At 41.2% G+C, this 72,089-nt stretch overlaps 1 long non-coding RNA gene across 2 annotated transcripts; it reads left to right on the plus strand.

Moving 5' to 3' along the window:
- The first annotated feature begins 20,975 nt into the window (after positions 1 to 20,975).
- Positions 20,976 to 41,815, plus strand: LOC123285523 (uncharacterized). 2 transcript variants are annotated; one of them, XR_011503373.1, is made up of 4 exons: positions 20,976 to 21,818; positions 26,978 to 27,061; positions 29,766 to 29,853; positions 34,891 to 41,815. It is a non-coding gene; the product is annotated as an uncharacterized lncRNA (long non-coding RNA). The 2 variants fall into 2 exon arrangements; XR_006527267.2 differs by having other exon boundaries at positions 20,980 to 21,818; positions 29,766 to 41,815.
- The last annotated feature ends 30,274 nt before the right edge of the window (positions 41,816 to 72,089 follow it).

Below are 72,089 nucleotides of genomic sequence, written 5' to 3' on the forward strand. Positions count from 1 at the left end.
GACCAGGGGTCCAGACGAGAAGGGAGAAGAATATGGGTTGGGTGTACTGTGCCCCCACTGGGCTCGCCTCTATTTCAGGGGCATCCTAGGACAGTGGCAGAGGTTGTTGCCAGGGGCAGTGTTAACACTCGGCAGAAGGAGTAAAAGGCAATCAGCATGGTGGAGAGGAAGATGGTACAAATTTGGTCAGAAAAATTGGGGTCTGAATTCCATAGCCATGTGGACTTGGGCAAGTTGTGAAGACGGAGGGTGCCATGCCCCTCCCAGGCATGTGAGGATGTAAATGCCTTAACAGCTGTAAGACACTTAGCCGTGTGTCTGTACATACGTGCGTAGGAGGTGTTCCCAAAACTCGGGGCCCCTTTGCTCTTCTTCCCAAACAAACCGCTTTCCTGATGGGAGTTACCACCGGTTCCATAGTTTTCAAAAGGGAATGCTGTTTGATTTCAATGCTTTTCTCCCATTTTCAAAACTAGTTACCAGGAAAACTGCTGATATTTTCCTTTACAATCTGTACGAATTACAGCAACTTTCCACGAGTGATATCTTTCTTTTTCTTTTTTCTTTTTTTTTTTTAGCATTATCCAATCTTGTAAAAACAACCATCTCTATTTTAATGCTCCCATTAGGATAGGTTTGAGGTTGCGTAATCAGAGAATGACATCAGATTTACTTAGGCAAAATCAGTGAGTTTTAATCCTGGAGCATCTCCCTGTGCTATTATTTGTTGGTTTATATATCATTATCACATTTCACCCTACAAAGTATTTGCAGCAGCTTACTCAGTATGACCATACTAAAATAGTCAAGCAGAAATTTAAAATATTTACTATTCAGAAGCTGGGAAAATATAAATTAGAATAGAAGGTTAAGGCTTCAGAGAATAATATTACCTAGAATTGCAGATCAGATACCACACAGATTATGCAATTTCACCTTTGTGAAATTGTATAATTCACATAATTAACCAGTAGTAATAAGTCAATAATATGTTTATCTCTTGTATTTGACTAACACTTTATAGAATGATTCAGAGTATCTGCCACATGAGAGAGATTTTGTTAATGTTTCTTGTATGACGTGAGGAAAATGAACCTTCAAGAGGCGAATCGTTTGTGAAGGTCACCCAGCTACTTAGTCGCAAAGCCAGGATTCAGGCCCTATGCCTCCTGACTCAAATTCATTGGCCTTTAGAGTGATGACAACTCATGTTTATTCAACACTAAAAATATAAAAGGCTCTTCTATTTCCAGAATACTTGCATTGAGCCTCCCAACACCCCTGGGAGGTGGGCATCATGACCCCACATTACAGGTGAGAAGTGACTCCCACAACATGACAGAGCTTGTATGGAACACAATAAGTATTTGAGTTCTGGTGTTTTCACTTCAAGTCCAGAGGGTTTTCCACCACAGCCCAGGTCTTTCTCTTTCATACTCTTCCCAAAGGAGCAAAAGTCAAAATAAAAACAGAAATGTGATATTCCCAAATCAGGGCATTACACATCTTTGAGTGATCTAGGTGGTGATAGTTCCATCTCCCCATGATGGAAAAAGAAACCCAAGGGAAGTCCCCTCTAGTCAGTGACTCTTGCAGACCGTTGGTGCAAATGCTCTGATAGTTGCTTTAATTAAAGGGCATTTGGGTTCTAAGTGTCCCGTCAAGGCTGATTCTAGGCTAAGCCTGTGTGTCTTGGTGTACAGGGCGTGTGGAAAGGATTTAAGAGATGCTCATGGCATGGCACCACGGTTGCTCAGTGACTCCACCAAATCAGCTGTTGGCAATTGTTTCCTTTCTTCAAGACATTGCTGGGAAGGGATGTGCTGATGTGCTGTGTGTGTACACGCATGTGCATGTTGCGTGTGTGTCTCTGCGTGTATCACGGTGATTTTTTCCAAAGTGTGTTGCATGTTTTATGATCTTCACAGATGTAATACTTCCCCATGATGAGAAGGGTTGGGGGGAGAGGCTATTGTTTGGGAGAGGGGAAGAAAGAGGTGAAATTGATGGGAGGCAGGAAACAGAATTGTGTAGGTTCAGTTGGCCCCATTTTATAGCAGTTAGCCCTGTTTTCACAGGGTAGCAATGACTAGGCTCATAAAGGTAAACCATTTTTCACTATTATTGGGCCAGGAGATGAACGTTTCATTGTTATTCTAGCTTGGAGCTCATGTGGCCACTCCAAATATTAACTCCTTTTTGCCTTCGGGATTCAGAATTTCAGCGGAACCATTTGAACATGGGCTGGGTTTATAATAATGCTCACAAATGTTTGTAAAGAGATCCAGTTTACAAAGCATTGGTCCATGTAATTCCATCTGCTGTTTGATCTTCAGAATAATCTCCAAAATTACCCAATGCGGATTATTATTCCCATTTTCCTAAGGAGAAAACCGAGGCCCAGAGAAGTTCAGTGACTTCCTAGAAACACGGCAATGCCAGGCCTAGAAAGGAAGAGAAAGGCACCAATATTTGCTGATTATCAACTCTGTGCTACCGCTGTGCTTCAAAGAGAATCCGAAATCTCAGAGAAGGGTCAAAATTGCCCTAAAGTCGTTCAGTTCAGTCTCTGCCAACAACTGGGGGAGTTGGAATCAGAAAATCAGGCTGCCTGCCTTTGAAACTAGTGCTCCTTTCTAACACACCACCAACTTTCTGTGTATAATAGCCTTGGGGCAAGTTTTGAAGGAAAAAAGATCTTGGCATTGATTACCCCAAACCACTGACAAACCAAACATTATGTAAATCAGGACCCACCACGTGAATAATAGCTCACATGTGTAAGGCACTTTCAAAAGCTCTTTGTGCAGATCCTTCTTTAACCCTCACAACAATCTGGTGAGCTAGATAGTCTCATTATTCCCATTTTACAAATGAGGAAGTTGAGGCTCAGAGAGGCGAGTAGCTTATCGAAGGTCATACAGCCGGTGGGTAGCAGAGCTATATTCTAACATAGAATCTAACAGAGCTGGAATTCTAACATACATCTGACTAGAAAAGATTATCCTGTTTTAACCCTTGTTCCCCACAAGCGAATTCCTGTTTAATTTGGGGCATTTCTATGATCACGTTTCTTAAATTAAACCTACTTCACCCCATCCTCATTACCAACAACATGAAGTTCAAACTGCTCAGCCTAAAGTTCAAGATCCTCAGGTTTTCCAAATTCACCTCCCGCCACCTCTCAATACACTGCGTGCCCCAGCCGCCTTCCAGCGGATGCTTTTCCCCCATCACAACCCCATTGCTCTCCAATCCTTCAGCTGTGTCTAGAATAGCATTTTCTTCCTGTTCCCCTTTAAGAAACTTTGTCCTCTTTCAAAGGACCGCCTCAAATGCTGTCAATTCCTAGTGGCCTTCCAGAAACCCCGACTGAGTAATAGGCCCCCACAGTGCTCTCTTATAGCCCAGATCATAATACTTACCTTGTTTTCCTCACCCTCCCCGGACCCACTTTGAGTCCCCAGGTAGGGTCTGATTCATTGCTTCATCCTCAGCACTGACCACAGTGACTGACACGTGCTGGGCACAGCAGATGTGGAGCGAGCGTTTTCTTTAGATGTGCAAAAATTGACTTATACATCATAATGCATAAGTGGCTCCCCATCATTCCTTTTGGTGTAGAAGAATAATTCAGGGCTTTGGAACCAGATAAATCTGGATCCAAATGCCAGCATGTTTACTCATTAAGCGTAACCTTGGGTATTACTGACTTAGGCCTCCTACCCGGCCTCAGTTCTCCTGTGAAAATGGTGATGGTGCTGCCTTTCCTGCAAAGAAAGTAACTGAGGATGGAACAAGATGGAGGACAGAAAGCGTTCAGGACAGTGCTCGGTGCACAGAGAGCTCTCAGGAAATGTTCGTTGTTAGGCAGAGCTATTGTTATCGTAGTATATCTCAGTATCTCCCAGCAATATGATTAGATTCTCCTTGGATTTGCATGTGCAATTCTGTAGCTTTAGAATTTAACTCCTTATCTTGACAACACTCCACTCTTCTGTTGGACTTCTGCCGTCTCCCACGTTTCTTCTCTTTCCCGTTGCTGGTAGTATCTATTTAGAGTTGTAGCTTTGCAGACTGTTTCTTAGAATGCTCCTATGCCTTACGGGGCAGCGTATAGAGAAAGAACATTAGGCAGAAGAGAGTAGGGCAGGAAGGGAACAGGGCTGGAATCTATTTCTTAGGAAAGCCGCTCACCCTATCTAGGACTTCTTTCTCTCCTCTGCCGATTGAGGAGTGTTTGGCAAGATAGGGTGTAAAATCCCTTAGTGCGTAAATATACCACATGTATAAATGTTTTACCTTCCACTCCCGAGATATCAGATGCTCTTAGACAGACGGATGAAATGCATGCAAGTGCATCTCCCCCTGCCTTTCTTCCAAAACACACAGACACACCAAAGACCCGGAGGAAATCCACAGTTCTGTTGTTTGAACATATTATTTTCTTTAACCAAGTGGTTGTTTGCAAATGTTTTCTGATTGTAACAGCAGTGAGGCTGCCTCTTCTGGAGGAGATTGAGTTCTTTCTCTTTGAAAGATGCTGTTTACTGAAATAAATTCCACCTCCTTCTTTGTTTGGCTTTTCCTTTGTAAACAATCGAAGCCAACTGGCAGAGCCCGCAAGCTTATTTAGTTCTAGCTTGTTCAGTCCAATGTGCCATCTGGCTTTATTTCCTTTCTTTTTAAATTTTTTCTAAGATGAAGTACAGGCTGCGTTGTGAGCCCCAAGTCCTCTGCAAGAAGCAATTCATTCTCTAAGCATCGACCAAGAGTCCACTTGCCCCAAGCGCTGCAGGGAAAATGTGGGAAGGCGGGCTTGATGCTGAGCTCAGAATCACTGCGGGTCGGGGTGGGGTGGGAGGAGCATCAGAGACCAAATAATGCAGTGTCCTCCAAGTGTTTTCACACAACACTTGTCCCATGAGTAACTCCTCAGAAAAAGGCCCAGTGGCAGATGAAACTGGAAAAAAAAGGCCTAGTAGATCTTCTAATCTGGATTCACTATGTACCTGAGCATATGCAAAGTTCTGAGACTTGCAATTCAAAAACTGTGTTTAATTGAATTTCTCAAGTTTATATGACTAGGTCATTTGTGTATGTGTAAGCACGTGTGTGTTGGTAGTATTAATTAATGGCAGAAGTGATTTTGTACCAAGATATTTTGGCCTCAAAGCCCCACTCTCTGGCCACTCCACTGGTGCCTGATAAGAAGTCGGCCATTCACAAAGGACGCCGCAGGCAGCATCTGGCTCACTGCCAGAGCTTGGTTTGGCCGTGTAGTATCGGCCCATTTTTGAATTATTTCCCAACATTTAGAAGTTGGGAGTTTTCTTATAAAAAGCCAAGATTCTTACTTCTGTTGAAAAATTGGAAGATCTGGCAATATTAGGCCACAGTTTGTCATGGCGACAGCAGGAGTGCAGCTGTTCCCTTGGACGAGGCAGCGGCTCTCCAGTTGATCACATTCCTGCCCAGATTGACTCACTTACTGGTGTCGCAGGCGTGGCCCTTGCTGGCATTTGAACTGGCTGCCCCTCGTTCAGAGCATGCCCTAATGAGGCCACCTTTGCTCCTTGCACTCGCCTGCTTTCACTTCCAAGGGCTCATTGCTGTCTTTGATTTGGCCATATTTGCCAGGCAAAACCCAAGGCACTTGGCTTAGGTGAACCACTGCATAGTAACAAAGATGACAATTTTTATTGACTGTTTATTCTGCGTCAACCTCTGTTTTTAGCGTTTAGCAGAGATACCCTTATTTAATCTTCATAACAATCTTACAAAGCACGAATTATTATGCCCCTCATTTTTGAAATGAGGAAATTGGAGCACAGAATGATCAGTAGAACTGCCCAAAATGATACAGTTAATAAGTAGAAGAATTAGGATTTGAATACAGAGAAGATGCTCTTAACCACTGTGCTACATTTCATAAAACATCGTTTTATATAAGTGATGTAATAACTTAGGCTTTTTAAAGCTTTTTATTTTGAACTAATTTTAAACTTACAGAGAAGTTGAAAAAAAATACAAAGAATACCCTTAAATCCTTCACCCTGTTCCCCCTAATGTTAACATCTTAAATAATCACAGTTCAATGATGGAGTACAGGAAATGAACACTACTAGCTAAACTGCAGATCTTTTTCCAGTTTTACCGGTTTTAACGCGAATGTTTTTCCCTGTCTGTTCCAAGACCCTATCCGTGAACTCACTTTGCATCTCCTCGTTATTTCTCCTTTGTCTTATATAACAGTTCTGTAGTCTTTCCTTGGCTTTCAGGATCCTGACACTTTTGAGGACTACTGTTTATCTATTTTGTAAAATGTCATTCAATTTGGATATGTCTGATTTTTCATGATTGGAATGAGATATACATTATTTTCGCAAGAATACCAAGAAAATGATGCATCCTTCTCGGTGTAGCATATCAAGGAGTTTAGGTGTAGATTTTCTTGTTGCTGGGATTGCTCCTTCATTACTGGGCTAAGTTGACATATGCTGGGTTTCTCTACTGTGAAGTTACTACTTTTTTTCCTTTGCACTTGATAAGTTTTTGGGGGGTGGGTAATTTGAAATTATGCAAATCCTATTTCTCCTCAAACTTTTGTCCACTAATTTTTAGCATCTTTTAGTTGATCTTATCTGCAACAATGTGCTTCTTTTGCTTTTAGTAAAAGAATTACAAAATAAATCGAAAATACTGGAAGATTACAGCAAGAATCAAGATTTTAATGCAAAATGTTTGAAGCTACTTTTTACTTAGTAATCAATGTTGCCTTTTGATTTTATAATGGAGTTGGTATCCTAACTTCATATGAGTGAATTTCGTGACTTTGAGCAAGCGCTGTTCAGAATCTCGGTTTCCTTGTTAATAGGGACAACAATTGCAATTTCAAAGTGTTGCTGCGTGGATGGAAAGTCGTGAAGAGTAGATGCTCCAGTCAGACTGGCTGAACTAGAAGTCTGAAGCTGTCACTCACGAACTGCTTGGCTTTTGTTAGGTTATGTAACCTGGCTATGCCTCATAAAGCCAACATGAGGATTCCTGAAACAGTAGATGTCAAATGCTTGCTTAGCACAGTGCCTGGCACAGAGTGAGTGATCAACACATATTTGTTAATCTGAACTTGATATGTTTAACAATTAACCTTAGAAGTAACACGTGTTAAGAATCGTGCAGAGTCTGAGATTTTGCTCTGCTTGCAAGCTAATACAGGTTATTCTGCCACGGCTTCTTGGATGCTGACAGAAGTCCCGAGACTCCTGGATCAGAGACAAAGGACTTGATTACTCACAATACAGCAAGCAGCCTGAACTTTTTGTTCTTATTTGCTCCCTTTGACTTCCAAATCCCTTGGGGGCAATGTGGTGTGACCCAGGAGGATGCTGCACACAGGAGGGGGTTGCTGCACAGCTGAGGAATCCTAAACTCAGGAAACCTTTCTCTTTTATACTGGACAGCAAGCAAATGCGCTCCCTGCTCCAGAGGGAGACATTCTCCCTATTTTTCCAGGTTATTTACTACATAAATATCATTGATAAGTTAGTCCAGAACAAAAGATGTCAGTGCCTCTGCTCAGAAGTGCACAAACGGGAGAGATTCATGGAGAATTGTCTCTCCAAAACACTGGGTGATATTTGATACTTACCTTGAAAAAGAGCAAATTGAACTAGAGGGATTTTTACCAGATTCTAGAAATTGACAGAAATGAGTCTACTTAGTTAATTTCATAAAAATCCCTGGTTTCTTAAGCCTCCTTATTTCTTTTGCCACTGTATTTCAGCTTCTGTAGAACTTGCCAGTATATAAATCCTACATTAATGCTTTTTTCCTTCTAACTCGGCAACATGAGATTCCAACCACTGATTCTGGACTGGTCCTGAATGGTGTCTCAGAGCAACCAGTTTCTGAGTCAGTGTTCTTTCTTGTCCACGTGGAGAACGATCTTCTCTCTACATGTGGGATGGCGGGTGGCGATGAGCTTTCGTTGCAGTAAGGGTGGAGAGGTCCTGTGGAAGCACACGGGGCCGTCTGCTGTGCTCAGGCTCCCCCTTTGTCTCTTTCTGTTTTTCACAGTGGAAGCTCGTTAAATGTCACATCTGTTTCTAATCACTTCCTTTAGTCTTTCACTGTATGATCAACTCAGCAACCTGACTCGTAAAGGGATCCAGACTGTTTTGTAAGAAAACCAGCATACGTTAAAGAAAATTACCTGTTTAATATTCCAATTGCAAAACAAACAAACATACAAGAAAAGTTTTCTTTGTTGTTTATACTCAAGACAGAAAGAATGAACTTCCCTTTTATGACAAAGGATTTACAGCCCAACTTAAGCACAAAGAAAGACATTTAAAGCAATATATTATGCTTTTAAAAAATAAAATATTTCAAAAATTATGAAACACTTCATGCATAGAAAATCATCTAGCTGACACCTATTGTCTATGACAAAGATTAAACAGATATTAACCTTTTGCAATATTTGCTTCAGCCCTCTCTAAATAAAAAGGAAAAAGGAAAGAAACATCATTAACTCCAACTCTCTCCCTTTGTCAAAGGTGTAACTTCTAGTTTGTGTATTTTAAAAATTATCATAAATGATATCATATTAGAAGCATTCTTTCGTTAGGTGCTTTTTATATTCAACATTACATTTTAAGTATTTTTCTCTGATGACATATTTTGATCTAGGCTATTCATTTTAGTGATTTAACATCATGTTAGGAACTGAACTCTGTCATCAGATATTCTGGGTTTAAAGTCTGAGTCAACTATTAACTAAGCACATGAAGTCGGGCAATTTACATAATCTCTTTGAGTCTTGATTTTCTCATACGCAATATGGGAATAATAATACAAACATCATTGAGTTGTTGTAAGATTAAGAAGGTAATGCAGTTAGAGCATGTAGGATGGTGTAACAGTTTGCTAGGGCTCCCGTAACAAAACACCATGGACTGGGCGGTTTAAACAGCAGAAGTTTATTTTCTCACAATTACGGAGACTGCAAGTCCAAGATCAAGGTGCCTGCAGCTTTGGTTTCTTCTAAGGTAAAAGGCTGTCTTCTGGCTGCGTCCTCACATGGTCTCTTCTCTGTGTGCATGCTTCCTTGGTGTCTCTCTGTGTGTCCAAATTTCCTTTTCTTATGAGGACACCAGTCAGATTAGATTAAGGCCCAACCTAATGGCCTCATTTTAACTTACCCACCTTTTAAAAGGCCCTATGTCCAAACACAGTCACATTCTGCAGTTTTAATTTAAGTGCAGGGAAATTTCTAAATCTTTTCAAGCTTCTAAATCTTGTCTAAAGAAATCTTTTCCTACCATAGTTCATCAAGATATTATCCAATCTTTATATGCAGCAAACTGAATCCCTCTGCATTATTTCTCTCCTTCCATTTTGCTTTCACTATTTTTAGCCATTTATTCCTCTGTATGAATTTCATGATCAGCTTGTTAAGTTCTTTAAAAATTCCTATTTGGATTTTGATAGTCGTGAGGTTTATGATTGAATTTATATGTTACTTAGAATGAAAACTGCTATTTTTATATAGAAATTTTTCAACTCATGGACATGGAATTTCTTAATTTATCTGGGCATTCTTATGTGTCCTTCAATAAAGTTTAATAAATTTTTTGCAAGAGGCATTATATACATCTTGCAGTTTATTTCTAGATCTTTATATTTTCCATTGTTATTGGAATAGCATTTTTAAAAATATATATTTTCTAACAGTTTTTGGCTGAAATTTAGGAAGAATAATGTTTTTCATATCTTGACTGAGTATTCAGAACATTTACTGAATAGCGGTTCTGGGAGTTTGCCTGAAGATTCTTCTTGGTTTTCTACGTAGAAAAGCACATCAGTGTGAATACAGATTGGTTTATCTCTTCCTGATTACCCCTGTACACCTTTTGTACTGTCCTGTAGCTTTTCCTAGGACCTCCAGCACAATATTGAGGAGAATGGGATTAGCGCATTTTTTTGTCCAGTTCTTGCTTTTAAAAGGATTGCTTCTAATGATTCACCATTACAAATAAGGTTTGCCTTAGTTTTTGTTTTATAGTTATTCTTAATAATACCCTTCTATTTTATTAAAATTATGAATGGGAGTTAACATATGCTTTTTATATACATGTATTTACTATGTCTTAACCAAAACTCATTCACTGTGCTATATTTTTTATGCTTCTCTAGAACTCATTTTCTAATATTTTGTATATTTAATATTTCTTTGTCTCCCTTCACAATTAAGAATGAGCTGTAATTTGTTTTTTTTTAATAAGTACTTACTTAGATTTTGTATTAAGGTTTGTATTTTAAAAAATGAATTAGGGGTTCTTTTGATCTTTCATTATTCTCTGGAATAGTTTATGAGATATAGCTTATCTGTTTTTTGAAAGTTTACCTGTAAAATAGATCCAGCTTGTTTGTTTAGTTTATTGTAAACAGTTTTTTAAATCTATTGTATTCAATTACTTTAAAAGAAACATTGCTCTTTTTTCTCAGTCAGTTTTTGTCTATTACATTTTTTGAAGAAATTTTCCAATCTGTTTAAGTTTGAAAATGTCTTGACGTAAATTATTGGTAATACTCTGTTATGATTTCAGAATCTGTATTACAGATACTTTTACTTTTATTCCTAATATTGTTTTTTAATGTGTTCTCTCTCTTTTTAAATAAAACTTGCCAGAAGTTTGTCTATTTTTTGTCTTTAAAAAGGAACTTTTGGTTGCGTTTTTAAAATACCTCTTATACAGGACGTACAGTTACATTTTGGTCCCATGATTTAGACAGCATATATCAAGAATAAATTCTTGGTGTATAGTTAATCTTTCCATAGACTATATTCTAAAGATTGTTCAATGAATTTTCAGGGCTATCTACCTCTGATGTGTTTTTACTCACACTTCTGACACCAAATGTGTATGGGTTTTTTTCACACCAACCAATTTGGATCCAATTCTTCAGATACTAACTGGATGTCCTACAGTTCAATTCAGTTCTGACACTAACTCCCCAGAGTTAGTGCCAGCATCCACTTCAGATGTCAGTTACAAGTATTGGGTCCTCAGGTCACTCACACTTCTCTCTGACTTGGCTACAAAGTGGGGGCTTCTCACAGATCCCTCCTTCTCAGGTTTGATAATTTGCTAGAACAGCTCACAGAACTCAGGGAAGTGCTTTACTCACTATTACCAGTTATTATACAAGACACAACTCAGGAAAAGTCAAATGGAAGAGATGCATAGAACAAGGTACAGAGGTGGAGGGGGCGCATGGAGCTTCCTTGCTCTCTCTAGGCATGCCACCCTCCCAGCGCCTCAATATGTTCACCAACCTGGAAGCTCTCTGAACCCTGCCATTTAGGAATCTCTACGGCAGTTTCATTACATAGGTGTTATTGACCATTGGTGATTAACTCAATCTCTAGCCCCTCTCACCTCCCCAGAGGCTGGGGAGTGGGGCCTAAATCTCCAACCCTCCAGGCATGCCTCAGTCTTTCTGGCTGTGAGCCACATCCTGAAGCCATCTAGGGGCCCTTAGCAACCAGTCATCTCCTCAGCAGAAACCCAGGCTTGGCTGAAAGAGGCTTATCATGAATAACAGAAGATGCCCCTCTCATCCCTATCACTCAGGAAATTCCAAGGGTCCCAGAAGGGAAGTCCTTGTGCCAGGAACCAGGACAAAGATCAAACATACATTTCTCATTTATATCACCATATCACACTACCATATGTTAAAAATTGGGTCATGTGCAGGGTCTTTTGGGAATTTGTAGCTCTTACCCTGATTGCTGATCATCTACTGGAATGATAGCCATGTATATTAATAATGGCAATATTATGTGAAAAATTCTGAAACTGAATTCTCGAGTCCCTCTTCTTCTAAAGCTCTACATGGCTGTGAAGGGCATTGCCATTTGTTCTACTGTGCAGGCCAAAATACTTGACGTCATCTTTGAGTCTCCTCTTGAACTCTCTCTTTCACACTTTGCATTCATCCATCAACAAATCCTATTATGTTCTAGCTTCAGAATATATTCCAAACCCGACCACTTCCTGCCACTCTACTACTACCACTCCCAAGCAACCATCATCTCTCCCCCGAACCATTGAAACCGTCTGGTAATCGGTCTTCCTGATTCCATACTTTCCATTAAAGTTTATTCTCGGTAGACCAGCAGAGGGATTCTTTTAAAAGAGAAGTCAGATCACTCATTCCTTGATTAAACCTCTCCAGTGGCTTCCCTAAATATGTGGAATAAACTTACCATGCTCTACGAGGCCCATCTCAGTCTGTCCCTTGGCCTCTTCTCTGCATTTACATGCCCTCCCTTTCCCCCTTGGTCACTCCTTTCCAGCCACACTCACCTACTTATTGTTTCTTGAATACCTCGAGCATGTTCCCTTATGAACGTGGCACTTGGGGTTCTCTTTCTTTGGAATAATCACTCCCGCTACACTCAGTCTTCCTCCCTCAGGTTATTCAGACCTCCAAGTGTTGTCTAATCAAGAGGTCTTCCTTGACCTCCGTAGTGAGGTCATCCTGCCCCCATTATGCCCTCATACTGATTTATTTTCTTCATGGCATTTATCTGCCATTAGATTGATTATTTGTTTCTTTGTTTATTTTCTCTGTCGTGGGAATGTAAATGCCATAAGGGTAGGTCTTTGTCTGTTTTGTTGATGTGGCTTTTGCATGCCCCATAATTTCCTAGTTTAATCACTATGCTTCTTTCCTAGGTAACAATTTTATATCTTTCCTTCTCTTCTCAAACCTCCAATATACCTCTCCCATCTCCCCCCTTCTTTTTTTCGTGACCTTGCTTCCAACTTCATTGAGAAAGTAGAACTTCTACATACTCTCACCACGGCATCTCCCAACAGACCGTACTCTGCTCTTCTCCCTTTAATAGAGATGGACACTAAGGATTTTATGAAAGGCCAGCCCTTCTCCTTGTGCACCGGGTCCATCCCCTTTTATCTACTCAATGACTTGCCTCTAGCAATTGTATTCTCTTCTGAATCATTAATATATCTGACTCTCTCTCTCCATTGGCTCTTTCTCATCTGGCTATAAACATGGTATTAGATGTTTCATCTTCAAAAATAAACCTCCCTTCACCCCACATCCCCCTCCAGCTACCTCCTCATTTCTCTGTTCCCTCTATAGCAAAACAATATACTCACTCGTAGCTTTTTCTCTTTTGGAAAAGCAATTTGAAAAGGAAACCAAGGTATTCAGCTTTAGTGGATCTTGGGTGAAGTTAGGAAATTACATTATATGTTTTTAAGACTCCCTTGGTGAGTGTGTTCAGGACTGAGAACTATTAATTTAAGTTTTTGTGCTAGGAACTATTACCAACTGAAGATGACTATAAATGAAAATGAAATTCTCCAATTTTACTGGAAGTCAATAGAACAAAGCATTTGATTTATAAGACATACTTAATTTACCAGAAACATGGCCATGATGGAAAAGCTGGTGTACTTCTCTATTATTTCCCTGTTTATTTGACTGTCATGGAAATCTGGGATGAGTAACAGGAAACCTTAACATCAACTTTGTCTCTATAGGCTAATTCTTGCATTTGCCAGCCTTAGTGACGTGGGAAGCAGGCAGTAAAAGAGGTGGGAGGAAAATATAGAAAGGGTAGGGAAATCATGATTTTTCTACTCACTAACATTGCTTTCCAGACTTAGATGAATAAGATTTCTGCATATTCTTGTAAAATTTTCATTGTATTTAATGCCTTGCCTTTCATGTGGTAGTTGTTCAATGTTTATGTGTTGAATAAATAAAAATAGGAAGCTGACCATGTCCACAGACTTCTCCATGTTTATCATTCCAGAAGCTCTCAAGAAGTTCATGACATCTCATGAAAGATGGCAAAAAGCAGGATTTTACGCTCTAGTTCCTTAGTATATTCATCATTCATTCCCTCTCTTAAAAAATAGTTATTTAGTGCCTTTCACATACCAGGCACTGGGATTGTTTCTGTGGATGCAAATTTGGTGTCTACCCATAGAGATTTTAATCTAGTATGATCGTAATCCAGGCAAATACTCTGATGTCACTGGTCTCTGGCTGTGTGGTTTTATGAAGGTCATTTCCCTAGTCTGTGCCTCAGTGTTTCCATGAGAAAAAAGTATACATTTCCATGGATGGCTCTGAGGATTAAATGAGGAATCATCTAAAAATATTGTTTACAAACTCTGAAGGATAGCATAAGAATTACTTATTACTGTAGTAGTTTACACCCCATATTTTTAAAAAGGTAAATTGGTAAAAGAGCAAATGTAAAGGGTGAAGTTGAATTGTTTTGCAGTCAAATGGGGTTTGAAAACTGCCAGTTGTCACTCTTCCCCTATCAGAGGGATTATGTCAGCGGGAGCTTTTCAGGTTTGCTGTCATTAAAAATAATTGTTGTGAATGAGAGGCCTGCTTCCTACTTCCACCACCAAGTGCAAGGTCTGTCACCTGCCACGGATCAAGGTGGCCTTGCTGGGCTCACAGTGCTGCTGGGCAGCGCACTGTGTGTGGCGCTCTTCAAACCTCAGGCACTCTGCTGGATGTGGATGGTCCCTGAACAAAATAAGCTGGCAGTCAAACATTGTCTGTCATCACCAGATTTCTGTGGGTCAGGCCTCTTCCCTGGTGTCCAGCTCTCAGGGGCAAGCCTCTTACTGAAATTCCCTCAGAAAAACAGAAATGTTGTAAACTGCTACCTGCTGCCATGGGACAATGCTGTTTTACAGTCTCGTGTTGCCTTCATAGAGGCTGATAACTTCAGAAATTAAACTGTCTTAGTGATTATCCAGGACTCTGATTCCCAAAGGCTGGACCTCAGCTCAGGGTTGGTCACAATGGCATTTATATCAGTCTCATCAGCTGAATATATTCATGTGAAAGAATTATCCTTCATCCTGTTCTTTTAGGAAACGACGGGTTGATAGTGATAATAGTATCACACACATACACACACAAATATAATCTCTGAAATCACAGATTCTGAGAACCAGTTCTGCAGATGGGGAAAATGAAACTCTGAGAAGTGATATGATTTCCCTAAAGTGACACAATCTATTACTTAAAGTACAGAAATCAACCTCAGGTCTTCCTATTAATAGCTTAGTGCCAAGTGAGGAAATAGAATTACATATAATGAGAAAAGTAATTTTCGCATATGAAAGAATTCCCAGCTTCCAGAAATGCTTCACTGATTCAAAGCCAATGTGCTTTGTCATTGTCTTGTAGTTTGGCTGAAGGAAAGTTTATACTATCGGTGCCCATTCGTTTGCCACTCATTCTCCCTCTTTTTTTAAAAAAAACGTATTGCTGGGAAGTAACCTACAGCGTATCGGGAAGGCAATTTTGGAAAAGGTTGGTGCTTGTGATATGTTAGGACCTGGACCCCATTTGGCTTCGTGACTGGCAATGCTACTTAATGTCTTGAGCCGACCTCATGACCTGTAAAGCCCTCCACCTGCTAAGCTCCATGCACGGATAACAAGAGGATACACACGACAATGCTTGGTAAACTGTATATGTTCTACAGATTGAAAGGTTATTATTGATGGTAAAAACTAAAACTTGCTACCTTTCATTTGATAATAGACCTGCTCTGACGGGTGGTAGAGAGTAGATTCTGAAGCTGTGTGTGGATATATGTTGGCAGGAGGAACAAGGTACTGTCCTTGCATGAACCTCAGAGCAAGGACCTCCCTACATTTTGTACCCTCAGCACATCGCTTGCCTCACCCTTGTCCCAGCCCTGTGTGTTTTCTTGGGTGAGGAGTCTTTCTTCAGCTGAGGGCAAGTCCCAGAGGGGGAGTTAGCTCAGAGCTGTCAGCTGCCAACATTTCTAGCAGATGAGGGAACACACGCTTTATTCCTGGAAGGAGGAGTCCAACCAGCACACCAGAGCAGCCACTAAACCACTGCGGAAAAGTGTTGGCACCTACCCTGTGACCCGGTGAGTCCATTCTTAGGTATATTTCCAAGAGAAATGAAAGCAAATATCCATAAAAATACTTTTACAAGAATATCCATAGCACTTCCAAATTGGAAACAACCCTTGTGTACAGCAACAGGTAAATGAAGAAACAAATTGTGGTGTGTTCATATGCTACTCAACAATGAAAGAATTTCATAGATAAGTCTCTGAAACACTCTGCTGAGCTAAAAAAGGTGGATAAAAAATAGCACGTTCTTTATGATTTAATTTATATGAGGTTCTAAAACAGACAAAAAACTACTTTATCATAGAAAACAAGTTTTAGAATGATTATCTCTGATATAGGAGATTCCCTGGTAAAAGGCCATGAGGGCACTTTCTGGAAAATGGGAGTGTTCTATCTTTTGATAGAAATGTCGATTATACAGGTAGAAACATTTGTCAAAACTCATCCCATTATACACTTAGTATTGTACATTTTACTAAACATAAATCTAACCTAAGAAAACCCCTCATTTATTTTTGTCTGATTGGGAAAACACAAATTTTTAAGGCTTAGGATTCAGTCAAGAAGTTACTATTCACATGAAAAGGATTTCAAGAATTTCTCCCACTACTAGAGCATGGGCAACACAGAGAGGCTATGGGCTTCAGATAAAAGGAAATAATTGACTACAGAGAGGACAGGGCGCATGGACCAAAAGAGAGGATATTGCAGGACTGAGAAAATAGAGAAGGATGCCACCCCCAGGATAACACATAACCAGTGGCAGACATTTCAGAGGATGTTTCTGCCTGGCATCTAATCTCCTAAAATACAATGAATACAAATTTGGTGCTTAAACTTTGAGCAATTATAGATGGCCATGGAAATTAGAAGTCTGCTTAAATAGTAATAAAGCCTTGATACCAAAAGTGACACCTTGGTGTGATAGAGTGCCATAGAACTTGGACAATGCATATGAAGGAATTCAGAACAGGCTGCACAATAAACTCTTTTTGACTCAAAATCATGCAGTTTTTTTAGACCAATTCAATTATTACTATTTTTTGTAGTATGTCATATGTCATTGTTCTTGAATTAACCACATAGGAAATAATATTTAGTTCTATTCAGTAGCGTGGTCTGGTCACTCTCAAAGAGTCCACTCTAATGAATAATCCCAGGAATGTCACTGATAAATAAATCCTATTTGATTATTCTAAGAAAGATAGAAGACACATCATATAAACAGCTCCGCTTACATAATGTCATTTAACAAGTCCTATTTCTGCCTGAATTTATTAATTGGTATTGCCATGCGCTTTAAAGAATTTTAATTTAACGAAGTGGAAACCAACCAAAATGACAATACTATATAAACTTTCACAGATTTCATCAAGTTCTCATCCCACAAATCGCCCTGGGTTATTTCCTGCGGCTGGTACCTCTAAGAGTTCTTCTCAAAGCAGCCATGACTGTTTGTATGTTCTGAGCTAGACTCGGGGAGGGCAGGGAGAGTGAGACGATTTGTCTGAAAGCTTTATACAAAAATGTGCCTCAACTTTAACAGGCATCAGAGTTATGATTAGTCAGTGGTCAGCTCCACTTGAAAAAGCCACCCTTTCATAAATTTTTCTTGAAAATTATGTCAGAAATTTTGATTTTCTTTCCATTAATTAATTCATTCAAATTTTTATGCTTAAACTACTTGTTGGGCACCTACCACGGTCCACATATTAGCATCTGATACTAATATGATATAAAGAAAACTCAGTCATCATCGACTGAATTCAAAGTGCTTACATTCTGATAGAGGAGATAAATCTGAACACAAGGAAATTAACACCATGTTAATTTACTTAAACACATTTCTGTTAGGGTTACTTTGGAAAACGGTGTTGGAGTGGAAAGCACAAAAAAATAAATTTTGGTGTGAGTTGGGAAATAGTCTGATGTAAAGCTTAACACCTACATCATTCGTTCTTTCCTTTGAGTCCCCAGCTAATTGGTAGCACGGGTTATTTATGAGTTACCATTTACGCCTCTTCCTCCACCTTCAATCTTCTTGCAGCTCTCATGAGTATTTCTGAAAAATAAAACATATACTCAAATCAAAGAGTTTTGCTACTAAGTTTAATTAACTGGAAACACTATTATTTTCATGTCTGACCCACAAAGTTGGCAAAGTCTTCTTTCCGCATGTCATGAAATCTTAGATTTAGTTGTAGCTCTCTAACCAATTTATGGAGATGGATACTGAGGGGCCTCCTTCCATCTCTCTCCATCTGTGCTACAGTAACTTTTTTTGATGTGGAAATCCCATCACTCCTGGTGCTCCGTCTTCTGTCTTTAAGGAATCCAATTGCTGTATCAGTAGCCGCTGGTCTGCCTTTCAGTGCCCGAGTGTGCCTGTATTACTTATTATGAAATTCTCAGATTGCATACTGCAAGACCCTCCCTTACTTACCCAGAGAGGGGAAGTTTATTTCTTTAAACTCTCGGTTTTCATTGTTCTTTCTTTCTCTTGGATGTCTCCCAGTTTATGCCTTTACTTCCAGGCATAGGGTTATTACTAGTCTCCAATGGAGGAATTTTCCACCCTAATCTGCTGATTTATTGTCCTTTCAATTCTTTCCACAGCACATTTGATAAAAATAATAATTCCAATCAATCAGGCTCAAGCTGTGTGCCAAGAATTGGCTAGTTGTTTTACATACAATATATTTAGCCTACCAATAATCCTGCAAAGTCAGCATATTATTATCCTGGTCTAACAGTAAGGAAATGAGACTCAGAGAGGTTAAGTAACTTGTCACAAAATGAACGAAGAGAAAACCTAGACTGAAAGTCAGATCTCTTGACTCCAAATGTTAGACTTTTCCCAGGTTACCATTTTGCTTTTTCTTGAAGAACAGTGCCAGGAACTTGTTAGCTATTTAATAGCTGTCTGCTAAATTAATGCATAAATGAACATGTGGAATGTCCTATATACTTATTGCTATAGTGAAATGCTAAAAGTATCTATAATTGGTCACTGGTGATAGACTTGCTCAGTGGCCATAAGCCACTAGAAAAACTGAACAATATACATGATTCATCTGTTTTCAGACATTGGAACACATGGAATTATGCTCCATGTGAGAGGGTAGACAAATAAGGTGAGCCCTACAATAAGGTGGGACAGGGAGGGGGACCCCAAGTAAAGGGTCACAGTTCTATTGAGTTGAAGAAACAGAAATAAGCATTTGGGGAGGCCTAAATGACTTGAATTGCAGGATAGTGTACTATAGAGGAGCGAGGTAAGCCCAGAAAGAGATCCAGAAATATGCATAGGGGTTCCCTTGAGTCTGGCTGAATACTATCCTGTGAATGTGCAAAGCGGGACTTTCTGAGGTCAGCCAAAAACAAGTATCTGGCAAACAATATGTACCAAGGAGGTGTAAGCCAAACAAACCCCATAGCCCACAAAGGTCTGGAAGTTCTAAATAGCCAGAGTGCAGAGTCCCTGTTGAACATTTGGGGGATTCTGTAGAAACCCAAGAAAGTTCATGCCATTGTAGCAGAGTAAAGGATAGTCTTACTCTAGACTAACCCTAGCAAAGTTTAAAAACAACCCTTGAAAGCATCAAGCTGGTTTCATAAGCAAATTAAATGCCTGACAAAACACGCTTTCACACTCTTTAAAGGAAGACAATAAAACCCAGATATTCAATAATGTAAAACGTATAGTGTCCAGCATTCAATAAAAATTTACTGGACATGCGAAAAAAGCCTCAGAATAATGTCACCCATTGCTGGCAGAAAATCAATCAGTAGAAATAAGCCCAGAAGTTACAGAGATAATGGAATTAATAGACAAGGACTCCAGAACTGTTATTATAAATATTTTCAAGGATTTAAAGAATAAGAGAAACATATGGGTCAATAAATAAAAGATATAAAGAGAACCAAATGGAAATCCTGGAGATGAAAAATTCAATATCTTAAATGAAATGATCTTAGTAACAGAACAAAAGATTAGCAAGCTTCAAACTCTCCAAGTGAGAGCACACAGGGGAAAAAAGCCATAAGAAAAGAAACAAAGGCTCAGTGACCTTGAGAAAATACAAAATAGTCTAATATTCATGTAGTTAGAGACCCAAAAAGGGTGGTGGGTGGAGGGAGAAAAATTGTTTAAAGAAATAATTGCCAAAATTTTTCCAAGAATCTCAACAGGATAAACACACACAAAAGAAAAAACCACCAAGGCACATCATAGCCAGATTGCTGAACACTGTCAATAAGGAGAAAATCTTAAAAGCAGCTGGGGAAAAAGACACATCACATACAAAAGAGAAAAAAATTACCGTGACAATTTTTTTTTCTTTTTTTCTTTTTTTGAGGAAGATTAGCCCTGAGCTAACTACTGCCAATCCTCCTCTTTTTTCTGGAGAAGGCTGGCGCTGAGCTAACATCCATGCCCATTTTCCTCTACTTTCTATGTGGGACACCTGCCATAGCATGGCGTGCCATGTGGTGCCATGTCCACACCTGGGATCTGAACTGGCGAACCCCGGGCCACAGAGAAGCAGAATGTGCAAACTTAACGGCTGTGCCACTGGGCCAGCCCCTAGAGTGACTATTGATTGAATTCTCATCAGAAACGTGCAGGACAGAAGATGATGGAACATCTTCAATGTGCTAAAGGAAAAAACATTGTCAAACTAAATGTTTGTATCCAGAAAAATATCCTCCATAAATGGAGAGCAATGAGACTTTCGGTTTCTGATCTGACATGTAAAGACCTTGGAAGTCGTCACTCCCATTTCACAGCAAGAAAAAAGCTGAACAGGGGCCAACCATGTGGCCAAGTGGTTAAGTTCCCACGCTCCACTTCAGCAGCCCAGGGTTTCACTGGTTCAGATCCTGCGCGCGGACATGGCACTGCTCATCAGGCCATGCTGAGGTGGCATCCCACATAGCAGAACCAGAAGGACCTATAGCTAGAATATACAACTACGTACTGGGGGCGCTTTGGGGAGAAAGAAAAAACAGGAGGGGGAAGGAAGATTGGCAACAGATGTTAGCTCAGGTGCCAATCTTTAAAAAAAAGAAGAAAGAAACAAAAAAAGCTGAACAGAATGAAAATCAACAACTCCCCTTAGCCTGATGAGAGATCTGAGGTCACAGGGCAAGCCACCATCCTGAAAATTGGAGAGACAGGTGACTACAAAGAATCACAGCTTTCTGGGGGAAACAGTCCAGGAGCAGAAGCCCGCTGCTGGAGCCCATATGACTTACCACTACGTCGACCGGGCTACTGTGTAATAACAGGATTACAGTCAGAAGCACTGCAAGGCTCAGACCCTATTTAAGAAGGAGTCTCTTAGGAAAGCTGAGACAATGCAGCAGACAAAAATAAAGTCATCAGAAGGAAGTTTAGACTCTGACATCCACAGCTATAGCAAACAGTAAACACAGCCTAACTCCTGGCGGGATAAACACTAAACCTCACACGAAAGGCCAATTTCCCTCATTTCCTTTCACTTGATACATCATGTCTGGCTATCAACAAAAAATTAGAAGACACATGAACAGGCAAAAACACAGTCTGCAGAGAGAAAGCAAACATCAGAACCAGGCTCAGATATGGCAAAGGGTATGGACTCATCAGACCTGGAAATTAAAAATACCTACAATTAAAACGCTAAGGGCTCTAACGGAGAAAGTGGACAATATGCAAAACAAGCCAAAGATGACAGAATATGTCACCAGCAGATCTGAGTGATGAGAAATGTTAGAGGAAGTTCTTCAGGCTGAGGGCAAATGACACCAGATGGAAAGTGCGATCGACACGATGAAAGAACAACAGTGGAAATGGGAAACGTACGGGTGAGTATAAAACGCTTTCTTCTCATTTTAGACAATTACCTTTAAGAGAACACTGATTCTTAAAAAATAATAACAGTGTATTGTGGAGTTTATAACATATGCAGAGGTAAAATGTATGATGAGTATTGAAAAATAAGGGAAGTGAGAAATGAGAATGTATTGCCGTCAGCTTCTTACATTACATGTGAAGGAATTCAATCTTATTTGAAGGTGGGCTGTGCTAAGTTGAAGACGCATACTATAAATTCTAAAGCAATTACTAAATAAATAAAACAAAACGTTATTGTTAATAAACCAACAGAAAAGAAAATGTAACACTAGAAATTATGCAATTAATCCAAGAGGAATTAGGAAAAAAGGATCAAAGAGACCAATCATGGGTGGGACAAACAGAAAACAAATAACAAGATGGTAACCTTAAGCACAACCATATTGATAAGTACTTCAAATGTAAATGGTAAAAATATACCCATACTCAAAAAGAAAATAACTGAAATCACTAACATACTTCATGAAATCATATATCCATTGAATGTCAAAGTCACACTGATCTAAATTTAGGATAGTGTTCACCAAATTCGTCCCATTTTTCAGGGCTAGTTCTGGAAGGTGCTGCACCAAGATTTAGGAGGGCTAATGGAGATGGGAACTAACCATAGGTCAGCTGTGGGTCTCTCCATGTGAGTTCTGCCCAAGAACAAGGGGACCGAGATACTCATCAAACGTGGAATAAATGACCCACCACAGAAACAAAGATGGGAGCAACCATATCTATGTTCTTTCTTGTATTTTATGTATATATATATTGACCAATTCTTTCTTTCTTTTTCTCTTTCCCTTACTCTTAATATTTCATATGAGTATTGGTGGTAGTTGCTTTTCTACTTAATTTTTGGGTTATAGAATTCCAAGGTGGAATTGGCTCAGCTATGCTAGTTAGTGGGGCTTTATTGTCTCCTAGTTTTTGAAAAAAATGAGAGGATCTTGCGTTAGGAAGAAATATATGGCGTTACGTAGAATCATGATTCCGTTATTGGTGGAAGTTAAATATGGCTAAAAGGATGAGAGTGGATCTGGGTTGCTAAAGGGGAATTAAGCTGATTGCCTTTTGCTGTCGGCTCCCTTTCAAGTTTTCGTGCTCAGGTCTGCATCACAACAGGCTAGACTTCTGCAAACACTGCCCAAATCTCCTTGAGGGCTGGCTTCCCGTCTGTCTACCCAGCGGGAGGCATTAGCAGCAGACTGGAGAGCAGGGGTAGAAACGGGTAAAGAGGATAGGTGGCGGAAGGTCATTGCTCTTGTGTTTCTCCTTCTCGCGTTCTCGGCAGAGACCGGCGGCTGTGTGCTGCGGCTGCCTCAGCGGCCCGGGGGCGACTGCCGGTGACTGCCAGGGGTTGGGGGCCTCCGTGGTGTCAGGGGGCGGGGCAGTCGCGGCCGGGGCAGCAGGAGCGGTAGCTGCCGCCCGCCACTCACTCAGGGCGCTCCTAGGCTCTGCTCACACCACCTCCTTCCTTTCGTGCCTCCAGCTCTATGGGTGGTAGCAGCTTCCCGCGGTTACTGATCTCTGGGATTATTTACCATCCCCTTTTGGCTTCCTTTGCCTTCAAATGCTTTTAGAACTAGGTGCCTGGAGTAAGCCGCTCCACCTTCTTCCCCATTTGAAATCACTAGTGTGGTTTTGATTTCCCTGACTAGACTGACGGATGGAGGAAACGTGAGAGATTGAAGCAGAGTTAAGCTCCTTCTAAAAAGTTCCCGAATCTCTCCCAAGCTGGATAGACCAACTGGGAGGTACTGAGCACACCCATCTCTTTGGCCACGCCTCCTCTCCTCCAGCCTCCCCCCTCAGGTCTCTGAGTGTGCTCACAGGTGACACACGCTAGCATTCAAAATGTTAAAACTGGGGTGCATTTATTAGGTATTGAGATGGTTAATGTGACCTTAAATGTGCCTTATACTCCTAATATTTTAGAGCATTGGTTTCCGCCCTGTGGATCACAGTGAGGTGCTATAGATCTTTTTTTGAAAGGGATCCATAAATCCACTTGGGCACAAGAATTTGTATGCTGATAAAATTGTCTAGTGTCTCAAAGTATTACCGTTCTTTTTACATAAGTTTATGAGATACTCTTAGGATTAGTAAAACACAAATGAATTTATGCATTAATGAATACATTACTACTTTTAGAATTGCAGTTTTAAAAATCAACATAAACTAATAACACTGTTTTTCTTATTATGACAAGGAGTAGATCCGCAAATTCTTTTCTGTTTCAAAGGGGGCACTTTTACCTGAAAGGGTTGGAAACCACAAAACCGGAGCTCTGACTTTCAAGCCTGGCACAGTGGCACACTCAAGTCTGAAGGTCTGAAGCCTGCAGTGTCTGGAAGCTCACTTTCCTGGCCCTGGCTTTGATTAACAAGATTTTACTCATTTAAACTATAGTATTACTAAGTAACTCAGATTTAATGTACTTAGGTCATTTGGGAATTCCACAACAAATGGGCTTTTGTTGGCAAGATAATTAATTTTATGAAAAGCGTATTTTTTGTTTCCTTCTCAAAAGGAAATTTTAATTCTACCCTAAGAACCCAGGTAGAAATCTTTGAGAATAGCAGTGACATATGACTCTAAGATGAGCTAAGAGATACTCCCTGGTGTTTATTCTACTGTCAATACAAGTGCTACCATTTTATGATGTTAAATTAACTAACACGGTTATTTCTGTTATAAAAACGACTAGTGACAATGCCTTGTGGTTGAAAAAGGGGGAATTAATGTTTCTTGGTGGCCTACAAAGCGTGAGATGCCAAACCAGGCCGTACACACACAGAGACAATTTTGTTTAACAGAGGCTCCAAAAGTGCAATAATTTGGTCATGGCTAGACGGCGAATAGCTAGCAGAGGCAAGATTTAAATGCTTGGTTGAAAGCTAGATTTGACACAGAGTGCCTGGGTTTGATCCCAGTTCCGCCAATAATTATCTGTGTGACCTCGATGTAACCACCATCTCTAGCGTCAGTTTCCTCATCCGTAAGATGGGAACAGTGATCCTGCCTCAGTCATAGGGTGGTTTGAGAATTAAATGTGCTAAGGCGTGTAATGTACATAGCATCATATCTAACGCTATGGGACACAAACACTCTAAATGCCAGCTCCTACTATTTTTTTAATACCTCATTTTCCTTAAAGTGAGAATTGGTACAATTGATGTTTTGACCTAATTCCGTCACTAACAACTAAGTTTTGCTACTTTCAGAAGTCACTTTGAATCTCTCACCTTCATTTTTTTCATCCGTGAAATGGAGATAATAATTCTTTCCCAGTCTCTTTGGCAGGTTGTTATAAAAGAATTAAGTGAGATTAAGAAGGCAAAAATGCTCTGCACATAAATGTTCATTGTTTGATACATATATGTATATATTTTGAGAGCTTCGCTTTCCTTGGAGTTCATCTGTTTTGAGATTAAGATGTTGCCTCGTTTAAAGTTTTGACTTATTTACACGTCTCCTTATTATAACTCTAAGTGTCTCCAGGAAAGGGTGTGAAGCTCTGTTTGAAACTCACTGCCGGTTGCAGTATTTCCTCCTTCTCTCAGAGAAACGCTCAATTTAGCAGCAGAGCAGACCGGACACTTTCTCACCATTTGTTTCTCCTGAGAAAGGAAGGGACAGCAGCTCAGAGTCTTGAGCTGACGTGGAGGATGTCTCTTGCTGTCTTCAACTTGACCTTGTCTCATTTGACAGGAGAGGCTGATTCATGCTGTGGGATCAATTCTTTCAGTGAGAAGCCACTGGTCAGATGCTTCATTACATCTGGTGATTTTCCAGGCACCTCAAATCCTTTATGGAAAGAGGTAGATCATGGAAGTAAATATAAAGAGACAAAAATAGCAACTTTCCTTTCAACTGGATACAAGTTATTCAGCATAGCCAAGATTAACTGAATTTATGGGAGTTATCCCACTATACTATCTTTTAAATGATTAATATACAGCCAGAGGATATGTTCCTCTCGCAAAGGCATGTTGCATAACCTGGTACTCTTAGAATTTGAAATCTCTCTGTTCGGGTTCTCATCCTTTTTCACGCAGGCAGTCACCACAGTCTCTTAAATGCACCCTCTCAAGTTGCCTATCCTCTTTACAATCCAGTGTCCACTTTGTTGCCAGAGGGACATTTTTCAGATATAGATCGGAGCCTGTTACTCTTTCAATTTCTCCCCATTACCTACAGGACAAAATGCACGCTTCTGCATGACAGGGCTCACAAGAAGCATTAGCCTCCCACTTCTCCTTCAACATGCCTTGCTTGGCGTGGCACTTAAGATCTTCACAGTCCATCTCCGTCAGCTCTTACATTTTCCTCTTCCTCCACCCTCTTCCACCTTTACAACTTCCCAGCCATCCAGGAAGTCTTGATGCTCTCCAAAGAAATTTTAAACTTCCATGCTTTTTTTCATTTTTTTCTCTCTCCTCTACCTGGCATGGTATCCGTCTTTCCAGAATCAGCTTCTTTGCGCTGTGTTCTTTTTGAAGACTTACTTGCCCCCGCCCACCAAGGCAGGTTCAGCTCCCCTTCCTCTTTCACAGCACCCGGGCTCGTGCATCTCTAGGTTTTCGCTTGAGTATTAGCTCGCAATGTTTGTGCATGTCTGCCTCTCCCCCAGACTGTGAGTTCCTTGAGTGTAGAGACTGCCTGTGTTATTTTATTGTTTGAGTCATTAGTGCCAAATATATCTCCTGGCACAGAGCGTTAGTGGATTGTAATGGTTCAACACTTAAACTATGGGTTCAGACAGACCTGGGTGGGAAGTCCGTCATTACGTGTAATCTTGGGAAAATCACCTAATTCCTCTTGATTTTAGCTATTTTATCTGTAAAATGCAGACAATAAAAAAATACCTATCTCACAAGAATGTTGTAAAACAAACGAGCTAATATATGTAAAGCTTTTAGAACAGCGCCTGGCGCGGCAACTCTGTGCTCTCTGTTAGCTATTATTATTTATCGTTCTTATTATGATTGCTACCTCTTACAATTGTTGCAGAGATTACAAAAGATTGCTCATACGTAGGAAGTGTTTAGCATAGTAACTGGTAGATTACATGTTCGATACAGATTAGATGTTTTTATAATTATTACTTTTATTATTAAAGATTGTTGAAGAGATGAATCTCCTGTTTTCTTGTCTGTTCCCCGTCAGACATGATCCCTGGAAGTTACGCCAGCTCCGAAATTCGGTATGTCCTAATTTTATCACAATATTTCCCCTAAAACCAGCTCATGTGTGAATGCTTGGTGGAGCGGCCACGTCAGTATTTTCTTCTTCCTTCTCTCCCTCCCTTCCTGCCCCCTTTCCTCCTTCCTTTCTCCTTCTCTCCTTCCTTTTCTGCTTTCCTCCCTAACTATCCTATTTCAGTCAAGTTTCTCTTGATGTTCTGGGCTACAGCCTCTGAAATTACTTTAAATTCTGCCTCTCCTTTTCCTAGACATGATCGTTCACTGATTCCCATGATTTTAGTCTTTGAAACACGTCTAGGGTGCATACATTTCTATCTCCTTCCCCACTGCCACTTCTTTGTGGAGGTTTGTGTCACCTGTCCCCTGGATCACTTCCTGTTCTTCTGTAGCTCCTCCGAAGCAGGGACTCAGCATCACCACAGTGCAAGTCACATAGTCAGCAAGGGGTCAAAGCTTTCACTGCCGAGGAGGCACACAGGAAGGTAAAAGAGTGAAGCCACCCAGGGAGCGAGGGGACCATGACATATTGGAGAGGTCACATGTTGTCTACAAGGAAGAGTCACTGTGTAGGAAAGTGCCTGCTCATTGCTTCCATGTGGGGGTGCTGCTGTTGCTGGACCTTCTGGTATTTCAGGAGAAACTGCTCATCTGTCCATGGAATCTAGTTCAAATTTAAAAATCCCCACTCTTTGGGCTAAACAAGCCTGCTGGTCAGATCTGACGCACAGGTAGAGAGGTTATGATGTCTGAGAAGGTGCTCAAGAAACGTTTATGAGCACAAATGAATCTGGACTCATTCCCCCTCGAAGCCTTTGCCCAATCTCTTCCAGCCTGCTGGATTTTCCCCTTTTATGTAATCCCACCGTCAAGGTCGCGTATATGTTTCTCTTCTTGCATAAGTTTCCCGCCAGTTCCTCATACCAATTGAGAACCTAGTCAGTTCTAAGCATGGAAGGTGAATTGGCAATAGGAAACATGCTCCCTAAAACAGTTGATGAGATAATAGACAAAGCCAGGGAGTTTATGGTTATGGCAAATAGAAACGATAAGGCTCCAACTATTTTGAAAAACCTAATTTTTTTCTCTTTGGTACCATTGCACTTGGAGGATGATTTTAAGTTAAATTGTATGCCAATAATTGAGCTATAAGTATTTCACTTTTCATTTAGTGTCTAGCTAGATTGTGGGTTCCTCAATGGCAAGGAACTTGCATTGAAGATGATTTGCATTCAGTGCTCCTGTAGATCAGCAGAGGGTCAGGTATATAAGTGACAGCAAATAATTACCTGCAGGTTGGTAGTTGGCTAGTTATTAGATTTTGTTAGACAGGAAGTCATATTAATGCAAAATTCATGTAACAATCTTGCAATCTTGAAGTGTAGGACTGAGGCCCTTGCTTTGCCCAGGGATCCACTGATTAGAGGGCACTGTTGACTCTCTTGAATGGTTGTACTCATAAGCTCTACAATCTTCAGTTTCTTTAAAGTGAAGTAAGATAGAAAAGACATTTGGAAGAAAGTTATATGTATAGGCCTCCTAAATTTTTATGATTTTCTTCTAGTCTTTTGCTATGATCTTGCTCGCTACTAATTTGAGAATAGTGTCTTTTACCGAGTTGACTTCAAATAGTTGTTACACAGCATTCATCTGTATTTTCATATAAACAACAAATCTTTTAAGAAAAATTTATATTTTGTTAATTTACATAATATTTAATTAAATTTTATAATTCTTTCAGATGTACAACTAGAATAAAGACTATGAGAACAAATATAATTGACTTTTTTATTTTTGGTGAGGAAGATTGTTGCTGAGCTAACATCTGTGCCAATCTTCTCTATTTTGTATGTGGGATGCCACCACAGTATGGCCTGATGAGCAGTGTATACATCTGCGTCTGGGACCTGAATCCGCAAACCCCAGGATGCTGAAGTGGAGTGTGTGCATTTAACCACTACCCCTCGGGGCTGGCCCCTATAACTGACTTTTGATCAGCCTATCACTGAACTCATAGGGAGATAAATTCCTGGCATGCTAGAGACCACTCTACTAGCATTGGGTGTGCTCTGTGCCATGGGCACGACACTACTTTTTACGAAATAAAAGAAAGCTATTGATTCTATCAGATCAGTTCAGTGAAGTTTCAGTTAAGTCGACTCTGCTACTGATTGGATTCAGGTAGCATTTATTGGGTTCTTTGCAATAATAATTTCTCACCCATCTATATACTCAGTGGCACTTCCAAGGTGCATTTACTTATATTATCATACTCTCATGGCATCCCTATGAGAAGACATTTTTCCCTTTTGACAGGTGAGGAATATAGTTTTCAGACAGGTTAAAGTGACTTGCCTGAGTTTACACAGCTTGAAAATCACAAGAGTGGCTAACCCAAGTCCAGGACTCTTCCTGCTCCCTAGTGCTACGTCTGCAAACCAGGCAAAAAGAACTCCAAAGACCCTTTCAGTTCTCACGTGTCCTGCTTCTGTGATATATTCACAGTATCCTGTATACATCATCTGTTCTACTGCCAAGAGCTAGCTATCCCTTTATAGCTCTGCGGCCACTGGCTCGACATGGAGGAGAGAAGGAGATTAAGTCAAGGGGCCAATTAGTTTCAGATTGGTTGGGTAAATGTTTCACAACATCTTTGAGTTTTGTCCCTCTCTCCTTTGATGAATGGCTCTTGCTTCTTTTTGACAGATTAATCTTGAGTGCTGGGTATTTTTCTCTCATCACGTTAGCTGCCAGTTTTCCAGGCTCTCCCCCCAGGACTGAGATGAGGTGAGAGGTAAGTTGTTTGTAAGTATGACTTGACTGAGCAACGCAACCAGGCTGAACGTTCAGAAAGCCCTTCTGTACTTGGAGTCTGCTTTCATGTCTTGGAAATCCTGATTTATTTCAGGACAGGGAAAATCCGAGCCGGCTTGCAGAGTGGAAATTAAAATCTTAAAACTATGTATGAAAATCAAATATTCCAAATGGCCTGGTTTAAACATCACCCCGCATCGTTGATCAAATGTAAAAGTTCTTGAAAAGAAGCAGGGGGATTTATGAGCAGGTATAGGACTGGGGAAAGCTTGGCGAATATTTATGGGTAACTTCAAGGAATTCCACTGACTGTATTTTAGTCTGCTTTTGTACCCTCAAGTTTCTGCTTTGGAGATTTCAAGCCTACTAATGCTTATGGATTGAAAAATATTTTGATTTGGCTGTATTCTGCTAACTTCTGAATTTGGGGGGAGTGGGAGAGAGACTATATATATTTGTTTGGACACATTTATCATATGGTACATAAGTGTGTATGCGTATGTTTTTATTCCTTTAGATTTACGTCTATGACTTTCTTGAGGACGACACCTTTGCTTTAAGTATCTCTGTGCCCCAGACCTAATATAGCCTCTGGGAAATACGAGGCAGCCCATAAATGCTCCCATGATTCACATTGTTCAGTTACCCTTTGTCGAGCACCTCCTTATGTTGGGTCCTGTGCTAGCTGCTGAAGTAGGTATAGAGACAGTTGGAGAGAGTGGGAATCTTCAGAATGAACTGTACTATGAAACTTAAAGGCATATAATTTAAAAAGGCAAACCATAAAAACAGCTAGCCTTACAAGTTAATTCCTTTTATGCAACCTTCAGTAACGAGCCCTGTGGGTCACAATTGTTGATCATTTTATGTACATATCTCAAGTGTATCAGAAAGAGGCAAGGAAGCCAGCCTGTTTTATTCTCCTTTCGGCTGGTAAAGAATGAGATTTACACATACAACACTGGCCATCGGGTGGGTTGGTGATGGCAAACACTCTCAACAAATTCCAAGACATGGTTTTAGGTATTTCCATGTAAATTATCTTATTTAATTCCCCCAGTGTTTATAGAACTGGCATTATTACTTATATGTTTTTGAAAGCTATTTTTCTTCCTAGATCGTTCTTCCATTTTCAAGCTATTCAGCACTCGTCTTTCAGGAGCCAACTCCAATGACAGCCCCATCGTGATTCCCTTTCCTCTAATCCCAGCCAGATCCATAGGCTCCTTCGTTTCTGCTTCCGTAAGGCTTCGTGTAGTCCTGCAGCAGGGCACTCAAGCAATTGTATGGCAAAGAAAGTGCTTTCTGCTTGTTGAACTCGGAGCTCCTCAGAGTAGCTCGCCACCACTTCCCATCACAGAAATGGCTCTTCTACCCATCCAAGTCACTCAACTTGAAACTCAGGAGCTTTTCTTGACACCTTCTCTACCTCTCCATTCCACATCCAAAGAGTCACCAAATCTTCACATTTTACCCCTGAATAATTTGAGACTTCCAGCTCCTCTCACCCACACTGTCATCGCTCTAGCTGTCATCAAACTCATGTCTCTTCCAACTATGGTGACAGCCTCCTAACTAGTCTCATTGCTCCCACTCCTGTGAGTCATGTCATTTCCCTTTTAAAAACTGTTCAGTCAATTCCCATAGCAGCTAAAATAAAACCCAGAGACCTTAACATCGCACACAGGCTCCTGTGGGGTCTGCCTCTTCCCCACCTCTCCAGTCCTGTCTTACACCTTCGCTCACTGCTCTCCAAATAGTTTGGCCCCTTCTCTGCCAAATACTTTTCCACCTCATGCTGTTCTCTCTGCCTCAAATGCCCTTTCTGTCACTCTTTGCCAAGCTAACGCCAGCTCAATTTAGTTCAAATGTTGTTTTCACAGAATGGGTTTACTGAGCCCGTGGGATCCTCTTCAGAGGAGTGTATTCTTTTTCTTTACAGCTTCCATCAGAACTTGTATGTATGTATGTATGCATGTATGCATGTCTGCATGTATGTGTTTGCTTAATGTCTGTCTCCTCCACTGGAATGCAAGACTTTTGGGAGAAAAGATATATCCATTTTTTTCACTATTATCTATCCAGCACTAAGTTAGTGCCTGAGTGTACAGTGGGAATTAACTAAATATTTATAAAAATTTAAATAAATGAATGGATAAAAACTAAAATCTTCAAATGTGACTATCACACCAGTACTATTGAATGAGCCCCTTACTTCTGTTAGTATGTTTCTTCTCAGTCAAGGTAACTGAAGTATGTTTTTTTAATTTCCATTGGATGTAGATTTCCTTTGACCCACCTTCCCCTCACCAAACAGCATTTGGAAGATGCTAATCGCCCCATTTGTGAGAAGCACGCACCTGAAATTGTCCTGTCGCCTGCCCATGCACCTGTGGGTGGCCCCTCCCTGCACTCACCCACACCCTACACCCCAGGGGAGGATGGGTCTCTTCACTGTGATGAGGGGGCTGTTCGGCAAGCCGTTGTAGCCCCGTTTCGTAATGAGGAGACTGAGGCAAGTAAGGGATGAAGTGGCCTGGCTGAGCTGGAGCTCGGTCCCCAGGCTGCCCGTCATAAAGACGGATGAAGCAGGCAGGGAGGGTGGGGAGGAAGTCAAACCACATGCTGGTCCAGGCTGGCAGCAAGGCTTACTGCAGGTAACCACGCTTACCTCCTGCACTGGGTGTGAAGTGCCCTGGTGTTCTGAGGAGGGAGCCCAAACACAGCCAACTTGGTGCCAAAAAAGAAATTCTCACTCAGAATATTTCCCAGACAGCATTTTTATTTGAAAGAAACCCAGCCAAATGAAAGCACACACAGTGTTTTCTTCTCCTGTGTCTCCTTGCCGGTGAGTATGTATATTTTTTCTTTTATATTCCTGACCACCCTGACATTATAGTTTTCATTTCGAGGAGATTTTAAAATAATTTCCCTGTAACTCATTCATCTTCCTGTCCTGTAGTAGAGTGGATTTTCACATTTTCCAGCCAGTCCTAACGTAGCAGAAATAATCAGAGGTACTGCTGTGCCTTTGGGTGCTGGCGGAGAGGGCAGAGTCGGAGCAGGTGGGCTGGGCGAATAAAACACAGCTGGGAAACTGGAAACTGGCGAGAAAGCTCCCAAGTTGTCCTATGCTGGGGCCTGGTCATGCTGTCCTGTGACAACTAGCCAGGCTTTTCCTTCCGGCCCGTTTCCTTCCTGGGCTGGAGATGTTGGAACTTCCTTGCTCCCTGGTGCAGTCCCCCTTTGCCCACGCTGAGCACCACCTCCCGTGTGTAGGACAGGGCTGTCACCCAGCCCCTTCCTGCTTCTTGCCTCGCTTGCTGCTGCTCTGGTTAGGCTTCTGACAAAAACAGCATCTAATTTACAAAGGTGTGTCCTCCCCATCTCCACCATTGTTTGCTCCCTTCTGCAAATAACCCAGGGGAGAGCTCCTTCTGAAGACAAACAGAGCATCCTTCTTTGGTCCTAAAGAATCTGGGAGAATTTATTCAGCTTGTTTTCTGTTTCTTTCATTGTTCCAAGAATGAGTTCATGCAGTCCACCTGTGTCTTGGGTTCCAGATCATCTTCCTGAAGGTTCTCTCTGAAAATATCATTCAAACTACTTCTGTGGTTTCCCTCAGAAAATGGAGAGGGAAATGCTATTTCCTTTGACTTCAATGGCCTTCCCTAGGGTTTTGCTGTCATTATCCATTCCTCTAGGCTCTATTCTAATTCCACCTTCTCCACCATAGAGCCTTCTCTGAGGATATTAGGGGTAAAAGCCCATGCTCTAGCACTGGGATTTCTAGTTTTGAATCGTGAATTATTCACTTGCTAGCTGTGCAACATAGAAATATTTGCTTAATTTATGTCTCAGTTGCCGTATCTGTAAAATGAGAATAATATTAATGTATATATATTATTGTATATATATATGAATAATATAATGTATATATATTAAAGTAGTTAGAATATTTAAGTGCTCAATATCATCCTCTCCGCATAATCAAGCTGGTTTTGACTTCCATAATAATTCTTAGAACTTTCATTCACTCCTTATATAAATATTTTCCAAGGTTTCTATGTGCTAGGCAATCTGCTAGGCGCTGAGAAGAAGGCGCTCACAGCCTAGGATGCTGTATCTACGGCATTGTATGATAGCCTCCTGTCCTTGCTCTCAGGCTGTAAAAACTATGAAGCGAGAAACTTTCGTTCCTTTCTCAAGACCCCACAAGTAGTTTCTCAGTGAATGTACTCTGGATTGAGTTAAACTTTTCTATGGATTAAAGAAGTAGCAGAGAGACGGGCCCTGAAGGATCTGTACTTTACCATTTGATCATCCCCGATCTCAGAAGATATGTGCTTAATGCCCTCACTTACTTGTGAATAGAGTCATATGCCCTTTAAAGATAGCATTTGATAACACGTGAAACTCACAGTTCATATAAGAGGATAATGTACCAATCACGCAACCACCACCACCATCACGGCCATAGCTATCACCACCATGACTACCATGTACACTGCCACTGTCACTGCCATCACGACTATTGCTAACACCATCTTTGCCACCATCACCATCATGTATGCTACCACCATTGTCACCACCAGTATTACCACCTCCATCTCTATCACCACAACTATCACCATATATGTACTATCATCACCATCACTACTATCATTGTCACCACCACCATGGCCACCTCTATCACCACAGTTCCACCAGCATCATCACCAAGAACATATCTACAATAATATTAACAGGGATTGCTGATTTTCAAGATTACCCAATAACCTTATGAGGTAGGAATTATTTTTGTCTGCCTTTGATGGATGAGAAAAGTGAATTTCAAATGCCATCAATTGCTTAATTTGTACGTTTTTCTATTTTAGAAATAAAATGATACAATGATTTTGTGGGGTATATTCTCTTTGTCCCTCTAGATTCACTTTTCAGGCTTCTCCTCATCTGCTCGGTACCCCAAGAGGCTGACCTCAATAGACTGTCTCACCTAGGTTCCTTTATCCTCTAGCATTCAGCTGAGTTCAGCCAATGGAAGACATTAGCAGAAGACTGGAAGGCGGGAGGAGAGAAAGATTGGAACATTTATTCGCATCCCATACTACAGATTTGTTGAGACTGTTCTTTTAGGACAGCTTTCTCCGACAGGTACAGTTCTCTCCTGGTTCCAGAAACTTCTCCCTTCTCTTTCTTCTTCTGACCTGGGAATAGTAACAGCTCACAGATGTTGCTAGACATCAGGTACTTTTTCATCTCTTCTTGCTTCCCTTAACCCTGCTCATGCATCTGAGAGTAGTCCTGTGGTAAATACTTTTCAATTATCTCTTTAAGTAGGCCACCTGTTTCCTGCCTAGACCCTGAATGATGCAATATATATATATATATAACATACGATACAAAATACAATACGCAATTCCTAAAGACAGGAACGAAGGAAGAAAGAAGAAAAAGAAGGAAGGAAAGAAGGAAAGAAGGATGAAAGGAAGGGAAGAAGGGAAATAAACTCAGATTTCTCCACCAAAATAAAATCACTATTATAATCTTAGTGTGTTTAACTTCAGTTTTTGTTTTCTGTGAAATTGTTATGCAGTTGCTACTGTGGTATACGTTTTTAGGCTTCCTACTTTTTTTACTTTCTTAAGTTGTCCAATCATGTTTCAACATTGCTTGGTCTTCATGACCATTATTTTTAATGACCATTTATTTTAATGACTGGATAATTTTCTGTTGAGAGTTCTTTTAATTTTTTTTTGGTACAAATGATGCTTTTTCCATATTTCAGTTGTACTTATGATACGTTCCCTGAAGTATGATTTTTGGGTCAAAGGAAATGAATATTTTTTGACTTTCAATCTTATTCTCAAATTTCAAGTCAAATCATTTTATTTTAGAAGTTACTATAGTCTCATTCTTTAAAGGGGAGATTTAAAACGTTTATGGTTATTTCCATAATCGTTTTGTCCCATATGGTTTTTGCTTTCTATGTATTTTTTTCTCACTGTTTTCTCCATCTTCTGTTTTCTAGATTCAGTGCTAAGCTTGCTTTTATGATTTGTAAGATAAACATTCTTGTTTTTGCTCCAATAGTGGCTTTCTTAAAGTTTTTTTTGTAATCTAAATGCATATTTAACTAATTATCAAAAGTAAAAGCATGTCTAAGTTTTGATATTTTGTGCACCATAGGTTTTTTAAACATTAATTTTGATTTTTTAAAATATTGCCTTACAATAATTTTTATCTTGATAAGTGGGTTCATTGGCATCCCCTTAAATTTTGCTCCCAAGTCAAGTGTCTCCCTTGCCTCACCATAATCCTGGCCTGAGGCTCATCTCTGATCATTGTGGCCCCTCCAGTCCTTAGCATGGGGTCAGCACCTGGAAGACATGGGTGCCTGCTGTTGGTTCGTTGATGTGATTTATTAGGCTACACCTTACACACGGAGCAGTTTGAAAGAGAGACTCTCAAGCTGATTGGCATGAATCACTTCCCAGTCCCTGGAAACAGACTTCCCCTGCCCTACACTGCCCGCTCTCTGGGTAAGTGAGTGTTTCTGAGCTGAAGGCTTTTGTAATAACACCTAGGAGCACTCTGACTGTTTTATTATGACTGCCTTCCCTACCCAAGTACTATCTAAATATTATGATGAGAAATAAAAGCAAAACAAAAATCCTGAAAGATGAAAAAGGAAGACCAGCAGTTCATTCTTTTTTTCTCCAGGATTAAACATTGAGCAAAATTATAAAACAATTATGGTTTCACTTAATTGGCTGCAGCTGTGCAAATAGCCCAGCCTGGTGCCCCCATCGCACCCCCTGGATATCTGTGTTTGTTTCACTTTTGCCCAAGGCAAGGTGTGCGTTGGAAGAATGAAGCCAGGCTCACTAGCGGAGAGGGGAAGGGGCCTATCCTTTCATGAAGCCGCACTGGAGCTTGAGCCCATGGGATTTGATTATGTTGGGGTTCCAATCTCCAGGACTCCCTCGGCAAGAGGAAAAGGGCCATCAGGTGTCAGAATAGACTAGTGAAGGTCAGAGCAATGGTCTGCTTTCTAGGCTTCATCTCGTATGTAGGGATGGGGATTCTATGTTTGTTGGTCAATGTGTATCAGATACTTTAAATTTGTTGTGATCTCATTTTATCCTTGGAAGTATGTGTGATTTTCCTCATTCTATAGATGAAGAGATAGCGGTTTAGAATGGTTTATGGCTGAAGGTTAAAAGGCTTTTTCTAACTAGTAGCATGGAATTTGGGATTCGGACCTTCATTGCTTGAAGCTAAGGTCCGTGGTCTTTCTATGACATCCTGCTCCATAACGAGTATTCTCTGCAGGGCTTCTCCTCACTTCCATCTCCTATCAACTTTCTAAACTTCCGACCTCCCCTCCACTCTCCTGCTCTCAACTGCCCGGTTCTCTTGTCCTATCCTCTGCCTCTCTCGGCAGTGGCCTCCCTTGTCTGAGATTCTTTCTTAGAGCCATGGAAGTTTAAGGCTTCCATGAATTTTACTGGTTTTTCTAATGTCCCTGGCACTCAAGAAGAGCTCTTGGTACATAAAAGGATGCCAAATAACTGTGTTAAATAAACACATTTTTTAAAAAACACGCACAAGGGCCTTGATTTTTTAAATTTTTTTAAATGAATTATTATATTGATATCATAAATTAATTTTTTTACTATAATTCTTGTTAGTATTTTTCTCAGATCCCGCTGTGATATATTACACTTAAGATTTACCAGTTGCATTTTAGTTAACAGAATCTTGGATCTTCAACTGTCACAGTGTTTATTAAAAAAAGACAACAAAAATGTGAAATAGAACTACCATATAATCTAGCAATTCCACTTATGGATATTTATCTAAAAGAAACCAAAATACTAACACTAGAAGATACCTGCACCTCATGATCATTGCAGCCTTGTTCATAATAACCAAGACATGGAAACCACCTAAGTGTCCCTTGACAGATGAGTGGATAATGAAAATGTGGTGTATATCTATACAATGGAATATTATTCAGCCATAAAGAGAAGAAAACCCTGCCATCTGTGACAACATGGATGGACCTTGAGGGCATGTGCTAAGTGAAAAAAGTCAGACAGAGAAAGACAAATACCATAAGACCTCACTTATATGTGGAATCTAAAAAACCCCTCAAAAAACAAATTAAAAAACAACTCATAGATACAGAGAACAGATTGGTGGTTACCAGAGTAGAGGTTGATGGTGGCTGAAAGGGGTGAAGGGGGTCAAAAGGTACAAACTTCCAGTTATAAAATAAATAAGTCCTGGGGATGTAATGTACAGCATGGTGACTATAGTTAATATTGTATCGTATATTTGAAATTTCCTAGGAGAGTATATCTTAAAAGTTATTATCATGGGCCAGCATGGTGGCACAGAGGTCAAGTTTGCACATTCCGCTTTGGCGGCCCAGGGTCCACCGGTTCGGATCCAGGGTGTGGACCTACGCACCGCTTGGCAAGCCATGCTGTGGCAGGTGTCCCACATAAAATAGAGGAAGATGGGCATGGATGTTAGCTCAGGGTCAGTCTTCCTCAGCAAAAAAGAGGAGAATTGGCAGTAGATGTTAGCTCAGGGCTAATCTTCCTCAAAAAAAAAAAAGTTCTTATCACAAGAAAAAAAGTTGTAACTATGGTGACAATTGTGGTGATCATTTCACAATATATACATGTATTGAATCATTATATTGTTACCTGAAACTAATGTAATATGTCAATGATATCTCAATTTTTAAAAAAGCCCCTCCATGATATGAGTGGGCAAGGGGAGCAGCCCCAGAGATAAAGGTGGTAAAGGTGCTCTTGCACTGGCAGAGGGCAGCGCTCACTCATAGGAACCGTGGAGCCTGGGAACTTGCACAGGAACCGCTGGACGCAGCTCTGGGAGGTCCCCATAAGCAAGCGGGCTTGCGGGAAAAGTGATAAAGAAGGGAACTTCTGCTTATTCTGAGAAAGAGTTTTCCAGCAGCTAGAGCTGCCCAAAGATGCAATGGGCCAACAGAGAGAGCAGTGCGCATGCTGTTTCAAAGTTATTTCGGGAGAGTCCACCTAGAGATCTGTTAGGGAGCCTAGCAAAGGGGTTTCTACTGCAAACTTCCAAGTCCCTAGCTTGTGGGTTCAAAGAATTGCCCTCCCCCCAAAGACAAACAAGAAAAGTAGATAAAGTGAGTAGAGAAAACTCTAAAAAGGACTGGTCCAGAATAAGCCAGGAAGATTAAAGCATGGAGATGTGTCCTCTCCATATGGGGCACTTAGCATCCGTGTGAGGTCAGGCACAAAGCACTGAGTCCAAAGGTCTGAATCAGAAGTTCTGGTTTCTTCATCAAACACTGACCAACTGTTTGACCTTAGACAAGTCCCTTGCCCTCTCTGAGCCTAAGCTTTCTCTTATTTTAAAAAAAGATGATTAAGACACCTGACAGATACCTCAGTTTCCTTTGAACTCTAAAATCATTGATTCTGTGGTAGTTGTGCTTATAATTAGGCAGAGTTTATACTCTCAGAGAGGGCAAATGTCAGCTTTGGAAGGAAATAACGTAAAACAGCCCCCTGCAAACTGCTTCCCCTCACACACACGCCAGAGCTGGGTCAGTGGCGGTGGCAGCTGTTAGTGTCTCTTCACGTCCAAGAGACCCCTTCAACTGTCGCTTGCATCCTCGGTCCTAGGGAAGTGCGTGTGGAAACGTGACTTGCAGGCTTTGAATCAAACCCAAAGGGATGTTTCAGGTTTGCTCTTGGCAAAGTCCTTGTTTCCCTGATCCCTGATGAAGGATTGGAAGGCCAAGAGAGGCCTCACATGGCTCTTCTTGGCTGTTGCCTCCCTCTTTAAACAATGGCTGGATGCGTTCTGTAGGAAGAAAAGGAAACATATGGATTGAATTTCCCCTGAGCGCACTGTGGCCTAGGAATGGCTTGGAGGCTGGGTGTGGGGGCAGGTAGAGAGGAAGGCTTTGGCACAGCACACTGGAGAACTTAGTCAAAGCTGGGTCTCATGAGAAGTGGTTGGGTGGGGGCAGGGGTCAACAACTAGCTGTGGCCAGGTGTGCTCTGCACAGGCCACAGTGGGACCGGCCTTTACGGGGGACCCTTGGAAATGGAGGAGTAAGTGGAGTGATGTTGTAATGGGAAACAGGGGGAAGATGTGGTCATGAAGCCAGGCAGAAGCATCCAAAATTTCTGGAGTCCTCAAGGGTCTGAATATCGAGGGGTCCTTGGGGTCCTTCCTGAGGAAGACAGGTCTGAATCTATGCTGTGCCTTGTGTAATGAGATTGAAAGTTTGGAATTTAATTAAGTTTAATCAGAACAGCATTAAGCAATGTGTATGAATCCTACATCTCTCGCCAAATTACTCAGGACTCATTACATGGAGAGTCACTGTGGGACTTTTCTCATTGGCATCGCAGATACATTTGCAGATGGCAACTTGGAGGGTAAGAAAGAGTGTTTGGATTGTCTGAGAGTTAGAAGTGCATCTTTGTGCCTTTGTACGTGTTGTACTTCCATTTACAAAGCCATCTCATCCTTCTCTGTCTTTGAGACCAGTCCTGCCTTCCCTGAGCACGCTGGCAAGACCGTGATCCCCCAGGACTGACAAGCCATGAAAAGCTCCCTGGCCATGTGTACATGAGGTCTGGGAATAATCTGTAGCTTTCAGGTGCATCCCTTATTCCAGACACCCATGAGCATGGTGTTGCTGCCTCTTGATTCTGAGCCAGAATGCTCATTTCTGTCCTATTGGTCCAGAGAGAAATCCTAAAAACTGAGCAGTTGGCTGTTGGCCTGACTCCATCCTGATACTCATCAGCCCCTTCCCCTGGGATACCTTGTGCCTGACTTCCATCACCTCCTTAGGATGAATCTTTTTAGTCTACGTGTGCAACCAAGAACAGTAAATGCCCTGAAGCCTGAATAACATGCTTTGCCTCATTTCTTTGTATCAGTTTCTCCCTGGTCTTGGACTGGATTAGACTGAATCTTGCCTATCTCCCTGGGACTTGGCTTGGAACCGCTAGTTCTAATGGGGCAAGGGCTGACTATGTTGGCCTCAGTCCTCTTCCCCAGATCCTAACTTTGTTTTGGTCTGGCTTTATCCCTTCTCAGTGATGGGAGCTCACAACATACCATGTCTTCAATTTAACTCATCATTTAAGACTTACCCTAATGTTACTTATCCTGAGAAGTCTCTTTCCTCATTCAGGAAAAATCAGCGGCTTCCTTTCACATGCTTCATACATCTATATTGCATTTATTATATTGTATTACAGTTACCTGTGAACTATTTCACAGGGCAGTGACTAGGCATGCTTTATAATTGAATGATTATAGTGATACAGCCTTATTTTCATTCCTTGTTATCTACAGAGTATGGTAAGACAAAGGAACTCAGTAAGTTTCTCGAGGGGATGAAATATTTAGTTCCATGCCCCATTCTTACAGACGAGAAAATTGCCCCTCAAAGAAGTTCAATGACTTAACTAGACCCTCGGTGAAATTTTTAGGGGAAAGACCATGCCTGACTTATCTTTGCACTTCCGATGTTCAGCACGGCATCGGGCACATGTTGGACAATCCATACACATATTGTATTGAGTTGAAAAACAATTTGGGAGACCACAAATCTAGTTAGTGGCAAGGCTAGGGCTGCACAGGTATCCTGACTTTTACAATCTTAGCCTATAGTCAGATTAAATCACAACCAAGATGCTCAAGGCATTACAAAAAAAAAAAAAAAAGTGATAAGACAACATCTCTTAAATTTTAGTCTTGGCAGACAGTTCTTATCTATTTTTCCTTTTTCCCGGATATCCCTCTTTATTGTCTTGTCCAAATCATGCAATGCTTAAAATATGTGGTTGGCTTAATACTGAGCAAACCATTTCCTTTCTTTTTGATAAATATCCCAGATTTTGAAAAACATCTTCAAGTACCAAGTCTACAATGAGATTTATTCAAGAGAGGACGTCTATAAAAAGTAAAGGTTTTTCACATCCCCTGGATGACTATTTCTGAAAATACTAGGCGCACACGGATGTTGAGAAACGTCTTAAGTGAGCAGACTGAAATACAATGGTTAGCACAACCAGAGGCACTCACAACTAGAATATACAACTATTTCGGGGAGGTGCCTTGGGGATAAGAAGAAGAAGAAAAAATACAATGGTTAGAGGTGCTGGAACTGCCAGGGGGCATCCAAAGGAACGAGTTAGTTTGCTATGTTTCCTCCTGTACACCAGAGGGCTCTGTGCAAATTATGGCTGCCTGTTTTCTCCTTGCAGATCAAAGGTCCAGTTAAGAGATCAGCAATGTTTTTCTGTCAAGGGCCAGTAAACATTTTAGCCTCTGCCAGCCATAAGATCTAGGTTGCAACTACTCAGCTCTGCCGTTGTAGTGTGAAAACAGCCATAGACTGTCTGTAAATGAATAAGCATGGTTGTTTTCCAATAAAACTTTATTTATGGACACTATTTCATGTATTGCAAAACAGCAATTGTTTTTTGATCTTTTAAAAACTATTTAAAAATATAAAAATAATTCTTTTCTAATTATTTTTTGAATTATTGATTGGCAAATTATTCTGTTTTGGTAGATCTATAACATATTTCTATTCAAAAACTATTTCGAAACATGTTTTCCTAAAAGACATATTTGTGACATTAAACATTAAAAAATTTTCTTTACAATGATTATCTAAATATTAAAGATATAATCTAAACATTAACAGAATAGTAATTCTTAGTACATAGTTATGCACTTTAATCAGTTTTTTAACTTTTATTTTTTAAATTTTTTATTGAGATAACATTGGTTTATACCATTATATAAATTTCAGATATACATCATTATGTTTCGACTTCTGTGTAGACTGCATTGTGTTCACCACCAAAAGTCTAGTTGACATTTGTCACCATACAAATATACTCATTTACCCTTTTGCCCTCCACCCAACCCCCTTCCCCTGTGGGAACCACCAATCTATTCTCTGAATCTATGTGCTTGTTTTTGTGGTGGTTTCATCTTCCACATGTGAGTGAAATCATACGGGATTTGTTTTTCTCTGTCTGACTTGTTTCGCTTAGCATAATACCTTCAAGGTCCATCCATGTTGCAAATGGCAAAATGGGATCATTTTTTATGGCTGAGAAGTATTCCATCACATATATATGCACCCCATCTTCTTTAACCATTCATGCATCATTGGGCACTTAGGTTGCTTCCAAGTCTTGGCTATTATGAATAATGCTGCAATGAACATAGGAGTGCATATATCTTTTCAAATTAGTGGTTTTGTGTTCTTGGACGAATATTCAGATATGGAATAGCTGAGTTATATGGTATATCTTTTTAATTTTTGAGGAATATCCATTTTGTTTCCATAGTGTCTGCACCATTTTACATCTACCGGCAGTGTATGAGGGTTCTTTTTTCTCCACATCCTCTCCAACACTTCTTATTTCTTGTCTATTTAATAATAGCCATTCTGATGGGCATTAGGTGATATCTCATTGTGGTTTTGATTTGTAGTTTCCCTAGTAATTAGTGAGGTTAAACATCTTTGAATCTGTATATCTGTTGGCCATCTGTATACCGTCTTTGGAAAAGTGTCTCTTTGGATCTTCTGCCCATTTTTTAAATCAGGTTTTTTGTTGTTGTTGTTGAATTCTATGAGTTCTTTATATATTTTGGATATTCTCCTCTTATTAGGTATGATTGGCAAATATCTTTTCCCAATTAGTAGGTTGTCTTTTCATTTTGTGGATGGTTTCTTTTGCCAGGCAGAAGCTTTTAGTTTGATGTAGTCCCATTTTTTTATTTTTTCTATTGTTTCCCTTGCCTGAATAAACAGATTCAAAAAGATACTGCTAAGACTGATGTCAAAGAGCATACTGCATGTAGTTTCAGGTCCTAAATTTGAGTCTTTAATTCATTTTGAGTCAATTTTTGTCTATGGTGTAAGATAACAGTCTACTTTCTTTCTTTTCCATGTGGCTGTCCAGTTTTCCCAACACCATTTATTGAAGAGATTTTCCTTTCTCCATTGTATGTTCTTGGCTCCTCTGTCAAAAATTAGCTGCCCATAGATGTGTGGGTTGATTTCTGGGCTCTCAATTCTGTTTCATTGATCTGTCTGTCTGTTTTTCTGCTAGTACCATGCTGTTTTGATTACTATAGCTTTGTAGTACACTTTGAAATCAGGAAGTGTGATGCTTCCAGCTTTGTTCTTTTTTTCTCAGGATTGCTTTGGCTATTTGGGGTCTTTTGTTGTTCCACATAAAATTTAGCATTCTTTGTTCTATTTCCATGAAAAATGTCATTAGGATTCTGATTGGGATTGCCTTGAATCTGTAGATGGCTTTAGATAATACGAACATTTCAACTGTTAATTAACTATGTTAATTATTCTAATCCATGAGCACAGAGTATCTTTCCATTTCTTTGTGTCTTTTCAGTTTCTTTCAACAATGTTTTATAGTTTTCGGTGTATAGGTCTTTCACCTCATTGATCAGATTTATTCCTAGGTATTTTATTCTTTTTGCTCTGATTTTAAATGGGATTATATTCTTGATTCCTATTTCTGCTATTTCATTGCCAGTGTATAGAAACGAAACTGATTTTTGTCTGTTGATTTTAGGCCCTTCAACTGTACTGTATTTGTTTCTTATTTCTAAAGGTTTTTTGGTGGATTCTTTAGGGTTTTCTGTATATAAAATTATGTCATCTGCAAATAGTGACAGTTTTACTTCTTCCTTTCCAATTTGGATTTCTTTTATTTCTTTTTCTTGCTTCATTGCTCTGGCTGGGACTTCCAATACTATGTTGAATAAGAGTGGTGAAAGTGGGCGTCTATCTTGTTCCCATTCTTAGAGGGATAGCCTTCAGTTTTTCACCATTCAGTATGATATTAGCTGTGGGTTTGTCATATATGGCCTTTATTATGTAGAGGTAATTTCCTTCTATACCCATTTTATTTAGAGTTTTTATATAAGTGGATGCTGAATCTTGTTGAATGTTTCTCTGCATCTATTGAGATGATCATGTGATTTTTATTCTTCATTTTGTTAATGTTGTGTATCACATTGATTGATTTGTGGATATTGAACCATTCTTGCATCTCTGGAATAAATCCCACTTGATTGTAGTGTATGATCTTTTTAATGTATTGGTGTATTTAATTTGCTAGTATTTTGTTGAGCATTTTTCATCTGTGTTCATCAGCAATATTGGCTTGTAATTTTCTTTTTTTGTGTTGTCCCCTTGTTTTGCTATCAGGGTAATGTTGGCCTCATAAAATGAATTAGGAAGTGTCTCCTCCTCTTCAGTTTTTCGGAAGAGTTTGAGAAGGATAGATATTAAATCTTCTTTGAATGCTTGGTAGAATTTGCTGGGGAGGCTGTCTGGTCCTGGACTTTTGTTTTTTGGGAGGTTTTTGATAACTGTTTCAATCTCCTTACTAGTGATTCATCTATTCACATTCTCTATTTCTTCTTGATTCAATTTTGGAAGGATATATGATTCTAAGAATTTATCCATTTCTTCTACGTTATCCAATTTGTTGGTACATAGCTTTTCATAGTATTTTCTTATAATCCTTTGTATTTCTGTGGTATCTGCTGCAGTTTCTCCTCTTTCATTTCTGATTTTATTAATTTGTGACTTCTCTCTTTTTTTCTGAATGAGTCTAGCTGAAGGGTTGACAACTTTGTTTATCTTTTCAAAGAACCAGCTCCTAGTTTCATTGATATTTTCTGTTGTCTTTTTAGTCTCTATTTCATTTATTTCAACTCTGATTTTTATTATTTTCTTCCTTGTACTGATTTTAGGTTTCATTTGTTCTTTTTCTAGTTCCTTTACGTGCAATGTTAGATGGTTTATTTGAGATTTTTCTTGTCTCTTGAGGTAGGCCTGTATTACTATAAACTTCCCTCTGAGTACTGCTTTTGCTGTATTTCATAAATTTTGGTATATCATTTTTTCATTTTAATTTGTCTCAAGGTATTTTTTTTTATTTTTCCTTTGATTTCTTTGTTGACCTAATAGTTGTTTAGTGGTATTTTGTTTAATCTCCACATATTTGTGACTTTTCCCCTTTTCTTCCTGTAGTTGATTTTTATTTTCATACCATGCAGTCAGAAGAGATGCTTGATATTATTTCAATCCTCTTAAATTTATTGAGACTTGTTCTGTGGCCTAATATGTGATCTATTCTGGAACCTGTTCCATATGCATTTGAAAAGAACGTGTACTCTGCAGTGTTTTCATGGAATGTTCTGTATACATCTAATCTGGTATAATGTGTCATTTAAGGCCAATGTTTCCTTATTGATCTTCTGTCTGGATGTCTACCCATTGATGTTAAGTGGGATGTTAACGTCCCCTACTATTATTGTATTACTGCCAATTTCTCCTTTTATGTCTCTTAATATTTGCTTTGTGTATTTAGGTGCTCCTATGTTCAATCCACAGATATTTACAAGTATTATATCCTCTTGTTGGATTGTTCCTTCTGTCATTATGTAGTGCCCTTCTTTGTCTCTTGTTGCAGTCTTTGTTTTAAGGTCTATTTAGTCTGATATAAGTATTGCTACCCCAGCTTTCTTTTCACTTTTCTTTGCATGGAATATCTTTTTCCATTCTTTCAGTCTCTGAGTGTCTTTAGATCTGAAGTGTTTCTCTTGTATGGAACAAATATATATACATGGGTATGGTTTTTTATCCATTCAGCCACACCCATGTCTTTTATTGAAGCATTTAGTCTGTTCACATTCAAAGTAATTATTGATAGGTTTATACTTATTGCCATTTTATTATTTTTTTTCTGGGTGTTTTCGTAGTTCTCCTCTGTTCCTTTCTTCTTGTAATTCTTCTTCTTTCTTCCCTTGTGATTTGATTACTTTCTTTAGTGTTATGTTTGAGTTTCTTTCTCTTTACTTTTTTTGTATTTATTATAGATTTTGGTTTGTGGTTACCGTGAGGTTCATATATAACAACCTATGTATATAATAGTGTATATTAAGTTGATGGTCTCTTAAGTTTAACCTCATACTAAAAGCCCTACACTTTTACTAGCCCCCCCGTTTTAATGTTTCTGACATCATTTTTTACTTTTAATTTTGTGTATCCTTTAACCTCTTACTGTAGATACAGATGATTTTAGTACTTTTGTCTTTTGACCATCATAGTAGCTTTATAGGTGATTGATACACTACCTTTACTATGTTTACCTTTACCAGTGATGTTTTTTCTTGGATAATTTTCTTATTTCTATTTGTGGTCTTTTCTTTTCCACTTAAAGAAGTCTCTTCAACATTTCTTGTAAGACTGGTTTAGTGGCGATGAACATCTTTAGTTTTTTCCTGTCTGGAAAACTCTTTATCTCTCTTTCTATTCTGAATGATAAACTTGCTGGGTAGAGTATTCTTGGTTGTAGGTTTTTTTCCTTTCAGAACTTCAAATATAATGTGCCACTCCCTTCTGGCCTGTAAGATTTCTGCTGAAAAGTTTACTTTGTTGTTGATTCCCTCTAGTAAATTTTTTATTTCCATTATTGTATTCTTCAGCTTTGATTGGTTCTTTTATATATTTTTTAATTCTCTGTTGAAGTTCTCATTGTGTTCATCTTTTCTTTTCCTGAGTTCAGTGATCAGCTTGATGACCACTACTTTGTATTCTTTAACAGCCAGATTGTTTATCTCTGTTTTGTTTAGTTCTTTTTCTGAGGATTTGTCTTATTCTTTTATTTGGAACACATTCCTTTGTCTCCTTATTTTGCCTACTTCTTTGTGCTTATTTCTATGTATTAGGTAGATGTGCTATGTCTCCTGATCTTGGAAATGTGGCCTTATGTAGGAGATGTCTTATGGGGCCCAGCCGCATTTCCCCCTGTTGTTACCTGTGCCAAATGCTCCAGGAGTATCCCTTGTGTGGGCTGCATGTGGCCTTCTGTTGTGGGAGGACTGTTATTACAGCAGGTGCATGGATAGGCTGAGCTGGCCCCTGTCCAACTGGTTACAAGGCCTGGCCACATGTGGCTGCCACTGGCATCTTATTGGGTGGGGCAAGCCTGCAGCATGGCTGGCTGTGAGGCCTGACAGTGCACAACTACTGGAGGTTCGCTGGCTGCAGGATCCAGTGGCGCACTACTGCTATGAGCTCACTGGGGGGTGGGACAGGCCCCTGGTGTGGCTGGTTGCTGTGCCTGTGGATGTGCAACTGCTGCAGGCTCACAGTATGGCGGGGTGAATGGTAACTGGCTATTGCTTGCTTGCTCTTATGTGGGGCTGGCCTCTGGTGCAAGCTGGCTGTACGGCCTGGGGGGACTCAACAGCTGTGGGTGTGTTGGTGGGTGGGGCAGGTCCCTTGTGTGGCTGGTTCAAGGCCCAATGGTCCAAACTTGCTGAAGGCTCACTGGCGGGCAGGGCGGAATGCTGAGTAAGGCTACCTGCACTGCATGGCTGTGCTTGATTGCCTTGGGTGCTCTAGTGGGCTGGCCAGGCCCCCAAGCTAACAGGCTATGGGAAGGATTCCAAAATGGCATGTGCCAGTGCCTGCGTCAGTACAACTGAACTAGGTCACAGAAACGGCTGCCACCAGTGTCTCAGTCCCCGGGGAGAGGGGGCAACCACCTCCTAACCACCTTCTGCCTCTCCAGGATGCACTCTGAGCTTAGTAAGTCTCTCTTACCAGTAGACAACGCACTTTTCTATCTGATATTTTTGTGCTGGTTTTTGGATTGAGTGAGTGTGTATGGGCCCTTTAAGAGCAGGTTTTCCTTTCGCTGAAGTTCTATAGTTTTCCTGAGTGTAATCCTTGTTAGTTTTCAAAGCCAGGTATTTTGGGGGCTGGTCTCTCTTGTGCTAGATCTAAGGACAAGGGTGCCTGATATGGAGCTCAAATCCCAGACTCCTCCAGGAACAGCTCCGTGCCTTTGAGATTGCTCCTGACCATAAGCACTGTGGCTAGGCTGTGGACTCTTCCTCAGCAGTGCTCTGCCTCTCCCACCCCTTCCTGTGCTGTCCCTCATTGTGAAGGTTTTTTTTCAACCAGTTTCCAAATCTCTCTTAGAAAAAATTGTTCCACAGGTAGTTGTAGGTTTGTTGTGTCCACGGGAGGAGGCAAGCTTAGGATCCTTCTATGCTGCCATCTTCTAAACTCTCTCAAAATAATTCCCTCTCAGGGCCAGCCCAGGGGCATAGCAGTTAAGTTCACATGCTCTGCTTTGGCGGCCCAGGGTTTGTGGGTTCGGATCCCGGCATGGACCTACACACCTCTCATCAAACTATGCCATGACTATGCCACATGCAAAGTAGATGAAGTGGCACAGATGTCAGCCCAGCGACAGTCTTCCTCAAGCAAAAAGAGGATGATTGACAATGGATGTTACCTCAGAGCCAATTTCCCTCACCAAATAATAATAATAATAATAATAATAATTCCCATCCTTCAGGCTATATAGAAACAGGCAGGCCAGATTTGGTTTAGGGGCTGTAGTGTGCTGACCCCAGGTCCAATTATTATTATTAATAATAATAATAATAACTTCCATTCACTGAATCCCTATTATGTGGCAAGCACTATATACATTTCACCAACCATTTTTTGAAATAACCTTTATTTTTTAGAACTACCCATTTTTCAAATGAGGAAACAAACACTCAGGGAGGTTAATTTGGTCAGCGTCACAAAGTTAGCAAGTAGAAGAGCTGAGAAGGAAGCCTGGATCTGTTCATCTTAGAGCCGTACTCCTCACCATTATGCCATGTTGCCTGTTAATTTAAAATATGCAGTTTCAGGCAGCTCTCTTACTGATAAAATGGTGGCTCAGCTTTGCAGGCTTTGGTGGAGAGAGCACTTTTCTGGGAATTACAACACCTGAGTCTTGGTACAACCCGTGCCAAAACTCCTCATGTAACCTTGGCAAAATGCGTAAGTTTTTGGAGTTTTAGTTTCTTCTTCCGTAAGACAAAGGGGTTGTAGAATGGGTGGTCTTCAAGGGCAGTGGTGATTTTGTGAACCAGGGACACCTGACAATATCTGGATGCATTTTTGCCTCCATTTTGTCCCACATGACTGATGGGGGTGATACTGGCATCTAGTGGATAAAGGCCAGGGATGCTGTTAAACATCTTACAATGCACAGGACAGCCCCCCAAGAGCAATTACCCAATCCAAAATGTCAACACTGCTGAGATTGAGAAACTCTGGACTGGGGGATCAATGCACTTTCTTCCATTTCTAAGAATCTGCTTTTTTATTTATTTCACTGGAATATATTTAATTAAAATCCAAGGCACTTCTCTGGATCACAGATCCTTCTTTTGTAAAACAAGAGAATTAAACCCTGTAATCTCTGAGATTCTTTCCAGCTTTAAAATGCTCAAGCCTATGATTAACAGGGGAATATTAAAAATAAATATTATGCTATTAAATCCAAGATAATACAAATTCATTTTATATTTTTGTCTCAATAACCAGGGCTGCCCAACTCCCTCACCTCCACAGGGCAACGTTTGCAGACTTGCACTCCCTGGGCTGAATCTAGCCTGCAGACGTGTTTTGTTTGGCCTATAGAGTGCATTAGGACTTTGCGAATTAGCAGCCAACTTTAAAAGACTGGATATTTCCAGTAAACATTCACATTTCTGTCTTCTCTTGAAAAATCAGACAACCAAGTGACACTGGGCTTGATTTTTGCATAGTAACGGTGAGCTGGAGCTGAGTAGAGTCTGTCCCTTTAGAGAGGGTGGAGTTTTCCAGTTCCGCAGAGGTCCCCCCCTCACAGGTCTGAATTGTACCTGGCCACTCCCACTTATTTCTGTGACCTCCCTCCCTCCTTTTCTAGTCCCTATAGATAGTTGAGTTTGCTACTCCTGTCCTAAAATCCTCAGTCCACTCATGGAATACCTAGAAATGGACAGGGTTGGCCACTTAGAATTGTGGATTCTTAGAATAAATGAAAAAAATGTTAAGTCTTGCAGTAAGGTCTAAGTAAACAAGTGGATGAGAACAGGGAGAAAAGTCCTTGCAGTAGCTTATGACAAAGAGTCTTAAGAGTGTTAACGGACAGCATGAAGCAATGGTGTTTTGTGCCTGCCAACCGGCTAAGTGACCCCTGGCTGCATTACTAGGCGTGCAGCGTTCTGACGGGGGCGAGTGGGCCTGTTCTCTCTGCTGCTCGGATTCGTCTGAATCACCCTGTTCATTTTCGGCTCTACACTCTGAGTGTGGTTTTTAACAAGGATTTGAGCAATGGCTTGGTGAGATGACTTGGAATGTCTCTCTGTGAGTGAGATTTGCAAGAGCTCAGGCCATTGATTCTAGAGAAGAGAGGCTCCGCAGGCACAGGATAGGTCTTGTCAAATATGGCACAGCCGTCCTGAGGAGGAGGGTCAGATCACCACCATGGCCTTGACTACACGCCTCAGACCCCTCGCTGAACTTCAGTTTTTTCACTTTTATAATAAGCAGGTTTTATGTGTAAGCTCCTCACCCCAAGAAATCGTTTCTACAAAGGAAAATTAATCTTGAAACAAGCTAGGTACCTATGTAAAACAAATGAATTCAAATCTGATTATTAAAATAAAATAAACTCAATCAAATCAGTGCTCAGGTCGGGGAAGGACAGAGTGTCCAGAGCTCGACCGTTAGCTCCTCCCTTCTGTCCTCCCATCTGAGAGCGCTCCCCAGAGCCTCTGGGACCCCACGGTATGCAGTGTGAAAAGCTCTGATCTAAGTTTCTAAGATCCCTACTAATTCTAAAGCCTTCTTTTCCCGTAGCCTATGTTTTCTGGCCGTGAAACATCAGGGAAGGTCTCATTTTGAGATTAGCTTGAGATAACATGGGACAGGGCTTGGATGGGGAGAGATGGCCCTGGTGGGAGGAATAGAAAGAGCCACGGAGAACTGGACAGTTTGTCCCGAACACACTCTGTCTGAAGTGCGTCAGGCCCTCAGGACAATTGTCTGGTAAGAACTGCAAGTGGCTCGGTCTTTGTTTCTTTCCGGACTTTTGCAGGCTGTCTCTTGCACACATTGTGAGTTTCTTTTAACATCACGTTTGCCTCTTCACTCACCTCCTTTCTGTGGTAGCCATGCAGTTGGGGGTTATCCCAACGCCGGAGGTGGGCCCTGGTTGGTTCAAGTGGTCATAGTGATGCCTCTTTTCTGACAGGGATTGGTCCAGGAACCCTGGCCTCAAGCATCAATGTGCATAAGGCCCCTGTAATGGGGACTTTTGAGGAATGGACACATCACCCAACTTGGGCAATGAGAACTGCAAGGGGGTGTTTTCTGAAGGGCTCTTTAGGAAAAGTTTCTTCATTTATAAGAGAAAACCAAATGGAGAGACAGTTTATTTCTTCTTCTGGATATTTATTCCTTAGGATGTGGCCACTCGTGGATGAGAGGCCTTGAGTTACTACAGTCATTTCACTAATAGCCTGAGTGTAAAGTTGGCTCATGGAGGAAGGCTGAGTCAAACTTGGGGTAATGGAGCTGCAGTCACAGAACTGAGTCAAATCTGAAACTTGTTGACCTTCTGAACTTTAAGATACGAGAGCCAATAACTTTGCCTCTTTCCCTGGTATTTTAGTCAGTTCGATTTGGGTTGTCTGCTTCCTAAAGCCGAATGAATCCCAACTGATACATTAGCTCATCCAAGCTGGGAAGGTTTCCTTTCAGTGATGGAGAAGCATGTTGAAGACTATATCAGACACACCTTATGTCCTGCCTCAGTTTCCCTTGGCTTCACTTGTCTCTTGAACCTCTGCTTACGTGCTCCATCCCAGCTGCCGCAGGTGTCCGTCTCCGTGCTGACTCACAGGGTTAAGCTACCTGAGGCCGGCCAACAGCATACCCAGAAGCATTTGTGTCTCACAGCACTTCTGAACTCAGATGAAGCCCAAGCTTCAGGCATGAGATCTGACTGCCTGAGCAGCTGCTGCAAGGGCTGAGTAAGGTGACCCTGGGAGTGTGGGGGAGTTAAGTCCCTGGAAGACAAACTTAGAGCCCTGAAACTCAGGAGATGTGAGCGATCTGGCAAATACAGTTCCTCTCTCTTTCTTGCCCCAATAGACTGAACTAAGGAATATGTCCCCCCTGAATAGCCCATTTGGAGACATCTCATATAGTTGCCTCATATAGACGCCTTTCTGGAATCCACCACTTTGTGTTATTTCCCTTCCTTTTCTGCCTCATTTCCCTTTTGCTCACTTTTACAGCCATCGTATTGTACCATATAAATAAAGTGTTAGCACTTAATCCTTGTCTCAGGCTCACTTTCTAGGAAAAGCAGCTAAGATAGAAAGGAAAAAGTGAAAGAAGTCATTGGTGGAGAGTGTAGGCTATTGCCTGGTGTGGTTTTTATATTTGGAAAACCTGACATTTTACGAAGACCAACAATCAAGGTGCAATACAGATTATATAGTATAGTGGTTAAGAGCTCAGACACACGTGTTTAAGCCCTAACTCTGCCCTTTATGAATTGTGTGATCTTGTTCACTGAGCCTCACTTTTCTCTTTTGTAAATAATGATGATCTTACCTACCTAATAGGGTTATTGTGAAGATTATAGAAGATAATGCATATAAAAATACTTACCGTAGGATTTTCAACCTCAGCGCTATAGACACTTTGGGCTAATTTGTTTTTGTGGGGGCTGTCCTGTGCACTGTACCATGTTTACCAACATCCCTGGTCTCTACCCACTAGATGCAAGCAACCCCCACCAAGTTGTGACATTAAAAAATGTGAAAACAGACAAAACAGGGAGTTCTCCAAAAACCACCAAAGGAACCACCCCAATAAAACGAAATTGTGAGATATCAGAAATCACCGTTGTTTTAAGCCACTAAATTTTGGACAGTTTGTCATGTAGCAACAGAAAACTGAAACAAATCAGTAACTACAAACATGATGCTGCCGTAACAAAAACCTCAACTATGTGGCACTGGCTTTGGAAATAGGCGGTGGGTAGAGGTTAGAAAGAGAAGACAGAAGAGAGGCTAGAGGAGTAGAGGGGAAATAGTGTTTGGAGACAAAGAAACAAAGGGCAATCCTTGGAGTGTTGTGGCAGAATTGTAGTAACTTGGAAGATAAAAATGTACCCAATGAATTTGTTGGATCTGGCTAAGGAGAGATTAAAGCAGAAGGATAAAATACCAAATGGTGTCTTTAACTGCATATAATAAAGAGTGAGACGAGAGATGAGCTAATGAGAGAACTGTAGCATTTGCAAGCAGAATTTGGAGAAAATATAAAAGAACAAGAACTTGACGGGTTGGAAAATTAAACTGCTTTATATTTTCTGTCTCTGTAGCTAGCAAAAGATTACAAAAGTGAAAAGGCAGCTTCAGAACAAAGATCAAATCAAGGGTATGGCTGTAATAACTTTTGTAAAGATCTCATAAGATTTAAAGTGCTCAGTTAGTCCTCTTTGCTAGAAAAAGGGGCTTCAAATGATCTCAATGGCATTGTCTCAAAGAAGCCTCATTTTTCTAAAGTATAAAGCGGTCTACATGGAAAGGAATTATGGATTTGGCTTTTGGGGGTATGAAGTGAATGCTGAGAAGATTATTGGGAAACATACAAAGATTTTAAGAGAATTATATTGCCAATAGCATTGGTAACTTGAATTGAGAGAGATGGAGATAGCTCAAATAAAAAGAGGCTTGTGGGAAGCAGGAAGCACAAGCTTCTGGAGAAAGCTACTCAGATACAAATATGAGCCATTTCTTCTATAAAAAGAAGCTTTTAGAAAGCTAGACCAAGAGCTCAGAAGGTAGAATGAAGAGCTGAGGAGACCAGTGAGACCACTTCCAGGGAGAAGAATCTGTCCCTAATCAAGGAACATTTCCCATCCCTAGAGTAGGGAGCCTGGCAGCATGCGACATCTGGGTTTCAGAATTGCAATTGACCACCAACTTCTTTTTTTCTTTTTGTTTTTTTGGAGGACGATTAGCCCTGAGCTAACATCTGCTGCCAATCTTCCTCTTTTTGCTGAGGAAGGCTAGCCCTGAGCTAACATCGTGCCCATCTTCCTCTACTTTATATGTGGGACGCCTACCACAGCATGGCTTGCCAAGCGGTGCCATGTCCACACCTGGGATCTGAACTCATGAACCCCGGGCCACCGAAGTTGAAAGTGAGAAATTAACCACTGCACCACCGGGCGGGCCCCTTGACCAATGTGTCTACCATTATCCTATTATCCTCTCTCAGTTCAAGTTACCAATGCTATTGGCAATATAATTCTCTTAAAATCTTTGTATGTTTCCCAATAATCTTCTCAGCATTCACTTCATACCCCCGAAAGCCAAATACATAATTCCTATTATCCTGTCATGAATGAGATTGCCTATTGTCCATCATTTTCCCACATCTCAGTGTTGCATGCTGAGCATGTCCGGGGAAGATATATTGTTTTTTTAGTTCACAGGTCTCTGAAGTCGCTGCTGTCCAAGAGTTGCTCCATCTGAAAACCACACCTAAGGAGACTCATTCACATCCAAACTGAGGCGGCTCATGGAATTCTGGACTTCAAGTTTTATGCCATAATTGGCATGGTAGCCTCCAAAATGGCCCCTGATGACCCTGCATGGTCGCCTCCCATACTGAACAGGGATGGTCTGGGTAATAAATAAGACAATACAGAAATAACCATGTATATCTTCCAAGGCAAGGTCACAAATGACACTAAGGTTTTTCATTATTTTCTCTTTTCTCACTCACACTGGGGAAAGCCGACTTCCATATTGTGAGATCACTTAAGCAGCCTTATGGAGAGGTCTATTTCATGAGAAACTGAAGCCTCTTGTCCACAGGTATCTGAGTGGACCATCTTGAAAGCAGATCCTCCGATCCCATTCAAGCCTTTAAATGACTACAACGCTGGCTGACATTTTGACTGATACCATATGAAAGACCCTGAGAGAGAAGTATCCAATTAACCTCCTGAATTTTTGACCATGCAATTATGTGAGATTATAAATGCGTATTGTTGTTTTAGGCACCTAAGTTTTGGGATAATTTGTTATGAAGCAATAGATAACTAAAACAATTAGGATGAGACTTTTGGAGATCTTAGTTTGGAGGAGACCACGTTTTACATGTAGGAGGAACATGAATGATTTATGGCAAGAAGGCAGACTCTTATAGTTTAATGGCCACCAATTTCTCCCATCTCAGTATGTATGGCCGTTTTGCAATGTGGCTTTGCTGCTCCTCCCATCTAGAGGCAGGTTTATATTTGCGTATATATGTATATAGGTGTGTGTGCGTGCTGTTGAATCTGGGTACCCTAGTGACTTGCTTTTACCAATAGAAAATATGGCAGAAGTGGTTATGAGACTTCGGAAGCTAAGCCTTGCAAGCCCTCGCTGCTTCTGCCTTTGCCCTTTTAGAATGCTGCCCTGGGATGTCATCTAGGGAAAGGCAGTCTAGTCTTCTAGAGGTTGAGAGGCCACATGAAGAACTGAGGCACTCCAACCTGTAGCAGCACAGCTGCCAGTCTTGTAAATGAGGCCCCCTTGGACCTTCCAGCCCAGCCAGATCTCTAGCTGAATGAAGTTGCACGAGCAAGTCTAGGCAAAGCCATCTGAGGATCCCTCAAGCCAACCCACAAAATCAGCTGCCACTGTTTCGAGGTTGTAAGTCAGGTAGCAAGGATCACTGAAACAAACTGTGTTACAGGAATGTATCATAGAGGATAGCTTGGAACTCAGTTTCTCAACAATATCAAAAACCTAATTTCAAGAAATAATTGCTGGTGACTTCCTGAAATGCTTTGCTGAGTAAGATTCTGAAGTCATGTAGATGCTCATTCGAAAGAGAACTATTGTTAATTAGTAGTGTTTTCCACAGGCATGGGTGGAGCAGAATAATAGCGTCTATGCTCTGTGTAGACACAACCTAAAAATGAGAGTAACTGACCTTTTCTTTGTGGAATCTGCTGCATGCTTTGTATACTTGCTTTATAGTGTTTCTCTGAGCACAAAGAAAATAAAAGGTCCAAATCTCTAATATTTAGTTATGTATTTTACAAGATAATTTACTTAAAATTGAATTTTAAAAAGCTTTAACTAACCCAACAAATGTTTGTATTTGGTTTTCTTCAACATACGTAACTTTATCCTTGGATTAGAGCAGATCATCATAGAAACATGTATTATTTGATTTGATTCTCACAATAGCCCTATAATGTAGGAAGGGTGGGTACTGTTTTTTAATATTCCTTTTATAGATAAGGATCAGTCACATAATGTCCTTCAGCTAAGAATGCACATTTAATATAAAGGCATATACTCCTATGAATTCAGTCTTTGAATGTTGTTCTCTTCCTGCTATAATACGGGAAGTGTCTAGATGATTGCTAAGGTCCTTCCAGATCTAACATTCAGTGACTTGAATGAACCCAGTGTACACCATGCTATAATTCATCTGGTGGGAAACTGAATGCCAAAAGAGTGTTAGCATTAGCAAGTGGTTACTGAGTTGCTTGGTCGTCTGGGCAGTTTGACTGGTGGTAGGAGATCCTGTTTCAACATCTGTCTGAGAGGCAAACCAACAGAGCTTTAGACCCCGTAGACACGTGTGTCCTGGGAGACTCAAGATTCTGACAGGAAGATAATCACTAGAGTCCGGTTACATTGTGGCTGGAGCCATGTTCCGCTTGATGTGGAATTCCTCGGAGAAGAGTGATATGGTTGGTTAAATTATGGGCACTGTCTTTATGATGCAAATCAGGAGGGTTGTAGGCTCAAAGCAGTCACTTAGGGGAATGGGTGATTTTAAGAGACTCTGAGTCCGGCCTCGGGGAATGGAAGAAGGAGACGGGCAAATCGTGTCATGTGTTGTGCTAAGTGAAAAGTGATAGAGTATGTAGACCACCTTTACTTTTTCACCTCTGCCACACCCCTAAATACCCAGTTATAGATATAACTTATTTTCCAATGCTACAGGGTTCTTGCCATTCTCTGAACACAAATCCTTCCTTAAAGTATTTCACGGTCTAGGTAGAAAGGCAGATAGGAAATATAATAATGGCTCTGCCACTTAGTGGCTGTGCCCAAGGCAAATCACTTATTCTCTGAGCCCCAGTAACCTCATCTGTCCAATGGTGATGATAATATTGTTATTTCACAGGGTTTTTGTAAACAATAAAACATTTAACAAAATGTCCAGTATATAACTAACACATACTAAATATTCACTATATAAAAATGAAATAATTTGCAAAAATCCGGCATCTGTGAAATATAGAACTAAGACTATTCCAATGGATGAACTTACACATTTTGAGTGCCAAATACATGTGAAGTACTTTGCTAAAATCTTTCATACAAACTTATCACATGTAACCCTCATAAATTCCCAAGACACAAGCATTTTTCAAATGAAAGTTCAGAGAAGGCAAATGACATGAATAAGGTCATGATGGTGTACCATTTCAAAATTTGATTTACGTAGAAGAATATCATAATGACCACAAGGAAAAAAAGAATTTTTTATGTAAGTTGCCTCACTTGCACAATTGATAAATTCTGCCTCATTAAAATTAGATACTTCTACAGGGCTGGCCTGGTGGCGTAGTGGTTAAGTTCACGCACTGTGCTTCAGCAGCCTGGGATTCACAGGTTCGGATCTCAGGCAAGGACATACACCCTGCTCACCAAGCCATGCTATGGTGGCATCCCACATACAAAATAGAGGAAGATTGGCATGGATGTTAGCTCAGGGACACTCTTCCTCAAGTGAAAAGAGGAAGACTGGCAACAGATGTTAGCTCAGGGCCAATCTTCCTTACCAGAAAAAAAAAAAAAGGATACTTACATTTACCAAAAGATACCATAAACAGAGGTAAAATTAAAGCTTAAAACTGGGAGAAGATATTTGGAATGCATATACATGGCAAAGGATTAGTATCCAGAATATGCTTCTTTTAAAACTCCTGTAAATTCGTAAGAGAAAGATGAACAATGTAAGGGGCAAATGGGCAAAAATGAAAATAGGGATTTTACACAGGAGAAAAGATGAATGTCCCATAAAGTTATAAAAAGATGCTCAAGCTTATTGGCAATTATGGAACGCACAACAAGAGTAAAGTGGGTATGTTTTCATGCCGTCCAGATTGATAATGATAAGAAGTTTGACAATGTAAGTGTTGCCTAGAATGTGGAGAAAGGGAACTATCACACCTGTGGAAGAGACTGTGAGACTGTAATAATCTTGGAAAGCAGTTTGGCGTTACTTAGAACAGGAGTGTGTCTGTACCCTGCGATTCAGCAACTTCAGTCCTAGACACATTCCACAGAGGAACTCCTGCCCAATTGCACATGGAAACATGGTTAGAATGTTCATAACAGCATTTTTCAGAAGAGCACCACCACCAGCAACAGCCAATGCAAAGGACCACTTATGGTAGATAGATGCACATTATCTATAAACATTACAATAGATAAAATTATTGTATAGTCATACATTATATTCTACAGCAATGGAAAGAATAAACCACAGCTACACCGTCAACATGAACAAACCACAAAAAAATAATGTTGAACTAAAAGAGCAAGTCACAGGGAATATATTCTGTATGATTCATTTATATAAAGGGTAAAACCAAGCAAATAAGCAGAATGTTGCACAGAAATAAAACAACAACAGAAAGAAAATGACGAACATAAAGTTTAGCTCCCAGGATTCCGTTAGTGGGGGTGGGAGGGATGCCACATAGCACACTTTCAAACTCCATGCCCTCTTTCGTATGCGTGACACGCTTCAAAAGAAAAAAAAGGTTAAACAAAACAAAACAAACGCTGTCTTCTCATCTCCCCAAAATCCTATTGTTGAGTGACAAAAGTGAGAAACAGAATGAGACTTATATCGTATAATTTATGTAAATTAAAGACATATATGCATCCAAATCAACACTACCTATTTCACAAGTTTGTATACAAGAGTATTTAAGGACATATTTCAAGCTCATTCACGTGGGACCTGTGGCAAGAAAGGAAATAGGAACTGAATTAGGGATAAAGATGGAGTGGGGCAAGAAAAATACCATGCATGAATTAATTTTGTAAAGTTATGTACAGTTATTCATTCATTTCCAATCTTGTTTCCAAAAGGATTTGCAGGTCAGAAAGACTTCTGTACTTCTCAGATCCATATACCAGTTTTGGAACCACTTGATTCTTTCGATTCCAAGGAGGGCAACAGGAGCGTTCTATAGTGTAAAGGAATCCACATGATTTTGACAAGGAGCAATTCATTTTCTGAAGGCTAAGCTGAGTCTTAGGAAATGGCAGACCTTGGAATTAGGGGGAGAAGCTGAGGACGGTACGTGTATCAGGCATGACTAGGGCATTTCCACGCCTCATTCCAGTGTCACAAGCTCCTCTTGTTTGTCCTCACCCTGTCAGGACTGAAGGGGAGGAGAAAGCAGGTGCCCCATTTCCACGGCTAATGTTACACAATTGATCATGCAGAATGGAGTCCTTTGCCAAGCCACACGGGATGCCAGTCTTTGGGCTGCCCTGCGTGAGCCAGAACTGATGGCTCATTCCAGATCCCGTACTTTATCCTAAGGTCTTCTTTAGGGGAGCTCCTCTGAGGCTTCAGGCAGAATATAAGTACAGTAGAGTGACCCAGATTTCAGGACCACCACTTAGCCCAAATATCTGCTATACAAACAGAAAGGATGAGAGAAAGGATGGCTGAAGGAGTGAGGCTTCCAGAAGGTTTGGAAAATCAGCAGTGTCAAGACATGGGCAGATGAGTTTACCTTAATTAGGGAAAGGAGAAATCTCCTTCTTGTTATTTTCAAGACGGATATCACAGATGTAAGGCCTGGTATATATATAAGAAGATAACTTTAAAGCTAGGGAAGGGAGAGGGCTTGTTCATGAAGGCCTCAATTTTTTTTTAAAAGGAAACAAAGTCACACTCAGGTACAAAGCTTTGTGCTAAGTACTAAGGGAGATAAAGAGACTATGTTGCAGAACCTGACCCCCAAAAGTTTGCAATCTACTTTCAAGAATGCAACTGACACATATGCACAGGGCAGCCTATGTGTGTCTAATGATTACTAAGATGACAGGCGTTCAAAAGAAGGAAAAAGAAAGTCCGTGTGGCTTGGCATAGTAAGTGACACTGTGAGACACACCACTGGTGCTCCATTTGCCATTGGCCCACCTCCAGCTTCAACCAGAGTTATGGTGGACAGCTCAGTCTCACCTCCCTATGACAGGATTCCTGTCTTTCAGCTTCTGACCTCAGGGCCTTCTAGCCTCTGGGAGCTCTTTCAGGCTGCTGGCAAGCACAGCCTGGAGGTGAGGCCACAGCCATGTCCCCTAGCTGGTAGGGACCTGAATTCCAACAGCCAGTAGCTATGATTCTTTGCTTGTGGGTTTTCTCCGACGGCCAGACCCCATTCTGTGTGCTGGGAATGCTGGAAGTGCCAGGGCTTTCAACTCTCACCCCAACCCAGGGACAGGCTTCAAACCTCAAAAAATGACTGAAGGAAGGAAGGTGTGGAGAAAGACCCTCCAGAGCCCTCTCCTCTCTGCAGGGATAACTCTAAGGCATGTTTCCGCACTGGCTCCCAGAATTCCCCAACGGGACTAAGCTCCAGTTGCCCACAGAGACAGCTTGCTTGCTAACACGCTTTCATTGGCTTCCTTCCCTCCCAGTACTAGTTTCCCACAGTCCTACAGGTACTTCCTCGCGTCATCTCACATCACATGACTTTCACTTGACTCCTTGTCTCAGGGCCTGCTTCTAAGGGAAGTTGATTAGACTAAGACAATGCTCCGGGGCAACCCTCATCCAGGGACAGGGATGAGGACGAGGAGGTAGGGGGGAAGCTGGTGGAAAAGCACCCCAGTCTTCTACCTAGCTGATGGATAATTCTGGGAGGCATGCGGTACACTTTTCAGGAGGTCCGGCAATGCAGACCTTGACAATGCACCTTATGTTGGTTTTTCCCTCCCTGTTTCACTCATCACCCTCCTCACTGCTGCTCCCTGGGGTCAATCTCAAATAAACTGCTGACATTCAGCTCTCTGACTCAGGCTCTTGTTTTCTGGCGAATCCAAGCTAAGGCAGCAAAGCTTTATGGGAGAGAAGGTGTGAAATGAGCTGGAACATTAGCCATGGGTAGGAGTTAAGGGAATGCTCAGAAAGGATGCCAGGCAGGAGAGGGAAATGACCAAAGGCAGGGAGGTGGAACTGGCTAGAACATTTTCGGCTGGCTCTCATGGAAGGTTCTTGGTGGTAAGCTGTGATAGAGAACACCAGAAAGGGAGCCTTGTTCCCTTCCTTGGCCTCTTGAGAAGAAGCTGCCTCACTCAAATAAGCTGGCACTGAGAAGACATATAAATCCGTTATAGGCTTATACCCTGTTCCTAAAAGTTCTCCAGACTTCCCTGTTGTCTGGTCCCTTTTAATTGTACCTTTATACTTCTTCCTCTGTTCTTCACCAGGCCCACTCACTTGGCCACCCAGTGTAGACACAGTCTCTCTCCTGTGAGAACACAGCTCTTGGGATCATTGCCAGTTGGGGAAGGGCACCCATTATTGGTCTGTAGGCTGTGCTCTCCCTGCTGCTGGTGTCCCTTTCAGAAGAGGGGGCTAGGCAGGATTAGGGATAATGTCGGCCCTCTGTGTGCTGAGGGTTGGAGAGTTCATGGGTCGGCTAGAGGAAATGCAAGCCAGCCGACAGAGGCTCCTGGGAGGCGGGACAGGCAGCTGTGGGAGGTCAGCAGAGGTCTGTGCTGGATGTTGGAGTCTGTGTGGTCATTGTATAACACAGAGCAGGGGCTTGAACAGCCACAGCCTCTGGTGAGGGAGTGTCTCTGCACAGTGTTCCTTCTTCCCCTCACCCGCTGTTGGCAAGCGGAGGAAGGTAGGTGATATTCCTAATAATGACTGCACTTGGGCTTCCGCTTTGAAGCCTGCCAGGGGAATTGCAGGCCCCAGCATCCTGCTTTTCCTCATCACCTGATCCTGCTTAGACACTCCGCCTGCTCATTGAAGTGTGAGCTCTGGGAAGGTGTGCTTTCCCCCAGCTCATTAGGGGAATCACTGGGGGATTTCCCTGATATTTGCTCATTGTCAGGGGCTTCCTCCTGCCAGCATTTCTAGTTGGCTGGATCTTGTCCATGTGCTGGGAGATACTCCAGGATAACTTGGGGGGAAAGAGAAATAGCAGCAACCCACAAGAGGGAACGTCCAGTGATGTGGTGGCGAAGGCCTGGGTTATAGCATCTGTGAAAGGCTGGCAGGAAGGGCAGAAAGGGCACTGGACTCTATCTAGGTCAGGAGATGGGCTTGAGCTCTGGGCTGACACCCTCTGTGCCCTTCCTTGTCCTCTCTCTGGGCCTCAATTCCAACTGCACAATGCAGATGACCTCAAAGGGCTTTTCTACGAAAGCACACTCATGTTTTATTGGGGGACCCATTTCAGAACGTTGCTCCCGTTCACAATGATTTTGCAAACTCTAATTTCATTAAATACATTCTTCATTCAGGTCTCAAATGTCTCTGGTCTGGATGAAGGCAACAGCTTTTCCATTGGTCTCTTTGCCTTCCATCTGCCTCCAAATTTTCTCTTCACTTCCGCTAGAATGACATTTCTAAATTAGAAATTTGATTATGGCTTCTTCTCAGTAATCACAAGGAAAAAAATCTAAGTGGATGACACATATGAGGCCTCTCAAAATCTGAGCTCATTGCTCCTTTTTTCCATGGTTGTATTCAACTACTCCGAACACATCACTTTTCCCTGAATGTATCATTCTGCCTCTCTGACCCTTACTTGAAATAGAAATATCAAAATAATGCAGTTTTTAGAGCCAGGAAATCCTGGGCCCAGACCAAGCTCTGCCATTTACTGCCGGTGTGAATTTGGACACACTGTATTCCTTCTCGGAACTCCAGTTTCATTGTTTCTAAAATGTGATCGAAGTGAGCATTAGTGACAAAGGATAGAAAGTTCCTAGCCTAGTTTTTGGTTCAAGATAGGTAGTCAATTAATTACCCGAATTTTTATTATAAGTACTATCTTTCTTTTGGTAAATTCCTACTTATCCTTTTAAAACCCAGCTCCACTGTTTCCTTTTCTGTGAGGCTTCTCCAAGTCCCAGAGAGAGGCTTTGTTCCAAGTTATTAGAGTGCTCATCAGCTTGTATTTTTCTTGTCTATTTACATGTTTGTTTTGCTCATCAGACTGCAGGCTCCTTGCAGGAAGAACTGTGTTTCCTTTATCTTCTTCATCTCTTGTGCCCAGCACATGGCCTGTCCTGGGGTAGGTGCTCAGTGAATGTCAAATGAATGAACACATGACTCTTTTTGCTCTTGAGTAGAAAGAGCTTTCGTTAAAAACCCAGAGGAAGGAAAAGGTCAGAATGTGTAGGCTTGTTTAGTCTGCTCTGCCCGATTAACGAGGCACACCCACCCTCTCTTGATCCTCCTGGTAGTCTGTCCTTTGGCAAATGTTGGAAGGTCCTGTGGCATCCGGTCTCCTTATCAAGGCGGGTGTGATGTGGCTAGGAAGCCTCCACACCCTCTGTCCAAATAGACGGGCCAGCTCTAGTCATTGGGAGGGCTTCCAAACAAATCCAGATCTGTCCCAGGGAGGTCAGCGGGGGTAAATATAAAACTCAAATCTTGTCAAAAGTGCCTGATAAAACTTGCCTGCATATAAATGTGCTGCCAGGATAGTAGGGCACAAAAAGATGTGCAGAAAGTGCTAAAGTCTCTGGAAATAAGGCCTTCCTTCAAACTACAGCCAATGTGTTCATGTGTAAAGTGTTCACCTGGAACAGTGAAAAGAGCAAGGATTTTAGAGCTGGAGAGATCAGAGTTTGAACGCCGTCAATTGAGTGAAACTTAACCTTTCTGAGCTTAATTATGTATTTCTTTGTGAAGAATTCTTATCTTATAGGTTGATGAAATAGTGAAATAAGCAAGATAAGAAGAGTCCTTTGTTATCTCTGAAACACTCAATGCTTTGTTTTCTAAGTAATTTATAAATGACGTACCCATTCATAGCAACTCTGAGAAGTTAGGTGGAGTCATCATTATTAATGTCAGGTATTTTCCCTTGCCCCTCTGGATCTGCTCCCATCCTTTGATACCCTGCTCTGTGCCCCAGAAGACTCATCTTTAAGACCCAGTGGGCTCCCATGTCTTCTGGCTTCCCATAAATGACTGAGTTTAAATCCTGATTCCAGCCTGAGCTAGTCATTTGACCATTAGCTCATGACTTTACTTCCATGAGCCTCTACTTCATTCTAGAAAAGGAGTGGGGAATACCACTTATTCTGTTCATCTCAGGGGACTACGGTTAAAACAAGATCATTGGTAATTGCTAGGAAATGCTTGCTTAAATCCAAGTTTTCTTATTTCTTACGTTCCATTGCCAAAATGTACTTAATAATGATTCAATCACTCATAGATTCATTCAACCAATCTTACATGCATTCTTTGATTTCCCCAACATTAATTATGCATCTCCTATGTCAGAAGCTGATAAAGTTTTTCTGTAAAGGGCCAGACAGTAAACATTTTAGGATGTGAGTCATACAGTCTTGGTTGCAACTACTCCACTCTGGCACTGCAGCATGAAAGTAGCCATAGATAATATGTAAATGACTAGAAGTGGCATTGTTCCAATAAAACTTTATTTACAAAAACAATTGAAAAGCCATATTTAGCCCATGGTTTGCTATCGTTTGCCAACCGATGTACTATATGTCAAAGGTGGTGTTAGGTCATTGGGAGTGCTTGAAAAGCACTTGGAGACAAAGATGACCCCAAGAAGCTCACACACAGTCTTGTAGGAAGGAAATTACACGTGACAGAATTGGACTGGTGTGCTCTGAGAGAAGTCTCTACAGAGTTTAGTGGGAGTGTAGAAGAAAGAATGGTTAATTCTCCAGGTGTGAAGGTTGGGGAGGGAGAGGGAAGGGTAAAGATTTCATATAAAGGCAGTGAGAAACTAAGATAAGAGATGGGTTTCTGGGGAGGTGGCATGCTAAGTGATGAGGATCAAGGCTGCCCTAGGGAGAGAAGTCCAAGGCCTCCTGCCCTACCTACCAATCTATATCATCCTCCAGGTAGCGTAGACGTCCTGACCTGATCTGAGCTGATTCTTATCTAAAGTTATAGGACCACCCAATAACCAGGCCCCACCCACACTGATACCACTTTCACAACTTTTTTTTTTACATCACCTTTCCTTTGTCCTGTAAAGAGATAACTCATATACCTATGCCTTATAAATTTAGCTCTAACCCTCAACACATTGCAGCTGTTACTGCCCGTGGGTCCTGCCCCCTGCCTGCAGCTCTTCCCTGCCCATGGGTCCTGTCCCCATGCTATTCTCTGAATAAAGGAGCACTACTACCAGACCCTGAGAGTCCAAGAAATCTTTCTTTCGACGACTCGGCTCGCCGAGCCCGCGTCGCTCAGGAGTTTGGATTGATCTTCTGGGTTATGGAGAAGAGTATCAGTGAATGGACATAAAGCACACAGCTTGGGTTTAATTGCTGATTTTCCCATTTGTTAGTTTCATGGTAGTTTTTCCTTCTGAAAATATGAATATCAATATTTCCTTCACAGAGTTGTAGTGAAGCTCAAAAAAGACAATGTAAAGAATTTAGCATGATAACTGACACATAGTGAGTGCTTAATAAATGGTAGAAATGCACTGATAGATTTTTGTTTTAGAAAGATTACTTTGATGTGATGAATATATTAGAAGAATCTAATACTGGAGGCAGGAAAACTAATTAAGAAATGATGGCAGTAATCCATGGGAGACACAGTGAAAGTCTGAACTCAAGCAGAGGCAGAGAAGATGGGGAAAAGAGATGTGGCTGGCACTTGCAGGCCAATGTGATGTTACAGCGAGGGACAGAGAGGGATAAAAATTACCTCCAGAATTTTACGTCACTAGTGATACCACGTAGCAAATTAAGGAGCACAGGAGGAAAGCCAGGTTTGGGGTGAAGGTATTAGAATTCCTTTTTGGACACATTGATTAAGTAGAAATGTCCAGTAGTCAGTTGACTGCACACTTCAGGTTGGAGTTTCATAATTGGATGTCATCGTCAGTGAAAGAATCATCAGCATGAAACCCCTGAGCAGTGCAATCACCAAGGTAATATTAATAGCTAAAAAAAAGTCTAATTAGCCTTGGGAAGCCCAGCATTTTGGGAGAGGAAGACATAAAGGATGACACACGGATACATACACACACACACAGGCTTCTTCATATCTTCATATATTCTTCATATATATATATCTCTAAGAAGGAAATATGTGTGTGTGTGTATATATACACAAATGTGTTTATATATATCTATATAAAACCAAGAAGGAAATATCAGAGTGGGTCAGGGAACTCAGTAAAGAGTCACACCTCAGGAGCCAGTGAAAGAGAGGGTTAGAGGTCGAAGAAGTCAGAGTGTCAGTGACATGCTGCAATGTGCTAAACAGGGTCGATGACTGAGAGTCATGGCAATCAGGTAATTTGCAATTAGGAGGTGATTGGTAACTTCAACCAAAATACATTCAGTAGAGTGGTGGAAGGCAGCAGATTGTCATGGATTGAGACTGAGTTGGAACTGGGGAGGTGAAGGCAGTGATTATAGATTATTTGGGAGAATTTGTTTGTGAAGAGAAAGGGAAATGAGCTCATGTGCTGGAAGACATAGGGTAGCTTTCCTTTAACTGTTTAGAGATTAAATCTTCAGGAAAGAGGAAGTCTCTAGAGGAGTTAGGTAAGAATTGACTGGGAGAAGAGATAGAGAAATTTTCATTGACTAGGAGGATGGCTATTGGTCTGGCAAAGGATCCCAGGAAGTAAGGTTGGATTTAGATATAGATGTCTAAGTTTGTGGTTCTGGAAAGAGAATTTTCAAGTGGTTGTCTGATAGCCTCAATTTTCTCTCTGTAAAGTCAACCAGTTTATCGCTAAGAGAAGGGGAGCAGCAATTGGAAGGCGGCTTGACCAGAGTAAGGTGTGGAATATTTGCTCCAGCAATAAGGCCCAGTGAACTTGGAGACCACAAATTTGGAGTGGCACCCATCCATCCAATTGCTCCATTTTTTCCAATAGTGCTCAGCAACTAGGGGAAGAGAACAGGAGGAGGCAGATAGTTACTCTGACACAAGGCTGAGGGGTTGTGTGCCAGTATGGTGGAAGAGCAAGGGACTGGGGGGATCAGGGCATTTACAAAATGACTACAGCGATGGACCATGTAGTTCTAGTGGCTAGGGAAGAAAGCGAAGGCAGGGGGAGGCTGATAGAGAAAAAATAGGTCAAAGAACTAGAGGGTTGTGATGAGGTCAAAAAATATGTGTACGTTGGGGCCAGTGTGGTGGTGCAGTGGTTAAGATTGCACACTCCTGGCTGCCTGAGGTTTGTGGGTTCAGATCCCAGGTGCAGACCTAAACACCACTCATCAAATCACGCTGTGGTGGCATCCCACATACAAAAAACAGAGGAAGATTGGCATGGATGTTAGCTCAGGGACAATCTTCCTCAAGCAAAAAGAGGAAAATTGGCAACAGATCTTAGCTCAGGGCCAATCTTCCTCACACACACAAAAAAGTTTGTCTAAGTAGGCATAAGGAAGGGAAAACTGGATTGATAGGAAGTTAAAGTCAGATATTTGTAGATTAGAATTTAAGATGTCAAGGGGAACATTTAATGATAAGCTTCAAGATGTAGCCATAAATTACAATAAATTGGGGCCAAAGAAGTTTGTCAAGGAAATTCAAAGTGATAATAAAATATAGTTCACACCTGTGTAGTCTTTTCAGCTTGTGAAGCACTTTCACAACCATTCTCTCACTTGACCTCATCCTATGAGATGGCTAGGGCAGGAATTATCTAAATTATTATCTTAATGTTACACATGAAACAATTGAGGCTTAAAGATATTAAATATCTTACCAGGCTGGTTAAGTGATGGAAATTCCAACTGGGATGAAATCACTAACATCTGGATTCAAGGTAAAAAAAATCCTGTTATTTTCACCAATTCAGATGCTTTAGTACTCTATATATACACTGAAAAAATATTCTAGATGAGATTGATTTGACAAAAAACAACACAGCACCAAGTTCTCCTTTGGAAAAGTAGGTGGATTCAGTGTCGTGGAGGGTTTTTTGCCCTAAACAAAACATCCTTCACCTGCTCAGGCACACCTGGTAATCTCAGCAGGATTGGGCGATCGTGTTCCCTGACCCTCCGAATCAAGAGCGGTGCTCCCGGAAGCCCTGCTTCTCAACCCTCCTGTGGGCCGGAGCCTCCCCAGAGCTCCCGGGGCTCTCGGCCTGGGTGAGGATGGATGGAGGTCAGATCCAGCAGCTGTGGGTGGAGGAGGGTCCAGGAAGCAGGCGCTGAGCGAGATAATTCATCCAAACGGCAAAACAGAGGTGGGATCTCTGGGAGGGGGAGGCTGCCCAAACAGGGTAAGGGGGAGAGATGCCTGCATTTCCAGCTCAGATTTCTCCTTCGCCTCCTCTGCTTCATGCTGGCCTATTCCAGTCCCAAGCTAGGTGTCAGGTTGCATCTCAACCCCTGGTTGTGTGCTGGTTCCTCAACCAGATCCCACATCTTGGCCTATAAAAGTTATTAACTCCCCTCCAATCCCCACGCCACCTTTTCAAGTTCTGTTCCTCGGGAACTGCTGCTTCAGCCAGGCCGCTGTGGTGTTTGCATGGACCAAACTGGATTTTACTTTATTTCTGCTGCTATTTTGCTCTGTGACCTTTTATATATGTCGCTTTCTTTCTTTTGACCTCATTTTCTCATCTATGGAATTAGTTGGTTAGACTACCCATAATGGAAAACAGGTCCCTTTATAGGCCCTAACTCAGGACCACTGCTAGTAGGTTCTTGGTTCTCTCTGTTGAGAAGGATTCTGAGGTGTGCTGAGGTTCAGAAGTAGCACTTTCCCTTGCCTTTAAAATAGTGATTCTCAAACTGTAGTGTGCGTCTTAGTTACCTAGAGAGCTTATTAAAACACAAAGTGCTGGGCCCTACACCCAGAGTTTCTGATTCAGTGGGTCCAAGGCACGTCCCAAGAATTTGTATTTTTAGCAAGTCCCCGGGTGAAGCCGATGCTTTGGTCCAGGGAGCACACTTTAAAACCACTGCTGTAGTATTTAATTCCCTATGGCTCGGTTTGCTTTTCTTCAAAGAATGCAAGCCTCATCACTAGCTAGTTGACACAAATGCACGGACACAGGGCCCCAGACTTCTTCAAGGGAGGTTAGAGATTCATTAAATAGAACAAGTTGTACATCTGGTCTTTAATAGAAAGAGCAGCGAAGCTACAAGCACAAAATTCTGTGTTTTTCTAGTTCATCTTTAACTAGTATGGTGAGATAAAAAGAGGATGGGCTTTAGTTTAAATCCTGGTTCTTCAATTTACTATCTCTTCGACCTTGGACCAGTTGCCACACTCCTCAGCTTCCTTTTCTATAGTGAATTCACTGCCTTTTCTGTTTTGTTTGCTATTCCCTCTGCCCAACACATTGTAGTAAGCAGGCAGTCAAAAATACTCTTTGAATGAATATGCAAGTATTTGTAATAGACAAACCTTCAGATCTCCTACAGAAATTATTTTCTCTTGTTGCCCCCTCAGTGTGTAGAGATTAACAAAGAAATTCCAAATAAGCTTTAGAAAATGTCATCTTTCTGTGTGCAGAAGGACTAAACTCTGTATCACCCTATATTATTCAGCGCATCCAGACCCAGCTGGGGTAGTAAGTGCCGCTTCTTTATTCCTACAGTGACTCTAATCTTGCTCATGAGCCTCTCCCTTCTCCTTAGCAGTGAGGAGTGGGAGGGAGGGACTTAGTGAAAGGTCTCTCTGTTGCAGCTCTTTTGAGTGACTTGGTCCCTTTCTCATAATGTTGATAGTCTTCCAGAGCTTTCTCTGTGCTCCTCCTCTCTCAGATGGCACTCTAGGCAAAGAGGTGGCTTTGTGATTCTACTGTGGTTGGGAACGGACCCCTTGCGCGTCCCTGAGGTTTAGTGGCTGGTCTGGCCTGGCCTCTGGAATGGTGGTCACTCAGATGTAACTTGTTTAGCCTGGCTCTTTGGAGCATCATTCAGACCCTGCTGTAGAGCCCGTTGTCCTGGTCCTTTCCCTCTGGGTGCTAAGGTCAAGTTCTCTGTGGCCTCTTCGTCCTTTCCCTGGGACCATACAGCCTTCTCAGGACCTCTGTGTCTCCTCACTGAGTAAGGGGGAGTTCTGAACTCCTGTCTGTGGTGTAGCCAGGGTACTTGTTTATCTCTAAGGGACAGCTACGCTTGAAAAATTCAATATGGCTTATTGGAAAGAACTCAGAAGTTCCAGAAGACTTGTGTTCAAGTCCTTTCATGACATCTTTCTAGCTGTGGTACTTTGAAGTGATTGTTTAGCTCCCTGCACTTCCATTTCTCCATTGCTACAAGAGGATCATATAGTGGTATTGAAGAAGGAACTGACGTGTTGATCAAAAGAAATGTTATTCGTAAAAATTATTGGTAAAAGCAGACTTTTCTCCCACTCTTTGGCAGATGTGTTCTGAGAAGTTACTATGTGTACTGACTGGGGAAATAAAGGAGAGTAGGATACTAACTATACCCTCGCCTTGCTTCCAGCCCCGTGGGGGCACCTCACTCAAACGGATCGTAGCAGGGAAGCACAGGGTGCTGTGGGGCACTGAGCACCGACCCGAGAGCCTGTCTGACCGGGTCCGGGGAGCTTCCGCTCTCGGAGGCTCTGTGGCCTCACGTGTGACAGGCTAACACCAGTGTCTTAACAACAGGGGGTTGTGCTCATGCCGGTGTGCGTGAAGACTGAATAAAATGTAAGTAAAGGCATTTTGTTACTAATAAGGAGGGAATCACATGGAAGTTGTAATTAGAATACTAATTATAATAAATATATTCATCCTTCCTTTCACGGAACCACAGTCATCTTAGAGTTGGAAAAAACGACTCAATCATCTTTAATCAAATCTCAAAGAAAGTCAAGGGAATTTTACTCAGCTTTTAAAAGACGAATACGTAAATTTTTTCTTTTTCTGCTCCAATTTTGAAAGTCAAAGCTCCCTAAATGGAAGGCCTAGAAACGGAAGGACCTGGGGCTGTGGGGAGGCTCTGAGACTCCCCAAATGGGGCACTTAAGAT

Source organism: Equus asinus, chromosome 5 (genome assembly GCF_041296235.1).
Source record: "Equus asinus isolate D_3611 breed Donkey chromosome 5, EquAss-T2T_v2, whole genome shotgun sequence".
Lineage (NCBI taxonomy): Eukaryota > Metazoa > Chordata > Mammalia > Perissodactyla > Equidae > Equus > Equus asinus.